The sequence below is a fragment of the Oncorhynchus nerka genome, linkage group LG13, assembly GCF_034236695.1.
Source record: "Oncorhynchus nerka isolate Pitt River linkage group LG13, Oner_Uvic_2.0, whole genome shotgun sequence".
Lineage (NCBI taxonomy): Eukaryota > Metazoa > Chordata > Actinopteri > Salmoniformes > Salmonidae > Oncorhynchus > Oncorhynchus nerka.
In genome coordinates, this window is record NC_088408.1 from 105,266,349 (window position 1) to 105,338,437 (window position 72,089).

Below are 72,089 nucleotides of genomic sequence, written 5' to 3' on the forward strand. Positions count from 1 at the left end.
AGGGTGGGCATTCTAGTTTCTTAATTTTTTGGCTGGATATGGTTCTCAATCAGGGACAGCTGTCTATCATTGTCTCTGATTGGGAATCATACTTAGGCAGCCTTTTTGCCTTTGTATTTTGTGGGTAATTATCTTGGTTAGTGGCACTCTTGCCCTAGGAAGCTTCACGGTTGTTTCTTTGTTTCTTGTTTTGTTGCCGACATTTACATAAATAAAGGAAAATGTACGCTCGCCACGCTCACCTTGGTCCGGTCATTTCCACGACGACGGCCATGACAGGTGATAAAGTGATTTGAAAGGTTGGTCATGGCTTGCATCAAACCGGAAACGCTAGACCCACAGATCCTCAGACGGCACAATCTCAACACCTCCGTCTGTAACTGGATCCTGGACTTCCTGACGGGCCACCCCCCAGGTGGTAAGGGTAGGCAACAACACATCTGCCACGCTAATCCTCAACGCTAGGTCCCCTCAGGGGTGCGGCTTAGTCCCCTGCTGTACACCCTGTTCACTCACTACTGCATAGCCAAGCACGACTCCAACACCATCATTAAGTTTGCTGATGACACAACAGTGGTAGGCCTGATCACCGACAATGATGAGACAGCCTATAGGGAGGAGGTCAGAGTCCTGGCAGTGTGGACAACCTCTCCCTCAACGTGAGCAAGACAAAGGAGCTGATTGTGGACTACAGGAAACCGAGGGCCGAACACACCCCCATTCACATCGATGGGGCTGTAGTGGAGCAGATCGAGAGTTTCAAGCTCTTTGGTGTCCACACCACCAACAAACTATCATGGTCCAAACACACCAAGACAGTCGTAAAGAGTGCTTGACAACACATTATCTCTCCCAAGAGACTGAAAAGATTTGGCATGGGTGCCCAAATCCTCAAAAAGTTCTACAGCTGCACCATCGCCTGACTGGTTGCATCACAGCCTTGTATGGCAACTGCTCGGCATCCGACCATAAGGCGCTACAGAGGGTAGTGCATACGGCCCAGTACATCATGGGGGCCAATCTTCCTGACATCCAGGACCTCTATACCAGGCGGTGTCAGAGGAAGGTCCAAAAAATGGTCAAAGACTCCAGTCACCAAATTCATAGACTGTTTAGGGTTGAATTTGCAGCTTGGGTGAAAGAGGAGCGATTACAATACAGGAAACCAAGTCTAAATTTAACTTTAACCTGCAGATTTGATTTGTGCTGGGAAAAGGACAGTGTACCGTCAAGCCATTCAGTGTACCGTCTAGTACTTGTGTTAGGTGACTACCTCAAGCTCTAAACCCTCAGAGGTAGTAATCACACCCGTGGGGAGAGGGGCATTCTTATTACTAAACCACATGACCTTTGTTTTGGAGGTGTTCAGAACAAGGTTAAGGGTTGAGAAAGCTTGTTGGACACTAAGAAAGCTTTGTTGTAGAGCATTTAAGACAACATCCTGGGAGGGGCCAGCTGAGTATAAGACTGTATCATCGACATATAAATGGATGAGAGAGAGCTTCCTACTGCCTCAGCTATGTTGTTTATGTAAATTAAGAAGAGCGAGGGGCCTAGGTTCGAGCCTTGGGGTACTCCCTTGGTGACAGGCAGTGGCTGAGACAGCAGATGTTCTGACTTTATACACTTCACTTTACTGAGAGAGGTAGTTAGCAAACCAGGCAAAAGACCCCTCAGAGACACCAATACTCCTTAGCCGACCCACAAGAATAGAATGGTCTACCGTATCAAAAGCTTTGGCCAAGTCAATAAAAATAGCAGCACAACATTGCTTAGAATCAAGGGCAATGGTGACATCATTGAGGACCTTTAAGGTTGCAATGACACATCCTTAACCTGAGTGGAAACCAGATTGGATAGCAGAGAGAATACTATAGACATCAAGAAAGCCAGTCAATTGATTGATAAAAAGGCTAAATAGAAATAGGCCTATAACAGTTAGGATCAGCTTGATCTCCCCCTTTAAATAAAGGACACACCGTGACTGCCTTCCAAGCATATACTGTACCTGTACATACGAGACATACCTTATATACTGTACCTGTACATACTAGACATACCTTATATACTGTACCTGTACATATGAGACATACCATATATACTGTACCTGTACATACGAGACATACCATATATACTGTACCTGTACATACGAGACATACCATATATACTGTACCTGTACATACGAGACATTCCTTATATACTGTACCTGTACATATGAGACATACCATATATACTGTACCTGTACATACGAGACATACCATATATACTGTACCTGTACATACGAGACATACCTTATATACTGTACTTGTACATACGAGACATACCATATATACTGTATCTGTAATTACGAGACATTCCTTATATACTGTACCTGTACATATGAGACATACCTTATATACTGTACCTGTACATACGAGACATACCATATATACTGTACCTGTACATACGAGACATACCATATATACTGTACCTGTACATACGAGACATACCATATATACTGTACCTGTACATACGAGACATACCATATATACTGTACCTGTACATACGAGACATACCATATATACTGTACCTGTACATACGAGACATACCATATATACTGTACCTGTACGTACGAGACATACCATATATACTGTACCTGTACATACGAGACATACCATATATACTGTACCTGTACGTACGAGACATACCATATATACTGTACCTGTACATACGAGACATACCATATATATACTGTACCTGTACATACGAGACATACCATATATACTGTACCTGTACATACGAGACATACCATATATACTGTACCTGTACATACGAGACATACCATATATACTGTACCTGTACATACGAGACATACCATATATACTGTACCTGTACATACGAGCAATAGCAACATTACCATTCAGTTGAACAGGAATGTAATTATGAGCCCTCAGTGCTTTACTCTAACAGGATATTATGTAGGTTCTGTTGAAAACCACACTAGAGAAATGGACCGTGTGTTATGGTTAGCTTGTTTCTCAGCAGCTTACAGACGTAAGTGCAATGGGAATGGTCCCCTTTCAGCATGGAAGGGAATAAAGTGTGGTGTTGAATGTCAAATAATGGCTTACAGCCATCCTGAGGGGCTGGTTCCATAGTGGCGAATGTAGATTGTTTTGAAGAAGTTCTGAATGTAAAATGATTTAGCGTTGAAAAGGCTCATAGGATACCATGTTAGTTCACTCCACTGCAGACTATCGTCACAACCACATGCAACCCAATCTAACCAGGTTCTTAAGCAGGCGCCATTTAACGAATAACGATTAAGCATCTATCAAATATCACCATAACGATTAAGCTTTCAGAAAATATCACCACACATCTTAAGTGGTCTTCTAGCGACATGTTTCCTTGTAGAGTCTCACCCCCTCCGTTATATAGAAACCAGATAGTTCTACACAGAGCGTTATACCCACAGAGAAAATAGACAAGCATCAACGTAACAATTAAATACTTCTGGAGGTAACCATTAGACCTTTAAAAACATACAGTAACCTTTCCAATGCACTGTGCGTTTCTAAACCTGTCTTAGCGTCTAATCCTAACCCTGAGATCACTCAGCCATCCGGGCCTCAGACACAAAGCCTGGAATGTAGAGGCTGATCCAGAGACATGACACCGCCTCCTAAATGATGCCTAAACAAACGCTGTTAAAGTTAAGAGCTGCAGTGATCCAGCAGGCTTACAGTCCCTACAGTCCCTGCTACAATCACTCCCCCTGGGCTGCTCAGCTAATGCTGAAAAATGGGCCCTTGACTAATGGGGGAAGTTAGCAAGAACTCAGCTCTGGTTTCAGAGGCTTTATTGCTATAAAGCATGATGCAGATACCTTCACTATGGCTTAGTTTATGATGAATGAGATGGGAGAGAGAGAGTTTATCTTTCTTCCTCCTCCTCCTCCTCCTCCTCCTCCTCCTCCTCCTGCTCCTCCTCCTTCCCCTCCTCCTCCTTCCTCCTCCTCCTGCTCCTCCTCCTTCCCCTCCCCCTCCTCCTCCTCCTCCTCATCCTCCTCCTCCTCCTCCCCTCATCCTCTTCCTCCTCCCAGTCCTTTCCCCTCCTCCTCCTGTCTTCCTCCTCCTCCCCCCTCATCACCCCTCCCCCTCCTCCCTCCTGCTTTCCCTAATGGTTTTGTGGTATTAATCATGAAAGCTGTCACAGAAGCGTGTAACCAGTATTTTCACTCCTACCGCATCAGCCCTCGTGTCAGCGGTGATATTGAGCGGGAAGCTACTCACACCAGCTCTAAACAGAAATATCTATGTCATATCATACGTATGACTTCAAATCACACACTTTTAACCACATCACCCCAATACAGGGAAATCTGCTGGAGGCTTTATTAATGCGTATTTACCAACAAGCAGCAGCAACAGAGTAGACCTACTGTTAGCCAAACACGGAGGGGAAAACCTGTAAAGCTTAGACAGTATTGACATATACACAAGCAAGATAGAGGAACATAGCCTCTATACAACACAGACCAGTTCCCTCTGTTTGATGGCAAACACGCATTCCTAATTAAAGAAACTGTTGTATCAACACAACTGCAACCTGTGTTTCTAAAGATAATAGTTTTCATACACCGCCACTCCCCTTGTTAAAGAAACAGAAGCTGGCCAGCCTAAAATACTCAGCTCAATGTAAATAAAATCAAATCAAATGTGTTTATAAAGCCCTTCTTGCATCAGCTGATATCTCAAAGTGCTGTACAGAAACCCAGCCTAAAACCCTCAGCTCAGTGTAACACCTGATATTCCAGTCTGTCCAAAGAGGATTTAAGGCACCATTGAACCTCACCAACCATAGCATGATCTATGAGTAAAGCATAACACTGTTACAACAATACACTGTGTCAAGGCTAGATATAAGGACACAGATGCAGAGTTGTGTATTAAAGCTTTGATACAATTTGCACTTGGACATTTGCCCAACAATTTCCTGTTACAACAACACAGATTAATACACAGATATTTCATTTGTTCATACTTGCCTGAATGGCAAAACACTTTCTATCACAGTATTCCCTGCGGTTATCTGGAAAGCAGTCAGGCAGAGAGGTGAGAGGAAAGAGGGGAGAGGAGGAGGGAGGGATGGAGGGAGGAGAGAGGAGGGAGGAGTGGGAGAGGAGGAGGGAGGGGGGATGGAAAGAGAGAGGAGAGAGGAGAGAGGAGAGAGGGGAGGGAGGGAGGGAGAGGAGGGAGGAGAGAAAGGGAGGAGGGGGGGAGGGAGGGAGGGTGGGAGGGAGGGAGGGAGGAGAGGGGGGGAGGAGAGAGGAAAGAAGAGAGGGGGAGGGAGGAGAGAGGAGGAGGGAGGGGTGTGGAAAGAGAGAGGAGGGAGGAGAGAGGGGTAGGGAGGAGAGAGGAAAGAAGAGAGGGGGAGGGAGGAGAGAGGAGAGGGGGAGGGAGGAGAGAGGAGGGAGAAGAGGGGGGATAGGAGGAGGAAGGGAGGGAGGGAGGGAGGGAGAGAGAAGGGAGGAGAGGGGGTGGAGGAGAGAGGAGGAGGGAGGGATGGAGGGAGGAAAGAGGAGGGAGGAGAGGGGGAGGAGGAGGGAGAGGGGATGGAAAAGAGAGAGGAGAGAGAGAGAAGAGAGGGGGAGGGAGGTGAGAAGAGGGAGGAGAGAGGGTGAGGGAGGAGAGAGGAGAGGGGGAGGGAGGAGAGAGGAGGGAGAAGAGGGGGAGAGGAGGAGGAAGGGAGGGAGGGAGGAGAGATGGGGAAGGGAGGAGAGAGGAGGGAGTTTGGAGGAGTGGGGAGAGGGGGAGGAGAGAGGAGGGACGTGGAGGGAGGAGAGAGGAGGAAGAGGGGGTTAATACAGGGATAAAGTCTGGCATCCCTAGAACGCTGCATGTTCTGAAGATGACATAGTCATGACATCATAATGCAAAAAGCCAATGACATAAATCAACATATGACCTCACAGACAGACTGATCAGGTGTCATTCTAAAAGCTATGACAATCAGTTAAAAGTGATACTTTTGGAGAAGGAGAGGAGCTAGAGAAAACCGCCATTAATTAAGTCTCGAACAAAAACAATAATGTGGCTTTGCAGGTAGTGGTGTGGTGCCAGTATGGGGGCGTGCCAATGGTGTGGTGTCAGTATAGGGGCGTGCCAATGGTGTGGTGTCAGTATAGGGGCGTGCCAATGGTGTGGTGCCAGTTTAGGGTCGTTCCAATGGTGTGGTGTCAGTATAGGGGCGTGCCAATGGTGTGGTGTCAGTATAGGGGCGTGCCAATGGTGTGGTGCCAGTTTAGAGTCGTTCCAATGGTGTGGTGTCAGTATAGGGTCGTGCCAATGGTGTGGTGTCAGTATAGGGGCGTGCCAATGGTGTGGTGCCAGTTTAGGGTCGTTCCAATGGTGTGGTGTCAGTATAGGGTCGTGCCAATGGTGTGGTGCCAGTTTAGGGTCGTCCCAATGGTGTGGTGTCAGTATAGGGTCGTGCCAATGGTGTGGTGCCAGTTTAGGGTCGTTCCAATGGTGTGGTGTCAGTATAGGGTCGTGCCAATGGTGTGGTGTCAGTATAGGGGCATGCCAATGGTGTGGTGCCAGTTTAGGGTCGTTCCAATGGTGTGGTGTCAGTATAGGGTCGTGCCAATGGTGTGGTGTCAGTATAGGGGCGTGCCAATGGTGTGGTGCCAGTTTAGGGTCGTTCCAATGGTGTGGTGTCAGTATAGGGTCGTGCCAATGGTGTGGTGCCAGTTTAGGGTCGTTCCAATGGTGTGGTGTCAGTATAGGGTCGTGCAAATGGTGTGGTGCCAGTTTAGGGTCGTTCCAATGGTGTGGTGTCAGTATAGGGTCGTGCAAATGGTGTGGTGCCAGTTTAGGGTCGTTCCAATGGTGTGGTGTCAGTATAGGGTCGTGCAAATGGTGTGGTGCCAGTTTAGGGTCGTTCAAATGGTGTGGTGTCAGTATAGGGTCGTGCAAATGGTGTGGTGCCAGTTTAGGGTCGTTCCAATGGTGTGGTGTCAGTATAGGGTCGTGCAAATGGTGTGGTGCCAGTTAAGGGTCGTTCCAATGGTGTGGTGTCAGTATAGGGTCGTGCAAATGGTGTGGTGCCAGTTTAGGGTCGTTCCAATGGTGTGGTGTCAGTATAGGGTCGTGCAAATGGTGTGGTGCCAGTTTAGGGTCGTTCCAATGGTGTGGTGCCAGTTTAGGGTCGTTCCAATGGTGTGGTGTCAGTATAGGGTCGTGCCAATGGTGTGGTGCCAGTTTAGAGTCGTTCCAATGGTGCTGTGTTCAGGTCGTTCAGGTAAAGGTTGTTCCAGTGGTGTGGTGCTGTGTTCAGGTAAAGGTTGTTCTAGTGGTGTGGTGCTGTGTTCAGGTAAAGTTTGTTCTAGTGGTGTGGTGCTGTGTTCAGGTAAAGGTTGTTCTAGTGGTGTGGTGCTGTGTTCAGGTAAAGGTTGTTCCAGTGGTGTGGTGCTGTGTTCAGGTAAAGGTTGTTCTAGTGGTGTGGTGCTGTGTTCAGGTAAAGGTTGTTCTAGTGGTGTGGTGCTGTGTTCAGGTAAAGGTTGTTCCAGTGGTGTGGTGCTGTGTTCAGGTAAAGGTTGTTCTAGTGGTGTGGTGCTGTGTTCAGGTAAAGGTTGTTCTAGTGGTGTGGTGCTGTGTTCAGGTAAAGGTTGTTCTAGTGGTGTGGTGCTGTGTTCAGGTAAAGGTTGTTCTAGTGGTGTGGTGCTGTGTTCAGGTAAAGGTTGTTCTAGTGGTGTGGTGCTGTGTTCAGGTAAAAATTTGTTCAGGTAAAGTTTGTTCAGGTAAAGTTTGTTCTAGTGGTGTGGTGCTGTGTTCAGGTAAAGTTTGTTCTAGTGGTGTGGTGCTGTTTTCAGGTAAAGTTTGTTCAGGTAAAGTTTGTTCAGGTAAAGGTTATTCTAGTGGTGTTGTGCTGTGTTCAGGTAAAGGTTGTTCTAGTGGTGTGGTGCTGTGTTCAGGTAAAGGTTGTTCTAGTGGTGTGGTGCTGTGTTCAGGTAAAGGTTGTTCTAGTGGTGTGGTGCTGTGTTCAGGTAAAGTTTGTTCAGGTAAAGGTTGTTCCAGTGGTGTGGTGCTGTGTTCAGGTAAAGTTTGTTCTAGTGGTGTGGTGCTGTGTTCAGGTAAAGTTTGTTCAAGTAAAGTTCGTTCTAGTGGTGTGGTGCTGTGTTCAGGTAAAGTTTGTTCTAGTGGTGTGGTGCTGTTTTCAGGTAAAGTTTGTTCAGGTAAAGTTTGTTCAGGTAAAGGTTGTTCTAGTGGTGTGGTGCAGTGTTCAGGTAAAGGTTGTTCTAGTGGTGTGGGGCTATGTTCAGGTAAAGTTTGTTCAGGTAAAGGTTGTTCCAGTGGTGTTGTGCTGTGTTCAGGTAAAGGTTGTTCCAGTGGTGTGGTGCTGTGTTCAGGTAAAGTTTGTTCAGGTAAAGGTTGTTCCAGTGGTGTGGTGCTGTGTTCAGGTAAAGTTTGTTCTAGTGGTGTGGTGCTGTGTTCAGGTAAAGTTTGTTCAAGTAAAGTTTGTTCTAGTGGTGTGGTGCTGTGTTCAGGTAAAGTTTGTTCAGGTAAAGTTTGTTCAGGTAAAGGTTGTTCTAGTGGTGTGGTGCTGTGTTCAGGTAAAGGTTGTTCTTGTGGTGTGGTGCTGTGTTCAGGTAAAGGTTGTTCTAGTGGTGTGGTGCTGTGTTCAGGTAAAGGTTGTTCTAGTGGTATGGTGCTGTGTTCAGGTAAAGGTTGTTCTAGTGGTGTGGTGCTGTGTTCAGGTAAAGGTTGTTCTAGTGGTGTGGTGCTGTGTTCAGGTAAAGGTTGTTCTAGTGGTGTGGTGCTGTGCTGTGTTCAGGTAAAGGTTGTTCTAGTGGTGTGGTGCAGTAACGCTAACTCTATAGTAACCCTATAGTAACTCTATAGTAACCCTATAGTAACCCTATAGTAACTCTATAGTAACCCCACAGTAACCCTATAGTAACTCTATAGTAACTCTACAGTAACCCTATAGTAACCCTGTAGTAACTCTATAGTAACCCTATAGTAACTCTATAGTAACCCCATAGTAACTCTATAGTAACCCTACAGTAACCCTATAGTAACTCTATCGTAACCCTATAGTAACCCTGTAGTAACTCTATAGTAACCCTATAGGAATACCTAGGATAGGATAAAGTAATCCTTCTCACCCCCTTAAAAGACCTAGATGCACTATTGTAAAGTGGCTGTTCCACTGGATGTCATAAGGTGAAAGCACCAATTTGTAAGTCGCTCTGGATAAGAGCGTCTGCTAAATGACTTAAATGTATGTAATGTAAATGTATAGTAACTCTACAGTAACCATATAGTAACTCTACAGTAACTCTATAGTAACCCTGTAGTACCTCTATAGTAACCCTAAAGCAACTCTATAGTAACCATATAGTAACTCTACAGTAACTCTATAGTAACCCTGTAGTAACTCTATAGTAACCCTAAAGCAACTCTATAGTAACCATATAGTAACTCTATAGTAACCGTGTAGTAACTCTACAGTAACCCTATAGTTACTCTACAGTAACCCTATAGTAACTCTATAGTAACTCTGTAGTAACTCTATAGTAACCCTATAGTAACCCTATAGTAACTCTACAGTAACCCTAACTCTATAGTAACCCTAACTCTATAGTAACCTTATAGTAACCCCATAGTAACTCTACCGTAACCCTATAGTAACCCTGTAGTAACTCTATAGTAACCCTATAGTAACTCTATAGTAACTACAGTAGCCCTGTAGTAACTCTATAGTAACCCTATAGTAACTCTACAGTAACTCTATAGCAACCCTATAGTAACTCTACAGTAACCCTATAGTAACTCTATAGTAACCCTATAGTAACCCTATAGTAACTCTATCGTAACCCTATAGTAACCCTGTAGTAACTCTACAGTAACCCTAAAGCAACTCTATAGTAACCTTATAGTAACTCTGCAGTAACCCTGTATTAACTCTGCAGTATCCATGACTCTACAGTAACCCTAACTCTATAGTAACCCCATAGTAACTCTACAGTAACCCTAACTCTATAGTGACCCCATAGTAACTCTATAGTAACCCCATAGTAACTCTACAGTAACCCTAACTCTATAGTGACCCCATAGTAACTCTACAGTATCCATGACTCTACAGTAACCCTAACTCTATAGTGACCCCATAGTAACTCTATAGTAACCCTAACTCTATAGTGACCCCATAGTAACTCTAAAGTAACCCCATAGTAACTCTATAGTGACCCCATAGTAACTCTACAGTAACCCTAACTCTATAGTGACGCCATAGTAACTCTATAGTAACCCCATAGTAACTCTATAGTGACCCCATAGTAACTCTAAAGTAACCCCATAGTAACTCTATAGTGACCCCATAGTAACTCTACAGTAACCCTAACTCTATAGTGACCCCATAGTAACTCTATAGTAACCCCATAGTAACTCTATAGTGACCCCATAGTAACTCTATAGTAACCCTAACTCTATAGTGACCCCATAGTAACTATAGTAACCCCATAGTAACTCTATAGTGACCCCATAGTAACTCTACAGTAACCATGACTCTACAGTAACCCTATAGTAACTCTATAGTAACCCCATAGTAACTCTATAGTAACCCCATAGTAACTCTATAGTGACCCCATAGTAACTCTACAGTAACCCTAACTCTATAGTGACCCCATAGTAACTCTATAGTAACCCCATAGTAACTCTATAGTGACCCCATAGTAACTCTACAGTAACCATGACTCTACAGTAACCCTATAGTAACTCTATAGTAACCCCATAGTAACTCTATAGTAACCCTATAGTAACCCTATAGTAACCCTAACTCTACAGTAACTCTACAGTAACCATGACTCTACAGTAACCCTATAGTAACTCTACAGTAACCCTAACTCTATAGTGACCCCATAGTAACTCTACAGTAACCATGACTCTATAGTGACCCCATAGTAACTCTATTAGTGACCCCATAGTAACTCTACAGTAACCATGACTCTACAGAAACCCTATAGTAACTCTATAGTAACCCCATAGTAACTCTATAGTAACCCTATAGTAACCCTATAGTAACCCTAACTCTACAGTAACTCTACAGTAACCATGACTCTACAGTAACCCTATAGTAACTCTACAGTAACCCTAACTCTATAGTGACCCCATAGTAACTCTACAGTAACCATGACTCTACAGTAACCCTAACTCTATAGTGACCCCATAGTAACTCTACAGTAACCCTAACTCTACAGTAACACTAACTCTACAGTAACCCTAACTCTACAGTAACTCTAACTCTACAGTAACCCTAACTCTACAGTAACCCTAACTCTATAGTGACCCCATAGTAACCCTATAGTAACCCCATAGTAACTCTACAGTAACCCTAACTCTACAGTAACCCTAACTCTACAGTAACCCTAACTCTACAGTAACACTAACTATATAGTAACCCCATAGTAACCCTATAGTAACCCCATAGTAACTCTACAGTAACCCTAACTCCACAGTAACCCTAACTCTACAGTAACCCTAACTCTATAGTAACCCCATAGTAACTCTACAGTAACCCTAACTCTACAGTAACCCTAACTCTACAGTAACCCTAACTCTACAGTAACCCCATAGTAACTCTATAGTGACCCCATAGTAACTCTATAGTGACCCCATAGTAACCCTACAGTAACCCTACAGTAACCCCATAGTAACTCTATAGTAACCCCATAGTAACTCTACAGTAACCCTAACTCTACAGTAACCCTAACTCTATAGTAACCCCATAGTAACCCTATAGTAACCCCATAGTAACTCTACAGTAACCCTAACTCTACAGTAACCCTAACTCTACAGTAATCCTAACTCTACAGTAACCCCATAGTAACTCTATAGTGACCCCATAGTAACTCTATAGTGACCCCATAGTAACCCTACAGTAACCCTACAGTAACCCCATAGTAACTCTATAGTAACCCCATAGTAACTCTACAGTAACCCTAACTCTATAGTGACCCCATAGTAACTCTATAGTGACCCCATAGTAACTCTACAGTAACCCTAACTCTACAGTAACCCCATAGTAACTCTATAGTAACCCCATAGTAACTCTACAGTAACCCTATAGTAACTCTATAGTAACCCTAACTCTACAGTAACCCCATAGTAACTCTACAGTAACCCCATAGTAACTCTATAGTGACCCCATAGTAACTCTACAGTAACCCTAACTCTATAGTAACCCCATAGTAACTCTATAGTAACCCCATAGTAACTCTACAGTAACCCTATAGTAACTCTACAGTAACCCTATAGTAACTCTACAGTAACCCTAACTCTATAGTAACCCCATAGTAACTCTATAGTAACCCCATAGTAACTCTACAGTAAGCCTAACTCTATAGTAACCCCATAGTAACTCTATAGTAACCCCATAGTAACATCACCAGCATTTCTCTGTTCAAACCTTTAATATGTAATATATATACCGTTTGGTAGACACTTTTAGCCAATCTGGTCACTGCTTCAAAGACCCCTTCTAGACAAGGTGGTAGATGATCTTTACAGTCATCAGATGAGAGGATGATGTTTACCCCCTAACTTAGATGAAAACGCTGGTAAGATGAGATACAGGGAGGGGGGAGCGGTCACCTGTTGGTCAGAGTGAGATGCTTCTCTATGATTGGACAAGGCCTTGGCTAGGTGGGTTTACCTCAAAGCTCTATCTGCTCTGTGTTTGGTTGGCCATCTGAGCTCCGCTCTGTGGTTGGTTGGTCTCCTGTTCAGGGGAAAGACACCCAGTCTGTCATCACTGTGGCTCAGAGAAAAAGAGCATCGTCGCATGACCAAACACTATGAAACACAGGTGTTTCATATCTGAACAGAGATACAGAGATTTCACTGAGCTGTTTATTATGAAACAGATTCTAACCAGAGCGGAATTCTACCATCTAGCAACCAGCTGCAGAGCAACAAGCAGACCAGTAATACCATGGTGGCAGAAAGGTTCAGATAGTCAGATAAACGCCTCGCTCTTTCATCAGACTTCAACCTTGTTTTATTTCTGCAGTGAATAACCATAAAGCAACACTGGAATTTACCGAGAGGGTAGTAAAACATCTTATCTTTCCAATCGCAGCTGTATCTGTTGTCCTTGAGTGACAAGCAGTTAGCCATCGTGCATGAAGCTGGTCTTTCTGCTGTCTTCTTCGTGGTGGGAGTTTAGGATGTAAACATAATACCAACATGCTCAGAGAATACATCATTTCCTCCTCACAGGAGCTCCACTATAACAACTGTCACACACTCAGCAGCTTCCAAGACTCCACTTACACCCTCCTGTACCCAACTTTTTATTTTTTTTATTTTTTTTATTTTATAAATGATGATCTAGAAGAAGCATGGTGTTTAATTCTGTTTGGATTAATAATTAACTGGTTCCAAAAAGGGACAGACAGAGCAAGACAAGACAGACAGTCAGACAGTGATAGTGAGTAAGGGACAGACAGGGGAAGTAGTCCAAAATAGGGGAAGGTTGTGTCCCTCTTTCCCCCTAGTTTACTTTCCCTCTTTTCAACTGGTTTACTTTCCCTCTTTTCCCCTGGTTTATATCCTGGTTTATATTCCCTCGTTTCCCCTGATTTAAATTCCCTCTTTTCCCCTGGTTTATATTCCCTCGTTTCCCCTGGTTTATATCCTGGTTTATATTCCCTCGTTTCCCCTGATTTATATTCCCTCTTTTCCCCTGGTTTATATTCCCTCTTTTCCCCTGGTTTATATTCCCTCTTTCCCCTGGTTTATATTCCCTCTTTTCCCCTGGTTTATATTCCCTCTTTTCCCCTGGTTTATATTCCCTCTTTTCCCTGATTTATATTCCCTCTTTTCCCCTGATTTATATTCCCTCTTTTCCCCTGGTTTATATTCCCTCTTTTCCCCTGGTTTATATTCCCTCTTTCCCCTGGTTTATATCCTGGTTTATATCCTGGTTTATATTCCCTCGTTTACCCTGGTTTATAATCCCTTTTCCCCTGGTTTATATCCTGGTTTATATCCTGGTTTATATTCCCTCGTTTCCCCTGATTTATATTCCCTCTTTTCCCCTGGTTTATATTCCCTCGTTTTCCCTGGTTTATATTCCCTCTTTTCCCCTGGTTTAAATTCCCTCTTTTCCCCTGGTTTAAATTCCCTCTTTTCCCCTGGTTTATATTCCCTCTTTTGCCCTGGTTTAAATTCCCTCTTTTCCCCTGGTTTATATTCCCTCTTTTGCCCTGGTTTAAATTCCTCTTTTCCCTGGTTTAAATTCCCTCTTTTCCCCTGGTTTAAATTCCTCTTTTCCCCTGGTTTATATTCCCTCTTTTCCCCTGGTTTAAATTCCCTCTTTTCCCCTGGTTTAAATTCCCTCTTTTCCCCTGGTTTAAATTCCCTCTTTTCCCCTGGTTTAAATTCCCTCTTTTCCCCTGGTTTAAATTCCCTCTTTTCCCCTGGTTTATATTCCCTCTTTTGCCCTGGTTTAAATTCCCTCTTTTCCCCTGGTTTAAATTCCCTCTTTTCCCCTGGTTTAAATTCCCTCTTTTGCAGGTTTAACTATATAATGTTTTCTATCCTAGCTAAATGTCCTGATGTGCATGCATGCAAAAGAGGGGGGGGGCGGGTTGAAGAGACATCCATTATAATTAAAGCACTGCATGAATCTATCATGTTTGTTGTCTGAGAAAAAATGGCCTTGTTAGAAAAGCATTTTACGCAATTCTCTGTAATTTTATATAACTGGAGACAAGCAATCTTTTTTAATAACACAACAGAGCATGACGAATGAGTGCATGCTGTAACACCAGAACTTTTGATTTCTATACAGGCTGTTGTTAAAAAAAGAGGATAGCCTAAGTTTGGAGTAGTGATAAAGTTGTCTATCAAGTGTAAAAATGGAGCGCAACAGAACCAGTTACAACTGAAGTATCTGCTCATCAATGAATTAGAGGATGCTCATAACTCTGCAATGTTGGGTTGTATTGGAGAGAGTCTGTCTTAAATCATTTTCCACACACAGTCTGTGCCTATATTTAGTTTTCATGCTAGTGAGGACCGAGAATCCACTCTCACATAGGTACGTGGTTGCAAAGGGCACCTGTGTCTTAACAGTGCGATTTTCCAAGGCAAGAATCTTTGAGCGCAGCCCAATCCAGACATCTGGCAGTGGCTTCTGATTAAATTCATTTTTTTTGCAGAACTGCTTGTTGCAATTTCGATGAGTCTCTCTTGTTCAGATATCGGTAAGTGGACTGGAGGCAGGGCATGAAAGGGATAAAGAATCCAGTTGTTAGTGTCATCCGTTTCAGGAAAGTACCTGCGTAATATCACACCCGGCTCACTCAGGTGCTTCGCTATATCACATTTGACATTGTCCGTAAGCTTGAGTTCATTTACACACAATAAATCATACAATGATGGAAAGACCTGTGTGTTGTCCTTGTTAATGCAGACAGAGAAGAGCTCCAACCTGTGTGTTGTCCTTGTTAATGCAGACAGAGAAGAGCTCCAACCTGTGTGTTGTCCTTGTTAATGCAGACAGAAGAGCTCCAACCTGTGTGTTGTCCTTGTTAATGCAGACAGAGAGGGGCTCCAACCTGTGTGTTGTCCTTGTTAATGCAGACAGAGAAGAGCTCCAACCTGTGTGTTGTCCTTGTTAATGCAGACAGAGAGGAGCTCCAACCTGTGTGTTGTCCTTGTTAATGTAGACAGAGAAGAGCTCCAACCTGTGTGTTGTCCTTGTTAATGCAGACAGAGAGGAGCTCCAACCTGTGTGTTGTCCTTGTTAATGCAGACAGAGAGGAGCTCCAACCTGTGTGTTGTCCTTGTTAATGCAGACAGAGAAGAGCTCCAACCTGTGTGTTGTCCTTGTTAATGCAGACAGAGAGGGGCTCCAACCTGTGTGTTGTCCTTGTTAATGCAGACAGAGAGGGGCTCCAACCTGTGTGTTGTCCTTGTTAATGCAGACAGAGAAGAGCTCCAACCTGTGTGTTGTCCTTGTTAATGTAGACAGAGAAGAGCTCCAACCTGTGTGTTGTCCTTGTTAATGCAGACAGAGAAGAGCTCCAACCTGTGTGTTGTCCTTGTTAATGCAGACAGAGAAGAGCTCCAACCTGTGTGTTGTCCATGTTAATGCAGACAGAGAAGAGCTCCAACCTGTGTGTTGTCCTTGTTAATGCAGACAGAGAAGAGCTCCAACCTGTGTGTTGTCCTTGTTAATGCAGACAGAGAGGGGCTCCAACCTGTGTGTTGTCCTTGTTAATGCAGACAGAGAGGGGCTCCAACCTGTGTGTTGTCCTTGTTAATGCAGACAGAGAAGAGCTCCAACCTGTGTGTTGTCCTTGTTAATGCAGACAGACAAGAGCTCCAACCTGTGTGTTGTCCTTGTTAATGCAGACAGAGAGGAGCTCCAACCTGTGTGTTGTCCTTGTTAATGCAGACAGAGAGGGGCTCCAACCTGTGTGTTGTCCTTGTTAATGCAGACAGAGAGGGGCTCCAACCTGTGTGTTGTCCTTGTTAATGCAGACAGAGAGGGGCTCCAACCTGTGTGTTGTCCTTGTTAATGCAGACAGAAGAGCTCCAACCTGTGTGTTGTCCTTGTTAATGCAGACAGAGAGGGGCTCCAACCTGTGTGTTGTCCTTGTTAATGCAGACAGAGAAGAGCTCCAACCTGTGTGTTGTCCTTGTTAATGCAGACTGAGAAGAGCTCCAACCTGTGTGTTGTCCTTGTTAATGCAGACAGAGAAGAGCTCCAACCTGTGTGTTGTCCTTGTTAATGCAGACAGAGAGGAGCTCCAACCTGTGTGTTGTCCTTGTTAATGCAGACAGAGAGGGGCTCCAACCTGTGTGTTGTCCTTGTTAATGCAGACAGAGAGGGGCTCCAACCTGTGTGTTGTCCTTGTTAATGCAGACAGAGAGGGGCTCCAACCTGTGTGTTGTCCTTGTTAATGCAGACAGAGAAGAGCTCCAACCTGTGTGTTGTCCTTGTTAATGCAGACAGAGAAGAGCTCCAACCTGTGTGTTGTCCTTGTTAATGCAGACAGAGAAGAGCTCCAACCTGTGTGTTGTCCTTGTTAATGCAGACAGAGAAGAGCTCCAACCTGTGTGTTGTCCTTGTTAATGCAGACAGAGAAGAGCTCCAACCTGTGTGTTGTCCTTGTTAATGCAGACTGAGAAGAGCTCCAACCTGTGTGTTGTCCTTGTTAATGCAGACAGAGAAGAGCTCCAACCTGTGTGTTGTCCTTGTTAATGCAGACAGAAAAGAGCTCCAACCTGTGTGTTGTCCTTGTTAATGCAGACAGAGGGGGGCTCCAACCTGTGTGTTGTCCTTGTTAATGCAGACAGAGAAGAGCTCCAACCTGTGTGTTGTCCTTGTTAATGCAGACAGAGAAGAGCTCCAACCTGTGTGTTGTCCTTGTTAATGCAGACAGAGAAGAACTCCAACCTATGTGTTGTCCTTGTTAATGTAGACAGAGAAGAGCTCCAACCTGTGTGTTGTCCTTGTTAATGCAGACTGAGAGAGCTCCAACCTGTGTGTTGTCCTTGTTAATGCAGACAGAGAAGAGCTCCAACCTGTGTGTTGTCCTTGTTAATGCAGACAGAGAAGAGCTCCAACCTGTGTGTTGTCCTTGTTAATGCAGACAGAGGGGGGCTCCAACCTGTGTGTTGTCCTTGTTAATGCAGACAGAGAAGAGCTCCAACCTGTGTGTTGTCCTTGTTAATGCAGACAGAAGAGCTCCAACCTGTGTGTTGTCCTTGTTAATGCAGAAAGAAAAGAGCTCCAACCTGTGTGTTGTCCTTGTTAATGCAGACAGAGAGGGGCTCCAACCTGTGTGTTGTTCTTGTTAATGCAGACAGAAGAGCTCCAACCTGTGTGTTGTCCTTGTTAATGCAGACAGAGAAGAGCTCCAACCTGTGTGTTGTCCTTGTTAATGCAGACAGAGAAGAGCTCCAACCTGTGTGTTGTCCTTGTTAATGCAGACAGAGAAGAGCTCCAACCTGTGTGTTGTCCTTGTTAATGCAGACAGAGAGGGGCTCCAACCTGTGTGTTGTCCTTGTTAATGCAGACAGAGAAGAGCTCCAACCTGTGTGTTGTCCTTGTTAATGCAGACAGAGAAGAGCTCCAACCTGTGTGTTGTCCTTGTTAATGCAGACAGAGAAGAGCTCCAACCTGTGTGTTGTCCTTGTTAATGCAGACAGAGAAGAGCTCCAACCTGTGTGTTGTCCTTGTTAATGCAGACAGAGAGGGGCTCCAACCTGTGTGTTGTCCTTGTTAATGCAGACAGAGAAGAGCTCCAACCTGTGTGTTGTCCTTGTTAATGCAGACAGAGAGGGGCTCCAACCTGTGTGTTGTCCTTGTTAATGCAGACAGAGAAGAGCTCCAACCTGTGTGTTGTCCTTGTTAATGCAGACAGAGAAGAGCTCCAACCTGTGTGTTGTCCTTGTTAATGCAGACAGAGAAGAGCTCCAACCTGTGTGTTGTCCTTGTTAATGCAGACAGAGAAGAGCTCCAACCTGTGTGTTGTCCTTGTTAATGCAGACAGAGAAGAGCTCCAACCTGTGTGTTGTCCTTGTTAATGCAGACAGAGAAGAGCTCCAACCTGTGTGTTGTCCTTGTTAATGCAGACAGAGAAGAGCTCCAACCTGTGTGTTGTCCTTGTTAATGCAGACAGAGAAGAGCTCCAACCTGTGTGTTGTCCTTGTTAATGCAGACAGAGAAGAGCTCCAACCTGTGTGTTGTCCTTGTTAATGCAGACAGAGAGGGGCTCCAACCTGTGTGTTGTCCTTGTTAATGCAGACAGAGAAGAGCTCCAACCTGTGTGTTGTCCTTGTTAATGCAGACAGAGAAGAGCTCCAACCTGTGTGTTGTCCTTGTTAATGCAGACAGAGAAGAGCTCCAACCTGTGTGTTGTCCTTGTTAATGCAGACAGAGAAGAGCTCCTCCAACCTGTGTGTTGTCCTTGTTAATGCAGACAGAGAAGAGCTCCAACCTGTGTGTTGTCCTTGTTAATGCAGACAGAGAAGAGCTCCAACCTGTGTGTTGTCCTTGTTAATGCAGACAGAGAAGAGCTCCAACCTGTGTGTTGTCCTTGTTAATGCAGACAGAGAAGAGCTCCAACCTGTGTGTTGTCCTTGTTAATGCAGACAGAGAAGAGCTCCAACCTGTGTGTTGTCCTTGTTAATGCAGACAGAGAAGAGCTCCAACCTGTGTGTTGTCCTTGTTAATGCAGACAGAGAGGGGCTCCAACCTGTGTGTTGTCCTTGTTAATGCAGACAGAGAAGAGCTCCAACCTGTGTGTTGTCCTTGTTAATGCAGACAGAGAAGAGCTCCAACCTGTGTGTTGTCCTTGTTAATGCAGACAGAGAAGAGCTCCAACCTGTGTGTTGTCCTTGTTAATGCAGACAGAGAAGAGCTCCAACCTGTGTGTTGTCCTTGTTAATGCAGACAGAGAAGGGCTCCAACCTGTGTGTTGTCCTTGTTAATGCAGACAGAGAAGAGCTCCAACCTGTGTGTTGTCCTTGTTAATGCAGACAGAGAAGAGCTCCAACCTGTGTGTTGTCCTTGTTAATGCAGACAGAGAAGAGCTCCAACCTGTGTGTTGTCCTTGTTAATGCAGACAGAGAGGGGCTCCAACCTGTGTGTTGTCCTTGTTAATGCAGACAGAGAAGAGCTCCAACCTGTGTGTTGTCCTTGTTAATGCAGACAGAGAAGAGCTCCAACCTGTGTGTTGTCCTTGTTAATGCAGACAGAGAAGAGCTCCTCCAACCTGTGTGTTGTCCTTGTTAATCCAGACAGAGAAGAGCTTCAACCTGTGTGTTGTCCTTGTTAATGCAGACAGAGAAGAGCTCCAACCTGTGTGTTGTCCTTGTTAATGCAGACAGAGAAGGGCTCCAACCTGTGTGTTGTCCTTGTTAATGCAGACAGAGAGGAGCTCCAACCTGTGTGTTGTCCTTGTTAATGCAGACAGAGAAGAGCTCCAACCTGTGTGTTGTCCTTGTTAATGCAGACAGAGAAGGGCTCCAACCTGTGTGTTGTCCTTGTTAATGCAGACAGAGAGGAGCTCCAACCTGTGTGTTGTCCTTGTTAATGCAGACAGAGAAGAGCTCCAACCTGTGTGTTGTCCTTGTTAATGCAGACAGAGAAGAGCTCCAACCTGTGTGTTGTCCTTGTTAATGCAGACAGAGAGGGGCTCCAACCTGTGTGTTGTCCTTGTTAATGCAGACAGAGAGGGGCTCCAACCTGTGTGTTGTCCTTGTTAATGCAGACAGAAGAGCTCCAACCTGTGTGTTGTCCTTGTTAATGCAGACAGAGAAGAGCTCCAACCTGTGTGTTGTCCTTATTAATGCAGACAGAGAGGGGCTCCAACCTGTGTGTTGTCCTTGTTAATGCAGACAGAGAAGAGCTCCAACCTGTGTGTTGTCCTTGTTAATGCAGACAGAAGAGCTCCAACCTGTGTATTGTCCTTGTTAATGCAGACAGAGAAGAGCTCCAACTTCTAAATCATGGCCTCAATTTTGTTCCGCACAATGAATATAGTTGCGGAGAGTCCCTGTAATCCTAGATTCAGATCATTCAGGCGAGAAAAAACATCACCCAGATAGGCCAGTCGTGTGAGAAACAAGCAGTCAGACAAGTGAAAATTATAGTCAGTAAAGAAAACTTTAAGCTCGTCTCTCAATTCAAAAAGACGTGTCGATACTTTGCCCCTTGATAACCAGCGCACTTCTGTATGTTGTAAAAGCGTTACATGGTCGCTGCCCATATCGTTGCATAGTGCAGAAAATACAGGAGAGTTCAGGGACCTTGCTTTAACAAAGTTAACCATTTTCACTGTAGTGTCTAAAACATCTTTCAAGCTGTCAGGCATTCCCTTAGCAGCAAGAGCCTCTCGGTGGATGCTGCAGTGTACCCAAGAGCCTCTCAGTGGATGCTGCAGTTGACCCAAGAGCCTCTAGGTGGATACTGCAGTCTACCCAAGAGCCTCTCAGTGGATGCTGCAGTTGACCCAAGAGCCTCTCGGTGGATGCTGCAGTGTACCCAAGAGCCTCTCAGTGGATGCTGCAGTTGACCCAAGAGCCTCTAGGTGGATACTGCAGTCTACCCAAGAGCCTCTAGGTGGATACTGCAGTCTACCCAAGAGCCTCTAGGTGGATACTGCAGTGTACCCAAGAGCTTCTAGGTGGATACTGCAGTCTACCCAAGAGCCTCTAGGTGGATACTGCAGTGTACCCAAGAGCTTCTAGGTGGATACTGCAGTGTACCCAAGAGCCTCTAGGTGGATACTGCAGTGTACCCAAGAGCCTCTAGGTGGATACTGCAGTCTACCCAAGAGCCTCTAGGTGGATGCTGCAGTCTACCCAAGAGCCTCTCGGTGGATGCTGCAGTGTACCCAAGAGCCTCTCAGTGGATACTGCAGTGTACCCAAGAGCCTCTCAGTGGATACTGCAGTGTACCCAAGAGCCTCTCAGTGGATACTGCAGTGTACCCAAGAGCCTCTCAGTGGATACTGCAGTGTACCCAAGAGCCTCTAGGTGGATACTGCAGTCTACCCAAGAGCCTCTAGGTGGATGCTGCAGTGTACCCAAGAGCCTCTGGGTGGATGCTCCAGTGTACCCAAGAGCCTCTAGGTGGATGCTGCAGTGTACCCAAGAGCCTCTAGGTGGATGCTGCAGTGTACCCAAGAGCCTCTAGGTGGATGCTGCAGTGTACCCAAGAGCCTCTAGGTGGATGCTGCAGTGTACCCAAGAGCCTCTAGGTGGATGCTGCAGTGTACCCAAGAGCCTCTTGGTGGATGCTGCAGTCTACCCAAGAGCCTCTAGGTGGATGCTGCAGTGTACCCAAGAGCCTCTAGGTGGATGCTGCAGTGTACCCAAGAGCCTCTAGGTGGATGCTGCAGTGTACCCAAGAGCCTCTAGGTGGATGCTGCAGTGTACCCAAGAGCCTCTAGGTGGATGCTGCAGTGTACCCAAGAGCCTCTCAGTTGATGCTGCAGTGTACCCAAGAACCTCTCAGTGGATGCTACAGTGTACCCAAGAGCCTGGCGTGGGGAGCAACTGCTTGCACACGCGTTACCACTCCGCTATGTCTCCCTGTCATGGTTTTGCGCCATCAGTACAGATACCAACACATCTTGACCACCAAAGTCCATTTGATGTCACAAAGCTGTCCAGTACTTTAAAAATATCCTCTCCTGTTATCCTGGTATCCAGTGGTTTGCAGAAGATGATGTCTTCCTTAAACGTAACGGACATATACCAGGAGCTGTGCCAGGCCTGTTGACTCATCCAGCTGTAACAGACATATACCAGGAGCTGTGCCAGGCCTGTTGACTCATCCAGCTGTAACAGACATATACCAGGAGCTGTGCCAGGCCTGTTGACTCATCCAGCTGTAACAGACATATACCAGGAGCTGTGCCAGGCCTGTTGACTCATCCAGCTGTAACAGACATATACCAGGAGCTGTGCCAGGCCCTGTTGACTCATCCAGCTGTAACAGACATATACCAGGAGCTGTGCCAGGCCCTGTTGACTCATCCAGCTGTAACAGACATATACCAGGAGCTGTGCCAGGCCCTGTTGACTCATCCAGCTGTAACAGACATATACCAGGAGCTGTGCCAGGCCTGTTGACTCATCCAGCTGTAACAGACATATACCAGGAGCTGTGCCAGGCCTGTTGACTCATCCAGCTGTAACAGACATATACCAGGAGCTGTGCCAGGCCTGTTGACTCATCCAGCTGTAACAGACATATACCAGGAGCTGTGCCAGGCCCTGTTGACTCATCCAGCTGTAACAGACATATACCAGGAGCTGTGCCAGGCCCTGTTGACTCATCCAGCTGTAACAGACATATACCAGGAGCAGTGCCAGGCCTGTTGACTCATCCAGCTGTAACAGACATATACCAGGAGCTGTGCCAGGCCTGTTGACTCATCCAGCTGTAACAGACATATACCAGGAGCTGTGCCAGGCCTGTTGACTCATCCAGCTGTAACAGACATATACCAGGAGCTGTGCCAGGCCTGTTGACTCATCCAGCTGTAACAGACATATACCAGGAGCTGTGCCAGGCCTGTTGACTCATCCATTTACATCATTACATTTAAGTCATTTAGCAGACGCTCTTATCCAGAGCGACTTACAAATTGGTGCTTTCACCTTATGACATCCAGTGGAACAGCCACTTTACAATAGTGCATCTAGGTCTTTTAAGGGGGGTGAGAAGGATTACTTTATCCTATCCTAGGTATTCCATAAAGAGGTGGGGTTTCAGGTGTCTCCGGAAGGTGGTGATTGACTCCGCTGTCCTGGCGTCGTGAGGGAGTTTGTTCCACCATTGGGGGGCCAGAGCAGCGAACAGTTTTGACTGGGCTGAGCGGGAACTGTACTTCCTCAGTGGTAGGGAGGCGAGCAGGCCAGAGGTGGATGAACGCAGTGCCCTTGTTTGGGTGTAGGGCCTGATCAGAGCCTGGAGGTACTGAGGTGCCGTTCCCCTCACAGCTCCGTAGGCAAGCACCATGGTCTTGTAGCGGATGCGAGCTTCAACTGGAAGCCAGTGGAGAGAGCGGAGGAGCGGGGTGACGTGAGAGAACTTGGGAAGGTTGAACACCAGACGGGCTGCGGCGTTCTGGATGAGTTGTAGGGGTTTAATGGCACAGGCAGGGAGCCCAGCCAACAGCGAGTTGCAGTAATCCAGACGGGAGATGACAAGTGCCTGGATTAGGACCTGCGCCGCTTCCTGTGTGACGAGGGTCGTACTCTGCGGATGTTGTAGAGCATGAACCTACAGGAACGGGCCACCGCCTTGATGTTAGTTGAGAACGACAGGGTGTTGTCCAGGATCACGCCAAGGTTCTTAGCGCTCTGGGAGGAGGACACGATGGAGTTGTCAACCGTGATGGCGAGATCATGGAACGGGCAGTCCTTCCCCAGGAGGAAGAGCAGCTCCGTCTTGCCGAGGTTCAGCTTGAGGTGGTGATCCGTCATCCACACTGATATGTCTGCCAGACATGCAGAGATGCGATTCAGCCCCCGGGCATCAGAGGGGGGAAAGGAGAAGATTAATTGTGTGTCGTCTGCATAGCAATGATAGGAGAGACCATGTGAGGTTATGACAGAGCCAAGTGACTTGGTGTATAGCGAGAATAGGAGAGGGCCTAGAACAGAGTTGGGAGGATTCAAGAGGGAGGAGAAGGTGGCAAAGAGCTTCCTAGGGTTAGAGGCAGATGCTTGGAATTTAGAGTGGTAGAAAGTGGCTTTAGCAGCAGAGACAGAGGAGGAAAATGTAGAGAGGAGGGAGTGAAAGGATGCCAGGTCCGCAGGGAGGCGAGTTTTCCTCCATTTCCGCTCGGCTGCCCGGAGCCCTGTTCTGTGAGCTCGCAATGAGTCGTCGAGCCACGGAGCGGGAGGGGAGGACCGAGCCGGCCTGGAGGATAGGGGACATAGAGAGTCAAAGGATGCAGAAAGGGAGGAGAGGAGGGTTGAGGAGGCAGAATCAGGAGATAGGTTGGAGAAGGTTTGAGCAGAGGGAAGAGATGATAGGATGGAAGAGGAGAGAGTAGCGGGGAGAGAGAGCGAAGGTTGGGACGGCGCGATACCATCCGAGTAGGGGCAGTGTGGGAAGTGTTGGATGAGAGCGAGAGGGAAAAGGATACAAAGTAGTGGTCGGAGACTTGGAGGGAGTTGCAATGAGGTTAGTGGAAGAACAGCATCTAGTAAAGATGAGGTCAGGCGTATTGCCTGCCTTGTGAGTAGGGGGAAGGTGAGAGGGTGAGGTCAAAAGAGGAGAGGAGTGGAAAGAAGGAGGCAGAGAGGAATGAGTCAAAGGTAGACGTGGGGAGGTTAAAGTCGCCCAGAACTGTGAGAGGTGAGCCGTCCTCAGGAAAGGAGCTTATCAAGGCATCAAGCTCATTGATGAACTCTCCGAGGGAACCTGGAGGGCGATAAATGATAAGGATGTTAAGCTTGAAAGGGCTGGTAACTGTGACAGCATGGAATTCAAAGGAGGCGATAGACAGATGGGTAAGGGGAGAAAGAGAGAATGACCACTTGGGAGAGATGAGGATCCCGGTGCCACCACCCCGCTGACCAGAAGCTCTCGGGGTGTGCGAGAGCACGTGGGCGGACGAAGAGAGAGCAGTAGGAGTAGCGGTGTTGTCTGTGGTGATCCATGTTTCCGTCAGTGCCAAGAAGTCGAGGACTGGAGGGAGGCATAGGCTGAGATGAACTCTGCCTTGTTGGCCGCAGATCGGCAGTTCCAGAGGCTACCGGAGACCTGGAACTCCACGTGGGTCGTGCGCGCTGGGACCACCAGATTAGGGTGGCCGCGGCCATGCGGTGTGGAGCGTTTGTATGGTCTGTGCAGAGAGGAGAGAACAGGGATAGACAGACACATAGTTGACAGGCTAGAGAAGAGGCTACGCTAATGCAGAGGAGATTGGAATGACAAGTGGACTACACGTCTCGAATGTTCAGAAAGTTAAGCTTACGTAGCAAGAATCTAATTGACTAAAATGATTAAAATGATAGAGTACTGCTGAGGTAGGCTAGCTGCGTTGTTGACACTACCCTAATCAAGTAGTTCCGTTGAGTGTGAAGTTTCTACAATGCTGCTATTCGGGGGCTAGCTGGCTAGCTAGCAGCTGTAACAGACATATACCAGGAGATGTGCCAGGCCTGCCAGGCCTGTTGACTCATCCAGCTGTAACAGACATATGCCAGGAGATGTGCCAGGCCTGTTGACTCATCCAGCTGTAACAGACATGTACCAGGAGCTGTGCCAGGCCCTGTTGACTCATCCAGCTGTAACAGACATATACCAGGAGCTGTGCCAGGCCTGCCACGGCTGTTGACTCATCCAGCTGTAACAGACATATACCAGGAGCTGTGCCAGGCCCGCCACATCTGTTGACTCATCCAGCTGTAACGGACATATACCAGGAGCTGTGCCAGGCCCTGTTGACTCATCCAGCTGTAACAGATATATACCAGGAGCTGTGCCAGGCCCGCCACGGCTGTTGACTCATCCAGCTGTAACGCATAGAATTCACTGGCTTGTATGCGAAGCAGTAATTGTTTCAAAACATCTCTTGCCGTGTCACTAATACATAAAATGGTATGGGGCTTGCCTGTCCTAGCCACTCGGTAGCTCACCATATAAAACACTTCTAGCCCCTTCTTATTAACGGTATCTGTTGCTCTTATACATGTCTTACTAGTCGAAAGTCGTCTTATTTTTTAAAATGGTCAAATTGTCATGTTTAGTTTCTAAATGTCTGCACAAGAGTGAAGGTTTCCTGTGGGAGAGCAACAGTTAATGTGATTGGATGTTAATTATTTGACTGGGCTACCTGTAATTGACATTGTGTTGTTATTTCGCTGAACACTAGCACTTATTTTTTGGCAGTGAAACGAGGCTACTCAGGGGAGGGGGTTGTTATGGGAATCACAGTGAAACGAGGCTACTCAGGGGAGGGGGTTGTTGTAATGTGAATCACAGTGAAACGAGGCTACTCAGGGGAGGGGGTTGTTGTTGTGTGAATCACAGTGAAACGAGGCTACTCAGGCGAGGGGGTTGTTGTTATGGGAATCACAGTGAAACGAGGCTACTCAGGGGAGGGGGTTGTTGTTATGGGAATCACAGTGAAACGAGGCTACTCAGGGGAGGGGTTGTTATGGGAATCACAGTGAAACGAGGCTACTCAGGGGAGGGGTTGTTATGGGAATCACAGTGAAACGAGGCTACTCAGGGGGGGGGGTTGTTGTTATGGGAATCACAGTGAAACGAGGCTACTCAGGGAGGGGTTGTTATGGGAATCACAGTGAAACGAGGCTACTCAGGGGAGGGGGTTGTTGTAATGGGAATCACAGTGAAACGAGGCTACTCAGGGGAGGGGGTTGTTGTTATGGGAATCACAGTGAAACGAGGCTACTCAGGGAGGGGTTGTTGTTGTGTGAATCACAGTGAAACGAGGCTACTCAGGGGAGGGGGTTGTTGTTATGGGAATCACAGTGAAACGAGGCTACTCAGGGGAGGGGGTTGTTGTTATGGGAATCACAGTGAAACGAGGCTACTCAGGGGAGGGGGTTGTTGTTGTGTGAATCACAGTGAAACGAGGCTACTCAGGGGAGGGGTTGTTATGGGAATCACAGTGAAACGAGGCTACTCAGGGGAGGGGTTGTTATGGGAATCACAGTGAAACGAGGCTACTCAGGGGAGGGGGTTGTTGTTGTGGGAATCACAGTGAAACGAGGCTACTCAGGGGAGGGGTTGTTGTTGTGGGAATCACAGTGAAACGAGGCTACTCAGGGGAGGGGGTTGTTGTTGTGGGAATCACAGTGAAACGAGGCTACTCAGGGAGGGGGTTGTTATGGGAATCACAGTGAAACGAGGCTACTCAGGGGAGGGGTTGTTGTAATGTGAATCACAGTGAAACGAGGCTACTCAGGGGAGGGGTTGTTGTTATGGGAATCACAGTGAAACGAGGCTACTCAGGGGAGGGGTTGTTGTTATGGGAATCACAGTGAAACGAGGCTACTCAGGGGGGGGGTTGTTGTTATGGGAATCACAGTGAAACGAGGCTACTCAGGGAGGGGGTTGTTATGGGAATCACAGTGAAACGAGGCTACTCAGGGGAGGGGGTTGTTGTTGTGTGAATCACAGTGAAACGAGGCTACTCAGGGGAGGGGGTTGTTGTGGGAATCACAGTGAAACGAGGCTACTCAGGGGAGGGGGTTGTTGTTGTGTGAATCACAGTGAAACGAGGCTACTCAGGGGAGGGGGTTGTTATGGGAATCACAGTGAAACGAGGCTACTCAGGGGAGGGGGTTGTTGTTGTGGGAATCACAGTGAAACGAGGCTACTCAGGGGAGGGGGTTGTTATGGGAATCACAGTGAAACGAGGCTACTCAGGGGAGGGGGTTGTTGTAATGGGAATTACATTTTTACTTGGCGTACCCCAACGGCATTGTGCGTACCTCTGGAGTACCCCAGTTTGGGAATAGCTGAAAGCAGCCGAATATCATCAGTTAGGCCTATATGCACTTATAATCATTTGGAAAATTAGTGTGTCACAATGCTGGGTGCTCCTGCCAGGCTGTAGAGTGTCACAATGCTGGGTGCTCCTGCCAGGCTGTAGAGTGTCACAATGCTGAGTGCTCCTGCCAGGCTGTAGAGTGTCACAATGCTGAGTGCTCCTGCCAGGCTGTAGAGTGTCACAATGCTGAGTGCTCCTGCCAGGCTGTAGAGTGTCACAATGCTGAGTGCTCCTGCCAGGCTGTAGAGTGTCACAATGCTGAGTGCTCCTGCCAGGCTGTAGAGTGTCACAATGCTGAGTGCTCCTGCCAGGCTGTAGAGTGTCACAATGCTGAGTGCTCCTGCCAGGCTGTAGAGTGTCACAATGCTGAGTGCTCCTGCCAGGCTGTAGAGTGTCACAATGCTGAGTGCTCCTGCCAGGCTGTAGAGTGTCACAATGCTGAGTGCTCCTGCCAGGTTGTAGAGTGTCACAATGCTGGGTGCTCCTGCCAGGCTGTAGAGTGTCACAATGCTGAGTGCTCCTGCCAGGTTGTAGAGTGTCACAATGCTGAGTGCTCCTGCCAGGCTGTAGAGTGTCACAATGCTGAGTGCTCCTGCCAGGCTGTAAAGTGTCACAATGGCTGGCTTGGAATAATAATATAACCTGACTGGCTATAGCCTTGGAATAATAATATAACCTGACTGGCTATAGCCTTGGAATAATAATATAACCTGACTGGCTATAGCCTTGGAATAATAATATAACCTGACTGGCTATAGCCTTGGAATAATAATATAACCTGACTGGCTATAGCCTTGGAATATTTATAATATAACCTGACTGGCTATAGCCTTGGAGTAATAATATAACCTGACTGGCTATAGCCTTGGAATAATAATATAACCTGACTGGCTATAGCCTTGGAATAATAATATAACCTGACTGGCTATAGCCTTGGAATAATAATATAACCTGACTGGCTATAGCCTTGGAATAATAATATAACCTGACTGGCTATAGCCTTGGAATAATAATATAACCTGACTGGCTATAGCCTTGGAATAATAATATAACCTGACTGGCTATAGCCTTGGAATAATAATATAACCTGACTGGCTATAGCCTTGGAATAATAATAATGTATGTGACTGTAGGTGGGGGTACAGAGGTATGGGACTGTAGGTGGAGGTATAGAGGTATGTGACTGTAGGTGGAGGTATAGAGGTATGTGACTGTAGGTGGAGGTAAAGAGGTATGTGACTGTAGGTGGAGGTATAGAGGTATGTGACTGTAGGTGGAGGTAAAGAGGTATGTGACTGTAGGTGGAGGTATAGAGGTATGTGACTGTAGGTGGAGGTAAAGAGGTATGTGACTGTAGGTGGAGGTATAGAGGTATGGGACTGTAGGTGGAGGTATAGAGGTATGGGACTGTAGGTGGAGGTATAGAGGTATGTGACTGTAGGTGGAGGTATAGAGGTATGGGACTGTAGGTGGAGGTATAGAGGTATGGGACTGTAGGTGGACGTAAAGAGGTATGGGACTGTAGGTGGAGGTATAGAGGTATGGGACTGTAGGTGGAGGTATAGAGGTATGGGACTGTAGGTGGAGGTATTGAGGTATGGGACTGTAGGTGGAGGTATAGAGGTATGGGACTGTAGGTGGAGGTAGTATGTGACTGTAGGTGGAGTTATAGAGGTATGTGACTGTAGGTGGAGGTATAGCGGTATGTGACTGTAGGTGGAGGTATAGAGGTATGGGGCTGTAGGTGCGAGTAAGGACGACAAAGGCTGAAAACGGTACCATTTACGGTCATTTTGGGGAAAAGGGGCTGGACAGAACCAAAGTAAAGAAAGTAAATATCAATACCCCTCTCCTACCTTACCTGCCTACCATGTCTTACATAACTTAGCACCACCTGGTGCGCTAACCAAAGTACAGCGGGTGGTCCGCCCAGATCTTACCTAGTGTGCCAAGATAGTGAATATACTACAGGTATATGTATGCCTGCGGGCCTCTTGCCTAAGCACTCCCTAGGTGCCTTCTCCTTCCCCCCTGGGAACAAATGAAACAGAAAACGAACTACTTCACAACTAAAACTGAGAAAGAACTCAGGACATTAAAGAAGCTCTCTGAGCATCAAACTAACACAGAACATACAAATCAGCTCTCTCAGCAAAAACAAACAAAGTACATATCAAATCTGACATATGACATCAGCTCTTCTCTCTGCAACAGAACACTGGCTTATATAGCTGGAGAAGGAGTCGGTCATTGAAGACAGCTGTGTCTGACGAGAGGGCGGGGTCAGCTCCAATCATCAAATGGGGCCGACCAATAAGCTGCTTGGGGGAATTTCAGGAAGCCATCCTGAAACACACACATACAAAACCACAACACAGGAACTGGGGAACGTAACAATGATGTGCTTGCATGTTCTCCACATGGCCACCCAGCCAGGAAACTTGTGATTTCTTAACGTAGAGCATGTTTTGTTGAACACTGTGATTGAGGGTCATCATGGGGGGACAGTTCAGGGGGTTGTTGTTAAGTTTTACCAAACCCACATCCTAATACTGACAGAACATTATAGTTCTACAATTCTCCCACGGAAACTTCTGGACACCAGTTTTGTTTGAATTGACCCTTTCCCTTCCCTTGCATTTTCTGGGTTGCTGGGAGACAGGTGTGAGAGCCTCTTAAAGGACAACAGTATTAGCTTTCAGTGCTAACGAGAAACGCCTGCTGGAACTACAGCGCTGACATTCTGAATAGCTCTAGTCCTTTTTAATGGGAAGGTGTATAGACTTGATCAACTTTATGAGAGGATTGTTTCAAAGTGCAGTAAAACAGAGCAGGGATAAAGGATTATGGGTTGGAGCAAAGACCTGCACCTGAGTGGTGAGGGGAGGAGGTGGAGAGGTGGGGGACCACAGGAGAGGAGGCATCCCCCTGCGCCACAGATTATCTCCAAGGCTAGCCTCAGCCCTATGCCTTTACCGGCCCCAGCCCCAGCCAGTCTCTAGCCCTATACCCCATTCCTAGACCTCTACCCCAGCCCCAGCCAGTCTCTAGCCCTATACCCCATTCCTAGACCTCTACCCCAGCCCCAGCCAGTCTCTAGCCCTATACCCCATTCCTAGACCTCTACCCCAGCCCCAGCCAGTCTCTAGCCCTATACCCCATTCCTAAACCTCTACCCCAGCCCCAGCCAGTCTCTAGCCCTATACCCCATTCCTAGACCTCTACCCCAGCCCCAGCCAGTCTCTAGCACTATACCCCATTCCTAGAACTCTACCCCAGCCCCAGCCAGTCTCTAGCCCTATACCCCATTCCTAGACCTCTACCCCAGCCCCAGCCAGTCTCTAGCCCTATACCCCATTCCTAGACCTCTACCCAAGCCCCAGCCAGTCTCTAGCCCTATACCCCATTCCTAGACCTCTACCCCAGCCCCAGCCAGTCTCTAGCCCTATACCCCATTCCTAGACCTCTACCCCAGCCCCAGCCAGTCTCTAGCCCTATACCCCATTCCTAGACCTCTACCCCAGCCCCAGCCAGTCTCTAGCCCTATACCCCATTCCTAGACCTCTACCCCAGCCCCAGCCAGTCTCTAGCCCTATACCCCATTCCTAGACCTCTACCCCAGCCCCAGCCAGTCTCTAGCCCTATACCCCATTCCTAGACCTCTACCCCAGCCCCAGCCAGTCTCTAGCCCTATACCCCATTCCTAGACCTCTACCCCAGCCCCAGCCAGTCTCTAGCCCTATACCCCATTCCTAGACCTCTACCCCAGCCCCAGCCAGTCTCTAGCCCTATACCCCATTCCTAGACCTCTACCCCAGCCCCAGCCAGTCTCTAGCCCTATACCCCATTCCTAGACCTCTACCCCAGCCCCAGCCAGTCTCTAGCCCTATACCCCATTCCTAGACCTCTACCCCAGCCCCAGCCAGTCTCTAGCACTATACCCCATTCCTAGACCTCTACCCCAGCCCCAGCCAGTCTCTAGCCCTATACCCCATTCCTAGACCTCTACCCCAGCCCCAGCCAGTCTCTAGCCCTATACCCCATTCCTAGACCTCTACCCAAGCCCCAGCCAGTCTCTAGCCCTATACCCCATTCCTAGACCTCTACCCCAGCCCCAGCCAGTCTCTAGCCCTATACCCCATTCCTAGACCTCTACCCCAGCCCCAGCCAGTCTCTAGCCCTATACCCCATTCCTAGACCTCTACCCCAGCCCCAGCCAGTCTCTAGCCCTATACCCCATTCCTAGACCTCTACCCCAGCCCCAGCCAGTCTCTAGCCCTATACCCCATTCCTAGACCTCTACCCCAGCCCCAGCCAGTCTCTAGCCCTATACCCCATTCCTAGACCTCTACCCCAGCCCCAGCCAGTCTCTAGCACTATACCCCATTCCTAGACCTCAACCCCAGCCCCAGCCAGTCTCTAGCCCTATACCCCATTCCTAGACCTCTGTCCCAGCCCCAGCCAGTCTCTAGCCCTATACCCCATTCCTAGACCTCTACCCCAGCCCCAGCCAGTCTCTAGCACTATACCTCATTCCCAGACCTCCACCCCAGCCCCAGCATATACCACATTGAGGGACTGATCGTGTTACAGGACAGAGATCAGCAGAAAGGTTATGTTGTGATGAAAAGCCAGCATGAACCTGCCGTCTCTGGACTGAGGCACGCAGCCATAATCGACCTGATCCCCATGTGTCCTTCTCTGAAGTCCTTGCCAAAAACTCTGACACCCCTCTCCACCCCTCCATACCCCCATACCCATCACTCACCCCCCCACACTCCATATCTATCACCCCATACTCCTTCAATCTCACCCCCACCCCATCACCCCATACCTCCACCCCATAACCCCATACCCCCACCCCATCACCCCATACCTCCACCCCATACCCCCACCCCATCACCCCCACCCCATCACCACATACCCCCACCCCATCACCCCATCACCCCATACCCTCACCCCATCACCCCATACCACCACCCCATCATTTACCATCCCCCATACACCCACACCACACTCACCCTCACCCCATAACTCCACCCAATACCCCATACCCTCACTCCCTACCACCACCCAATCACCCCATACCCTCATCCCATACACCCACCCCATCACGTACTATTCCCCCACAGATTTGGGGCTGTTGATGTCTTAGACTACCAAGGATGTGGGCATCCTCTCGGGAGCTATCTTTCTTGTTCCACAGTGCTGTGAACTGCTTTTTAGTATCAAGTACGTCATCCTGAGAAGTCATCAGACATTCCAGGATAAAATAGTGTGAGATTCCCACATTACAGGTCCTGGCCAGGTGGCTAGGGGTTAGGGCTGGGCGTTATATGAGTGTCTGTTAGGGAGGACTGAGGAGGAATCCTGGGTAAACCAATAAGAACACAGGTTGTTTGTACTGGTTGCCACGGCTACTTTTAATTGAACCTGTCAACAACGCACTCAGTTTCTACTGTTGCTCTCTTTCAGACGTTTTTATACCTGTCGTTTTAGCTATACAGCTATAACTGTCATTATGTGCCACAACTCAACAACACAAATGAGGAGAAGGTCGTGGTTGTGTTCGATATAAAAGTATGAATTACAGCACAAACATAGTGTAGGTACAGGTAAGTGTAGGTACAGGTAAGCGTAGGTACAGGTAAGTGTAGGTACAGGTAAGTGTAGGTACAGGTAAGTGTAGGTACAGGTAAGCGTAGGTACAGGTAGGCGTAGGTACAGGTAAGCGTAGGTACAGGTAAGTGTAGGTACAGGTAAGCGTAGGTACAGGTAAGCGTAGGTACAGGTAAGTGTAGGTACAGGTAAGTGTAGGTACAGGTAAGCGTAGGTACAGGTAAGCGTAGGTACAGGTAAGCGTAGGTACAGGTAAGCGTAGGTACAGGTAAGTGTAGGTACAGGTATGTGTAGGTACAGGTAAGTGTAGGTACAGGTACAGGTAAGTGTAGGTACAGGTAAGTGTAGGTACAGGTAAGTGTAGGTACAGGTAAGTGTAGGTACAGGTACTGTACGTGTAGGTACAGGTAAGTGTAGGTACAGGTAAGTGTAGGTACAGGTAAGTGTAGGTACAGGTATGTGTAGGTACAGGTAAGTGTAGGTACAGGTAAGTGTAGGTACAGGTAAGTGTAGGTACAGGTACTGTACGTGTAGGTACAGGTAAGTGTAGGTACAGGTAAGTGTAGGTACAGGTAAGTGTAGGTACAGGTACGTGTAGGTACAGGTAAGTGTAGGTACAGGTACTGTACGTGTAGGTACAGGTAAGTGTAGGTACAGGTAAGTGTAGGTACAGGTAAGTGTAGGTACAGGTAAGTGTAGGTACAGGTACTGTACGTGTAGGTACAGGTAAGTGTAGGTACAGGTAAGTGTAGGTACAGGTAAGTGTAGGTACAGGTACGTGTAGGTACAGGTACGTGTAGGTACAGGTATGTGTAGGTACAGGTAAGTGTAGGTACAGGTAAGTGTAGGTACAGGTAAGTGTAGGTACAGTGGTACAGGTAAGTGTAGGTACAGGTAAGTGTAGGTACAGGTACGTGTAGGTACAGGTAAGTGTAGGTACAGGTACTGTACGTGTAGGTACAGGTAAGTGTAGGTACAGGTAAGTGTAGGTACAGGTACTGTACGTGTAGGTACAGGTAAGTGTAGGTACAGGTAAGTGTAGGTACAGGTAAGTGTAGGTACAGGTACGTGTAGGTACAGGTAAGTGTAGGTACAGGTACTGTACGTGTAGGTACAGGTAAGTGTAGGTACAGGTAAGTGTAGGTACAGGTAAGTGTAGGTACAGGTACGTGTAGGTACAGGTACGTGTAGGTACAGGTAAGTGTAGGTACAGGTAAGCGTAGGTACAGGTACGTGTAGGTACAGGTACGTGTAGGTACAGGTAAGTGTAGGTACAGGTACGTGTAGGTACAGGTAAGTGTAGGTACAGGTACGTGTAGGTACAGGTAAGTGTAGGTACAGGTAAGTGTAGGTACAGGTAAGTGTAGGTACAGGTACGTGTAGGTACAGGTACGTGTAGGTACAGGTAAGTGTAGGTACAGGTAAGCGTAGGTACAGGTAAGTTTAGGTACAGGTAAGTGTAGGTACAGGTACTGTACGTGTAGGTACAGGTACGTGTAGGTACAGGTAAGTGTAGGTACAGGTAAATGTAGGTACAGGTAAGCGTAGGTACAGGTAAGCGTAGGTACAGGTAAGCGTAGGTACAGGTAAGTGTAGGTACAGGTAAGTGTAGGTACAGGTAAGCGTAGGTACAGGTAAGTGTAGGTACAGGTAAGTGTAGGTACAGGTAAGTGTAGGTACAGGTAAGCGTAGGTACAGGTAAGTGTAGGTACAGGTAAGTGTAGGAACAGGTAAGCGTAGGTACAGGTAAGTGTAGGTACAGGTACGTGTAGGTACAGGTAAGCGTAGGTACAGGTAAGTGTAGGTACAGGTAAGTGTAGGTATAGGTAAGTGTAGGTACAGGTAAGTGTAGGTACAGGTAAGTGTAGGTACAGGTAAGCGTAGGTACAGGTAAGCGTAGGTACAGGTAAGCGTAGGTACAGGTAAGCGTAGGTACAGGTAAGTGTAGGTACAGGTAAGTGTAGGTACAGGTAATGGTGTTGATGTGAGCCAATACCATGCTTTCAAACCACTTCATGCCTACGGACGTGAGCTCTACGGGTCTGTAGTCATATTTGCAGGTTGCCTTTGTGTTGTTGGGCACAGGGACTATGGTGGTCTGCTTGAAGCATGTTAGTATTACAGACTCAATCAGGGACATGTTGAAAATGTCAGTGAAGACACTTTCCAGTTGGTCAGCACATGCCCGGAGCACACGTCCTGGTAATCCGTCTGGCCCCGCAGCCTTGTGTATGTTGACCTGTTTAAAGGTCTTACTCACGTCAGCTACGGAGAGCGTGATCACACAGTCGTCCGGAATAGCTGATGCTCTCATGCATGCCTAAGTGTTGCTTGCCTCGAAGCGAGCATAGCAGTGATCTAGCTCGTCTGGTAAGCTCGTGTCACTGTGCAGCTCACGGCTGAGCTTCCCTTTGTAGTCTGTAATAGTTTGCAAGCCCTGCCACATCCGACGAGCATCAGAGCAGGTGTAGTATGATTCAATCTTTGCCTGTTTGATGGTACGTCTCAGGGCATAGTGGGATTTCTTGTAAGCTTCCGGGTTAGAGTTCCACACCTTGAAAGCGGCAGCTCTACCCTTTAGCTCAGTGCGAATGTTGCCTGTAACCTCTGGTAGAGGTATGTACGTACAGTCACTGTGGGGACGACGTCCTCAATGCACTTATTGAGAAAGCCAGTGACTGATGTTGTGTATTTCTCAATGTCATCGGAAGAATCCCGGAACATGTTCCAGTCTGTGATAGCAAAACAGTCCTGTAGTTTAGCATCTGCTTCATCTGACAATTTTTTTATAGACCGAGTCACTGCTTAAATTTTTGCTTGTAAGCAGGAATCAGGAGGATAGAGTTGTGGTCGGATTTACCAAACGGAGGGCGAGGGAGAGCTTTGTACGCATCTCCGTGTGTGGAGTACAGGTGATCTAGAATTTTTTTCCCCTCTGGTTGCACATTTAACATGTTGATAGAGATTTGGTAGAACTGATTTAAGTTTCCCTACGTTAAAACCTCTTGAAACTAGGGGGCACTATTTTTATTTTTGGAAAAATAACGTTCCCTAAGTAAACCGCCTATTTCTCAGGACCAGATGCTAGAATATGCATATAATTGACGGCTTAGGATAGAAAACACTCTAAAGTTTCCAAAACTGTAAAAATATTGTGTGTGAGTATAACAGTACTGATATTGCAGGCGAAAGCCTAAGAAAAATCCAATCAGGAAGTGACTCATGTTTTGAAACCGTTGTCTTCCTATGCACCCCTATTGGCCACTGAAAGGGATATCAACCAGATTCCTTTTTCCCTAAGGTGTCTACATCCTTATGACGTAGTTTCACGCCTTTATGTTGAAGAATGAGCGTAAAGGACTACATTGCGTAAGTTGCCAGCTGAGGGCTCTCAGAGTGATTCTTGCGTAAAAGACAGAGGTAGTCATTTTTCCTCTCGCTCCTACTGAAAAGCCAATTGTCCCGGTTTATATATTATCGAATAGATATTTGAAAAACACCTTGAGGATTGATTATAAAAAACATTTGCCATGTTTCTGTCGATATTTAATGTTGTTTTTTTTTCAGCGTTGTCGTGACCGCTATTTCCGGTGGATTTCTCAACACAACGTGACAAACAAACGGAGGAATTTTGGGTATAAAAATTATCTTTGTGGAACAAAAGGAACATTTGCTGTCTAACTGGGAGTCTCGTCAGTGAAAACATCCGAAGATCATCAAAGGTAAACGGTTAATTTGATTGCTTTTCTGATTTTCGTGACCAAGCTTCCTGCTGCTAGCTGGACATAATGCTATGCTAGGCTATCGATAAACTAACACAAACGCTTGTCTTGCTTTGGCTGTAAAGTACAATTTCAAAATCTGAGATGACAGGGTGATTAACAAAAGGCTAAGCTGTGTTTCAATATATTTCACTTGTGATTTCATGAATATGAATATTTTCTAGTAATATCTTTTGACCGGTGCGCTATGCTAATTAGTGTAGTTGATGACAATTCTCCCGGATCCGGGATGGGTAGTTCTAAGATTAAAGTCTCCGGCCACTAGGAGCGCCGCCTCTGGGTGAGTGGTTCACTGTTTGCTTATTTCCTTATACAGCCGTCTGAGTGCGATCTTAGTGCCAGCATGGTGGTGAATAAACAGCCACAAAAAGTATATCTGAGAACTCTAGGCAAGTAGTGTGGCCTGCAATTTATCACAATATACTCAACTTCAGTTGAGCAAAATCTAGAGACTTCCTTAAATTTCGTGCACCAGCTGTTGTTTACAAATATGCACAGACCGCCCCCCCTCGTCTTACCGGAGTGTGCTGGTCTATCTAGCCGGTGCAGCGTGTATCCGTTAGCTGAATATCCATGTCGTCATTCAGCCACGACCCCGTGAAACATAGGATATTCGTTTTTGATGTCCTGCTGGTAGGATTTTCGTGATCGTACCTCGTCTAGTTTATTTTCCAATGATGGCACGTTGGCGAGTAATATTGATGGTAACGGCAGCTTTCCTAGTTGTCTTCTGCGGGTCCGACGAGGCATCCGGCTTTTCATCCTCTGCGTCGTTTCCTTTTGCGAATAATTGGGACGTCTGCCCTGTGGGGTGTTTGGAGAATATCGTATGAGTCCTGCTTGTTGTTGTTGTTGTTGTTGTTGTTGAAGAAATCTTCGTCTAATCCGAGGTGAGTGATCGCTGTCCTGATATCCAGAAGCTCTTTTCTTCCGTAAGATACGGTTTCAGAAACATTATGTACGAAATAATTGACAAATATTGCGTAAAATCCCAACATAATAGCACAATTGGTGAGAAGACCGTAAAACGGCAGCCATCTCCCCGCGCCATTTTATTTGTATTGTGTGTATAGTGATGAATGTAACCTTTTACATAGTCTACTGTGTATAGTTGTAAATGTAACCTTGCCTTGTTACAAAGTCTGTGTACAGTCGTAAATGTAACCCTGCCTTACGTAGAGCTGACACAATAAGAAGAGTACTGTAAGCAGATGAACAAGTAGCTTTTATGACTTAAAATACTCTTGTAAATTGAAGCCTGTCTTTTTGTTATTCCACTGCTTAACAGTGTGTGTATAGAGTGACATCAATATTTAGATACATTATAACCATTTTTTGCTAAACACTCAGCCCTGCTATAGTAGTTTACTAAAACACAGAGTACGTTGTCCATTGAAGTTGTTGTCTCTGCCTCTTTTGATATCAGATCCAGAATGAATTATAAAGTTTGTGGTAGTTTGATAGAGTTTGATCCATCTTAGGCCAAAGCGTCTCAGAAAAGGTCTTAGGAATCCTGTTAAAACTACTTGTAAGACAAAAAAATCTCCCAGCTCAGAGTGGGTTTTAGGATGGTGTCAACACACTGCCCAGGCAAACTCACAAACTCCCAGCTCAGAGTAGGTTTTAGGATGGTGTCAACACACTGCCCAGGCAAACTCACAAACTCCCAGCTCAGAGTAGGTTTTAGGATGGTGTCAACACTGCCAAGACAAACTCTGAGCGAGGAGTAAAATCAACTCAGAAAAGTTTCTGACAACCATTTGAGGTACCGCAAAAGAAAGATGGTGATGACGCTTATTGACATTGGTTATTCCCCATCATTTGGAACAATGAGCCATAGCCAATCACGATGAGGCATGGGCAGCTCTGTGCATTCGGGAAGTATTCAGACCCCTTAACTTTTTTAAATATTTTGTTACGTTACAGCCTTACATGGATTCAATTGTTTTTTTTCCCCCTCATTAATCTTCACACAACGCCCCACAATGACATCACAACACCCCATAATGACATCACAACGCTCCACAATGACATCACAACACCCCACAATGACATCACAACACCCCACAATGACATCACAACGCCCCACAATGACATCACAATGCCCCACAATGACATCACAACGCCCCACAATGACATCACAACGCCCCACAATGACATCCAACGCCCCACAATGACAAAGCAAAAACACGTTTTACATTTTTTTTGGGGCGAATTGATAAAAAATACAAAATGGAAAAATGACATTTACATAAAGTATTGAGTCCCTTTATTTAGTGCTTTGTTGAAGCACCTTTGGCAACGATTACAGTCTTTTTGGGTATGACGCTACAAGCGTGGCACACCTGTATTTGGGGAGTTTCTCCCATTCTCTGCAGATCCTCTCAAGCTCTGTCAGGTTAGATGGGGAATGTCTCTGCACAGCTATTGTAAAAGAATTTCATGTTAATTTCTCCATAATTCGCCTCCAACATTGTTTTAGAGAATTTGGCAGTATGTCCAACCTGCCTCACAACCGCAGACCACGTGTATGGTGTTGTGTGGGTGAGCAGTTTGCTGTTCACAACGTTGTGAACAAAAGTTCCCCATGGTGGTGGTGGGGTTATGGTATGGGCAGGCATAAGCTATGGACAGTGAACACAATGGCATTAATCAATGGCAGTTTGAATGCAGAGATACTGTGACAAGATCCTTAGGCCCGTTGTCATTCATCCATCGCCATTCACCTCATGTTTCAGCATGATAAAACACAGCCCCGTGTGGCAAGGATCTGTACACAATTCCTGGAAGCTGAAAATGTCCCCGTTTGTTTATGGCCTCCACAGTGACCAGATATGTCCCCCATTGAGCATGTTTGGAATGCTCTGGATCGTCATGTACGACAGTGTTCCAGTTCCCGCCAATATCCAGCAACTCCGCCATTGAAGAGGAGTGGGACAACATTCTACAGGCCACAATCAACTCTATGTGAAGGAGATGTTTCACGCTGCATGAGGCAACCAGATACTGACTGGGTTTCTGATCCACGACCCTACTTCTTTTTAAAGGTACCTGTGACCGACAGACGCATATCTATATTCCCAGTCATGTGAAATCCATAGATTAGGACCTAATGAATTTATTTCAATTGACTGATTTCCTTAAATTAACTGTAACTCAGTAAACTCTTTTAAATTGTTGCATTGTGCTTTTACTGTATATTTTTGTTCAGTTTGATAATTCATGGAAAAGAGATGTTTGTATGTTTCTAGATGATGCACCATGCTGCATTGTTGACAACATGACTGTTCGACCTGCCGTTTTCCCCTCACCGTTTTTGCCCGTTCACATCACGGTGCCCTGGAGCTCAGCATAATCCAATCTCCTAACCTCATCTGCTGACCAACCAATGAGAGAATGTATTGGTCCCGGCCTCCACCAATCAGAGCTCTATCTAACTATCCCCTCTCTCTCTCCCATCAGCGTGGTGAAGCTAACAGACTCATTCTGATGTGCTGTGTAGTTCTCAGGGCTCCTGTTAAGAGGCTAAGGGGGCCAGATGGTGGAAATTCAAGAACTCATCAAGCTCATTCATCTTGGTGGATGTGAAGGCACCAACGCCAAGCGCAGGATTACACACACCCCACGGATACTTTCCTCACACCCAATCAATCATATCGCATAGCAGGCTGAAAGCAGGCTGAATCAGAGCCATTGAGAATAGATTTGGGCCTATCAATAACGTAGCTGTCCCACCTCCGTCCAGACCGGCTGTGTTTCTACCTCATTACAGCCGGATCAGAGTCCAAACTCTCTCTGTCTCTCTCTCTATCTCTCTCTCTCTCCTGCCTCTCCTCTCCTCTCCTCTCCTCTCCTCTCCTCTCCTCTCCTCTCCTCTCCTCTCCTCTCCTCTCCCCTCTCCTCTCCTCTCCTCTCCTCTCCTCTCTCCTCTCCTCCTCCTCTCCCTCTCCTCTCCCAGTTCTCTACCTCTCCTCTCCTCTCCTCTCCTCTCCTCTCTCCTCTCCTCCTCCTCTCTCCTCTCCTCTCCTCTCCTCCTCCTCTCCCAGTTCTCTCCTCTCCTCTCCCTCCTCTCCTCTCCTCTCCTCTCCTCTCCTCTCCTGCCTCTCCTCTCCTCCTCCTCTCCTCTCCTCTCCTCTCCTCTCCCTCTCCTCTCCTCTCCTCTCCTCTCCTCTCCTCTCCTCTCCTCTTGGCAGCGGCCAGCTAGAGGATACCTCTGGCACAATATCAGACAGGTAGTTGAGGCGATTTACAGGGAGTTGGGTTCTTTTGTCGCCCCAGCCTCACTGCAAATTGAGGGAAGAAAGAGATGTAAGTCGATACCTCGCAAAACACTAGATCTCAGTGAGAGATTCCAAAACATGGCAGGAGTGTTTAAGACACTGAGCGGAGAGAGGGAGAGAGAGGGAGAGAGAGGGAGAGATGGGGAGAGAGAGGGAGAAGGAAAGAGCGATGGGGAGAAGGAGAGAGCGATGGGGAGAAGGAGAGAGCGATGGGGAGAGAGAGGGGGGAGAGGGAGAGAGAGGGAGAAGGAAAGAGGGAGAGAAAGAGAAAAGGAGAGAGATGGAGAGAGAGGGAGAAGGAACGAGCGATGGGGAGAAGGAGAGAGAGATGGGGAGAGAGAAAGAGAAAAGGAAAGAGGGAGAGAAAGAGAAAAGGAGAGAGATGGAGAGAGAGAGAGGGAGAGATGGGGAGAAAGAGAGAGGGAGAGAGAGAGGGAGAGAAAGAGCGAGGGAGAGAGAGGGAGAGAAAGAGAGAGAGAGGGAGAGAGACGGAGAGAAAGAGAGAAAGCCCGACTGTGTCCTTGCTCCAGGCGTCAGATGAAAGCTTTGTTTCAGTGAGCTGGATTGATAAAGGAAATATAAACACAAAGTCATGACCACATTCACAACTCTTGGCTAACAGCTACGGCTAACTACTGTATACACACAGCTACAGCTATGGCTAACTACTGTATACACACAGCTACAGCTATGGCTAACTACTGTATACACTCAGCTACGGCTAACTACTGTACACACACAGCTACAGCTACGGCTAACTACTGTATACACACAGCTAAGTACTGTAAACACACAGCTACGGCTAACTACTGTATGCACACAGCTACAGCTATGGCTAACTACTGTATACACACAGCTACGCCTATGGCTAACTACTGTATACACACAGCTATGGCTAACTACTGTATACACACAGCTACAGCTAACTACTGTATACACACAGCTACGGCTAAGTGCAGTAAACACACAGCTATGGCTAACTACTGTATACACACAGCTACAGCTACGGCTAACTACTGTATACACACAGCTACAGCTATGGCTAACTACTGTATACACACAGCTACGCCTATGGCTAACTACTGTATACACACAGCTATGGCTAACTACTGTATACACACAGCTACAGCTAACTACTGTATACACACAGCTACGGCTAAGTGCAGTAAACACACAGCTATGGCTAACTACTGTATACACACAGCTACAGCTACGGCTAACTACTGTATACACACAGCTACAGCTTAAGCTAACTACTGTATACAAACAGCTACAGCTACGGCTAACTACTGTATACACACAGCTACGGCCGACTATTGTATACACACAGCTACGGCTAACTACTGTATACAAACAGCTACAGCTACGGCTAACTACTATATACACACAGCTACGTCCGACTACTGTATACACACAGCTACGGCTAACTACTGTATACACACAGCTACGGTTAACTGCTGTATACACACAGCTACGGCTAACTACTATATACACACAGCTACAGCTACAGCTAACTACTGTATACACACAGCTACAGCTACGGCTAACTACTGTATACACACAACTACGGCTAACTACTGTATACACACAGCTACAGCTAACTACTGTATACAAACAGCTACAGCTACGGCTAACTACTGTATACACACAGCTACGGCCGACTACTGTATACACACAGCTACGGCTGAGTACTGTATACACACAGCTACAGCTACGGCTAACTACTGTATACACACCGCTATGGCTAACTACTGTATAGACACAGCTACAGCTAACTACTGTATACACACAGCTACAGCTACGGTTAACTACTGTATACACACAACTACGGCTACGGCTAACTACTGTATACACACAACTACGGCTACGGCTAACTACTGTATACACACAACTACGGCTAACTACTGTATACACACAGCTACAGCTAAGGCTAACTACTGTATACACACAGCTACAGCTACGGCTAAATACTGTATACACACAGCTACAGCTACGGCTAACTACTGTATACACACAGCTACAGCTACGGCTAACTACTGTATACACACAGCTACAGCTAAGGCTAACTACTGTATAGACACAGCTACAGCTACTGCTAACTACTGTATACACACAGCTATTGCTAACTACTGTATAGACACAGCTACAGCTACGGCTAACTACTGTATACACACAGCTACGGCTAACTACTGTATACACACAGCTACGGCTAACTACTGTATACACACAACTACGGCTAACTACTGTATACACACAGCTACAGCTAAGGCTAACTACTGTAATCACACAGCTACAGCTACGGCTAACTACTGTATACACACAGCTACAGCTAAGGCTAACTACTGTATAGACACAGCTACAGCTACTGCTAACTACTGTATACACACAGCTATGGCTAACTAATGTATACACACAGCTATTGCTAACTACTGTATAGACACAGCTACAGCTACGGCTAACTACTGTATACACACAGCTACGGCTGACTACTGTATACACACAGCTACGGCTGACTACTGTATACACACAGCTACGGCTAACTACTGTATACACACAGCTACGGCTAACTACTGTATACACACAGCTACAGCTACGGCTAACTACTGTATACACACAGCTACGGTTAACTGCTGTATACACACAGCAATGGCTAACTACTGTATACACACAGCTACAGCTAACTACTGTATACACACAGCTACAGCTACGGCTAACTACTGTATACACACAGCTACAGCTAAGGCTAACTACTGTATACACACAGCTACAGCTATGGCTAAATATTGTATACACACAGCTACAGCTAAGGCTAACTGCTGTATACACACGGCTACAGCTACGGCTAACTACTGTATACACAGAGCTATGGCTAACTACAGTATACACACAGCTAAAGCTACGGCTAACTACTGTATACACACAGCTATGGTTAACTGCTGTATACACACAGCTACGGCTAACTACTGTATACACACAGCTAAGGCTAAGTACTGTATACACACAGCTACAGATACGGCTAACTACTGTATACACAGAGCTACGGCTAACTACAGTATACACACAGCTAAAGCTACGGCTAACTACTGTATACACACTACTACGGCTAACTACTGTATACACACAGCTACAGCTACGACTAACTACTGTATACACACAGCTACAGCTACAGCTAACTACTGTATACACACAGCTACGGCTAACTACTGTATACACACAGCTACAGCTACGGCTAACTACTGTATAGACACAGCTACAGCTGTATACACACAGCTACGGCTAACTACTGTATACACACAGCTACGGCTAACTACTGTAAACACACAGCTACAGCTAACTACTGTATACACACAACTACGGCTAACTACTGTATACACACAGCTACAGCCAAGGCTAACTACTGTATACACACAGCTACAGCTACGGCTAACTACTGTATACACACAGCTACAGCTAAGGCTAACTGCTGTAAACACACAGCTACAGCTACGGCTAACTACTGTATACACAGAGCTATGGCTAACTACAGTATACACAGCTAAAGCTACGTTTAACTACTGTATACACACAGCTACGGTTAACTGCTGTATACACACAGCTACGGCTAACTACTGTATACACACAGCTAAGGCTAAGTACTGTATACACACAGCTACAGCTACGGCTAACTACTGTATACACACAGCTACAGCTAAGGCAAACTACTGTATACACACAGCTACAGCTAACTACTGTATACACACAGCTACTGCTAAAGCTAACTACTGTGTACACACAGCTATGGCTAACTACTGTATAGACACAGCTACAGCTAACTACTGTATACACAAAGCTACAGCTACGGCTAACTACTGTATACACACAGCTAAAGCTACGGCTAACTACTGTATACACACAGCTATGGTTAACTGCTGTATACACACAGCTACGGCTAACTACTGTATACACACAGCTACGGCTAAGTACTGTATACACACAGCTACAGATACGGCTAACTACTGTATACACAGAGCTACGGCTAACTACAGTATACACACAGCTAAAGCTACGGCTAACTACTGTATACACACTACTACGGCTAACTACTGTATACACACAGCTACAGCTACGGCTAACTACTGTATACACACAGCTACAGCTACGGCTAACTACTGTATACACACAGCTACGGCTAACTACTGTATACACACAGCTACAGCTACGGCTAACTACTGTATAGACACAGCTACGGTTAACTGCTGTATACACACAGCTACGGCTAACTACTGTATACACACAGCTACGGCTAACTACTGTAAACACACAGCTACAGCTAACTACTGTATACACACAACTACGGCTAACTACTGTATACACACAGCTACAGCCAAGGCTAACTACTGTATACACACAGCTACAGCTACGGCTAACTACTGTATACACACAGCTACAGCTAAGGCTAACTGCTGTAAACACACAGCTACAGCTACGGCTAACTACTGTATACACAGAGCTATGGCTAACTACAGTATACACAGCTAAAGCTACGTTTAACTACTGTATACACACAACTACGGTTAACTGCTGTATACACACAGCTACGGCTAACTACTGTATACACACAGCTAAGGCTAAGTACTGTATACACACAGCTACAGCTATGGCTAACTACTGTATACACACAGCTACAGCTAAGGCAAACTACTGTATACACACAGCTACAGCTAACTACTGTATACACACAGCTACTGCTAAAGCTAACTACTGTGTACACACAGCTATGGCTAACTACTGTATAGACACAGCTACAGCTAACTACTGTATACACAAAGCTACAGCTACGGCTAACTACTGTATACACACAGCTACAGCTAAGGCTAACTACTGTATACACACAGCTACAGCTACGGCTAACTACTGTATACACACAGCTACAGCTAACTACTGTATACACACAGCTACGGCTAACTACTGTAAACACACAGATACAGCTACGGTTAACTGCTGTATACACACAGCTACGGCTAACTACTGTATAGACACAGCTACGGCTAACTACTGTATACACACAGCTACAGCTACGGCTAACTACTGTATACACACAACTATGTCTAACTACTGTATACACACAGCTACAGCTAAGGCTAACTACTGTATACACACAGCTACAGCTACGGCTAACTACTGTATACACACAGCTTCAGCTAAGGCTAACTACTGTATAGACACAGCTACGGCTAACTACTGTATACACACAGCTACAGCTAAGGCTAACTACTGTATAGACACAGCTACAGCTACTGCTAACTACTGTATACACAAAGTTATGGCTAACTACTGTATACACACAGCTACTGCTAACTACTGTATAGACACAGCTACAGCTACGGCTAACTACTGTATACACACAGCTACAGCTAAGGCTAACTACTGTATACACACAGCTACAGACATTTAAGTCATTTAGCAGACGCTCTTATCCAGAGCGACTTACAAATTGGTGCATTCACCTTATGACATCCAGTGGAGAAGAGATCAACATCCGACGAGCTTCTCCTTCACGTCTCTATGGATTAAAATGACAATTTTTTATCTAAATCTTTTAAGGGGGGGGGGGGGGTGAGAGGGATTACTTTATCCTATCCTAGGTATTCCTTAAAGAGGTGGGGTTTCAGGTGTCTCCGGAAGGTGGTGATTGACTCCGCTGTCCTGGCGTCGTGAGGGAGTTTGTTCCACCATTGGGGGGCCAGAGCAGCGACCAGTTTTGACTGGGCTGAGCGGGAACTGTACTTCCTCAGTGGTAGGGAGGCGAGCAGGCCAGAGGTGGATGAACGCAGTGCCCTTGTTTGGGTGTAGGGCCTGATCAGAGCCTGGAGGTACTGAGGTGCCGTTCCCCTCACAGCTCCGTAGGCAAGCACCATGGTCTTGTAGCGGATGCGAGCTTCAACTGGAAGCCAGTGGAGAGAGCGGAGGAGCGGGGTGACGTGAGAGAACTTGGGAAGGTTGAACACCAGATGGGCTGCGGCGTTCTGGATGAGTTGTAGGGGTTTAATGGCACAGGCAGGGAGCCCAGCCAACAGCGAGTTGCAGTAGTCCAGACGGGAGATGACAAGTGCCTGGATTAGGACCTGCGCCGCTTCCTGTGTGAGGCAGGGTCGTACTCTACGGATGTTGTAGAGCATGAACCTACAGGAACGGGCCACCGCCTTGATGTTAGTTGAGAACGACAGGGTGTTGTCCAGGATCACGCCAAGGTTCTTAGCGCTCTGGGAGGAGGACACAATGGAGTTGTCAACCGTGATGGCGAGATCATGGAACGGGCAGTCCTTCCCCGGGAGGAAGAGCAACTCCGTCTTGCCGAGGTTCAGCTTGAGGTGGTGATCCGTCATCCACACTGATATGTCTGCCAGACATGCAGAGATGCGATTCGCCACCTGGTCATCAGAAGGGGGAAAGGAGAAGATTAATTGTGTGTCGTCTGCATAGCAATGATAGGAGAGACCATGTGAGGTTATGACAGAGCCAAGTGACTTGGTGTATAGCGAGAATAGGAGAGGGCCTAGAACAGAGCCCTGGGGGACACCAGTGGTGAGAGCACGTGGTGTGGAGACGGATTCTCGCCACGCCACCTGGTAGGAGCGACCTGTCAGGTAGGACGCAATCCAAGCGTGGGCCGCGCCGGAGATGCCCAACTCGGAGAGGGTGGAGAGGAGGATCTGATGGTTCACAGTATCGAAGGCAGCCGATAGGTCTAGAAGGATGAGAGCAGAGGAGAGAGAGTTAGCTTTAGCAGTGCGGAGCGCCTCTGTGATACAGAGAAGAGCAGTCTCAGTTGAATGACTAGTCTTGAAACCTGACTGATTTGGATCAAGAAGGTCATTCTGAGAGAGATAGCGGGAGAGCTGACCAAGGACGGCACGTTCAAGAGTTTTGGAGAGAAAAGAAAGAAGGGATACTGGTCTGTAGTTGTTGACATCGGAGGGATCGAGTGTAGGTTTTTTCAGAAGGGGTGCAACTCTCGCTCTCTTGAAGACGGAAGGGACGTAGCCAGCGGTCAGGGATGAGTTGATGAGTGAGGTGAGGTAAGGGAGAAGGTCTCCGGAAATGGTCTGGAGAAGAGAGGAGGGGATAGGGTCAAGCGGGCAGGTTGTTGGGCGGCCGGCCGTCACAAGACGCGAGATTTCATCTGGAGAGAGAGGGGAGAAAGAGGTCAGAGCACAGGGTAGGGCAGTGTGAGCAGAACCAGCGGTGTCGTTTGACTTAGCAAACGAGGATCGGATGTCGTCGACCTTCTTTTCAAAATGGTTGACGAAGTCATCTGCAGAGAGGGAGGAGGGGGAGGGGGAGGAGGATTCAGGAGGGAGGAGAAGGTTGCAAAGAGCTTCCTAGGGTTAGAGGCAGATGCTTGGAATTTAGAGTGGTAGAAAGTGGCTTTAGCAGCAGAGAGAGAAGAGGAAAATGTAGAGAGGAGGGAGTGAAAGGATGTCAGGTCCGCAGGGAGGCGAGTTTTCCTCCATTTCCGCTCGGCTGCCCGGAGCCCTGTTCTGTGAGCTCGCAATGAGTCGTCGAGCCATGGAGCGGGAGGGGAGGACCGAGCCGGCCTGGAGGATAGGGGACATAGAGAGTCAAAGGATGCAGAAAGGGAGGAGAGGAGGGTTGAGGAGGCAGAATCAGGAGATAGGTTGGAGAAGGTTTGAGCAGAGGGAAGAGATGATAGGATGGAAGAGGGAGAGAGTAGCGGGGGAGAGAGAGCGAAGGTTGGGACGGCGCGATACCATCCGAGTAGGGTCAGTGTGGGAAGTGTTGGATGAGAGCGAGAGGGAAAAGGATACAAGGTAGTGGTCGGAGACTTGGAGGGAGTTGCAATGAGGTTAGTGGAAGAACAGCATCTAGTAAAGATGAGGTCGAGCGTATTTCCTGCCTTGTGAGTAGGGGGGAAGGTGAGAGGGTGAGGTCAAAAGAGGAGGTGAGTGGAAAGAAGGAGGCAGAGAGGAATGAGTCAAAGGTAGACGTGGGGAGGTTAAAGTCGCCCAGAACTGTGAGAGGTGAGCCGTCCTCAGGAAAGGAGCTTATCAAGGCATCAAGCTCATTGATGAATTCTCCGAGGGAACCTGGAGGGCGATAAATGATAAGGATGTTAAGCTTGAAAGGGCTGGTAACTGTGACAGCATGGAATTCAAAGGAGGCGATAGACAGATGGGTAAGGGGAGAAAGAGAGAATGACCACTTGGGAGAGATGAGGATCCCGGTGCCACCACCCCGCTGACCAGAAGCTCTCGGGGTGTGCGAGAACACGTGGGCAGACGAAGAGAGAGCAGTAGGAGTAGCAGTGTTGTCTGTGGTGATCCATGTTTCCGTCAGTGCCAAGAAGTCGAGGGACTGGAGGGAGGCATAGGCTGAGATGAACTCTGCCTTGTTGGCCGCAGATCGGCAGTTCCAGAGGCTACCGGAGACCTGGAACTCCACGTGCGTCGTGCGCGCTGGGACCACCAGATTAGGGTGGCCGCGGCCACGCGGTGTGGAGCGTTTGTATGGTCTGTGCAGAGAGGAGAGAACAGGGATAGACAGACACATAGTTGACAGGCTACACAAGAGGCTACGCTAATGCAAAGGAGATTGGAATGACAAGTGGACTACACGTCTCGAGTGTTCAGAAAGTTAAGCTTACGTAGCAAGAATCTTATTGACTAAAATGATTAAAATGATACAGTACTGCTGAAGTAGGCTAGCTGGCAGAGGCTGCGTTGTTGACTATGTAGGCTAGCTGGCAGTGTCTGCGTTGTTGACACTACACTAATCAAGTCGTTCCGTTGAGTGTAATAGTTTCTACTGTGCTACTGTGCTGCTATTCGGGGCTAGCTGGCTAGCTAGCAGTGTTGATTACGTTACGTTGCGTTAAAAGAACGACAATAGCTGGCTAGCTAACCTAGGAAATCGCTCAAGACTACACAATTATCTTTGATACAAAGACGGCTATGTAGCTAGCTATGTAGCTAGCTACGATCAAACAAATCAAGCCGTTGTACTGTAATGAAATGAAATGAAAAATGTGATACTACCTGTGGAGCGAAGCGAAATGCGACCCTTATTGTTGAGTGCGGAAGTTCTGTTCGGTAGACGTTGGCTAGCTGTTGGCTAGCTAGCAGTGTCTCCTACGTTAAGGACGACAAATAGCTGGCTAGCTAACCTCGGTAAATTAAGATAATCACTCTAAAACTACACACTCTAAACTACACAATTATCTTGGATACGAAGACAGCAAAGACAACTATGTAGCTAGCTAACACTACACTAATCAAGTCGTTCAGTTGAGTGTAATAGTTGTGCTGCTAATCGGTAGACGGTGGACTAGCTAACGGTGGACGTTAGCAAGCTGGCTAGCTGCAGGGCAGTGTAGACTGCGTTAGGACGACGAAATACGATAATTACGCAATTATCTATGATACAAAGACGGCTATGTAGCTAGCTAAGAAGAAATTGCTAAGATTAGACAAATCAAACCGTTGTACTATAATGAAATGTAATGAAATGTAATACTACCTGTAATACTACCTGCGGACCGAGTGCAGATGCGACCGCTCGCTCCAACCCGGAAGTACACCAGCTAAGGCTAACAGCTAAGGCTAACTACTGTATACACACAGCTACAGCTACGGCTAACTACTGTATACACACAGCTACAGCTAAAGCTAACTACTGTATACACACAGCTACAGCTACGGCTAACTACTGTATACACACAGCTACGGCTAACTACTGTATACACACAGCTACGGCTAACTACTGTATACACACAGCTACGGCTAACTACTGTAAACACACAGCTACAGCTATGGCTAACTACTGTATACACACAACTACGGCTAACTACTGTATACACACAGCTACAGCTAAGGCTAACTACTGTATACACACAGCTACAGCTACGGCTAACTACTGTATACACACAGCTACAGCTAAGGCTAACTGCTGTATACACACAGCTACAGCTACGGCTAACTACTGTATACACAGTGCTACGGCTAACTACTGTATACACACAGCTACGGCCAACTACTGTATACACACAGCTACGGCTGACTACTGTATACACATAGCTACGGCTGACTACTGTAGCTGTGTGTATACAGTAGTTAGCCCCAACCACGGTCACGGCAGCAGGTGACTGCAGGAGGTCAGGGAGAGGAGGTCGGGAGAAGGAGGAGGAGAGTGACATTCTTTTTTCCTCCCCAGTCCAACAGTAAGCAAAGCTGTGTGGATACAGCAGTTAACCATGGACACTCTTACTGACAGATGTGACAGCTTCGCGTAACGTATTGTTGTCTCTACCTTCTTGGCCTTTGTGCTCTGTGCCCAATAAAAAAGAATGACAACTTCAGGAGGGGAGGAGGAGGAGAGGATAGGAGGAGGAGAGGAAGAGATGAAGAAAGGAGGAGAGGAAGATGTTTCACCTCCTCACACAGACGTTTTCAGACCCCCTCCCAATCTCCCCCTCCTCCCCCCTCCTCACTCTCCTCCTCCTCCTCCCGACCTCCTCTCCCTGACCTCCTGCAGTCACCTGCTGCCGTGACCGTGGTTGATCTCTCTGCTCAGCGGAAAATCGCATCCTTTTAGAAACGCTCCGTAAAGCAGGTCAATACGCTGCAGAACAGACACCTAACCCATACCTTTCATTTAACGCTGCAGAACAGACACCTAACCCATACCTTTCATTTAACGCTGCAGAACAGACACCTAACCCATACCTTTCATTTAACTCTGCAGAACAGACACCTAACCTTTCATTTAACGCCTCAGATGTGCTCGGATGACGCCACGCACAGCCAGGGTTAGTTAAACTAAGAGGTTGTTGACAAATTCAAAATGTTTCTAAACCTCACATGGAGAGCTAATCTTGGAGGTTTAGAATATGAATATACACGTGTGTGTGTGTGTGTGTGTGTGTATGTGTATATATATATATATATATATATATAGTACCAGTAAAAGGTTTGGACACACCTACTCATTACAGGGTTTTTCTTTATTTTTTACTATTTTCTACATTGTAGAATAATAGTGAATACATTACAACTGTGAAATAACTTATGGAATCATGTAGTAAGCAAAAAAAGTGTTAAACAAATAAAATAATATTTTAGATTTTAGATTCTTCAAAGTAGCCATCCTTTGTCTTGATGACAACTTTACACACTCTTTGAATTCTCTAAACCAGCTTCATCTGGAAGGCTTTTCCAACAGTCTTGAAGGAGTTCCCACATATGCTGAGCACTTGTTGGCTGTTTTTCCATCACTATGCAGTCCAACTCATCCCAAACCATCTCAATTGGGTTGAGGTCAGGGGATTGTGGAGGTCAGGTCATCGGATGCACCACTCCATCACTTTCCTTCATGATCAAATAGCCCTTACACAGCCTGGATGTCCTGTTGAAAAACAAATGATAGTCCCACCAGATGGGATGGCGTATCGCTGAAGAATGCTGTGGTAGCCATGCTGGTTAAGTGTGCCTTGAATTCTAAATAAATCACTGACAGTGTCAACAGCAAAGCACCCCAACAACATCACACCTCCTCCTCCATGCTTCACGGTGGGAACCACACATGCAGAGATCATCTGTTCACCTGCGTCTCACAAAGACACAGCGGTTGGAACCTAAAATCTAATTTGACCAAAGGACAAATTTCCACCGGTCTAATGTCCATTGCTTGTGTTTCTTAGCTCAAGCAAGTCTCTTCTTCTTGTTGGTGTCCTTTAGTAGTTGTTTCTTTGCAGCAATTTGACCATGAAGACCTCATTCACACAGTCTCCTCTGAACAGTTTTTTGTTGAGATGTGTCTGTTACTTTAACTCAGTGAAGCATTTATTTGGGCTGCAATTTCTGAGGCTGGTGAATTTCTGGACTTATCCTCTGCAGCAGAGGTAACTCTGGGTCTTCCATTCCAGTGGCGGTCCTCATGAGAGCCAGTTTCATCATAGCACTTGATGGTTTTTGCGACTGCACTTGAAGAAACTTTCAAAGTTCTTGGAGTTTTCCAGATTGATTGACCTTCATGTCTTAAAGTAATGATGGACTGTTGTTTCTCTTTGCTTATTTGAGCTGTTCTTGCCATAATATGGACTTGGTAATCCAATGATTGTTCCATAGGAATATGTTTTTAGGGAGTGATATTGGTTCTTGTAGAATCCGTTCAATTTTCTTACATGTTTTTATAGTGTTCTTAACTATGAAGCTGCTCATGTTATTAACTTATTTGGAATGAAAAGATTATGGGGATGAGCATGAACATCTTCAATATGTTTCCATTGTTCATCTTTAGTGCATTTAACATAATGTTGATACATTTACACATCTGGAAGGTTAAAACCCACCTATGACTTTCTATTTTATTGTTTACCTTTATTTATTTAACAAGTCAGTTAAGAACAAATTCTTATTTTCAGTGAGATTCTATGAGATGTATTTGCCCATATAAAGTCTGTTATGGTGGAGAATACTTTATAAAATAATGTCTTCAGTGCAGTAATTGGTATTATCAAAAATCTAAAAACTTTGGAAGCCATTCTAAAGAGGTTTATTCTACCTGTACAATTTATGGGAAATTATTCCATTTAATTATAACTACTTTCATATTGTTGATTAATGGCATGAAGTGATCTTTATCTATTGGATGTTTGTTGTCACATGTTGTAACGGGTGGCAGGAAGGAGGCAGGAAGGAGGCAGGAAGTCAGGCAGGAAGGAGGCAGGATGGAGGCAGGAAGTCAGGCAGGAAGGAGGCAGGAAGGAGGCAGGAAGTCAGGCGTAGGTATAAATGGTGCAGTTTAATAGGTGCTCAAAACTCCGTTAACCAAAACATATAAAATAACATACTAGCACAAACATACAACAATCACCCGTATCGGACCAGAACATACTAGCACAAACATACAACAATCACCTGTATCGGACCAGAACATACTAGCACAAACATACAACAATCACCTGTATCGGACCAGAACATACTAGCACAAACATACAACAATCACCTGTATCGGACCAGAACATACTAGCACAAACATACAACAATCACCTGTATCGGACCAGAACATACTAGCACAAACATACAACAATCACCCGTATCGGACCAGAACATACTAGCACAAACATACAACAATCACCTGTATCGCACCAGAACATACTAGCACAAACATACAACAATCACCTGTATCGCACCAGAACATACAACAATCACCTGTATCGGACCAGAACATACTAGCACAAACATACAACAATCACCTGTATCGCACCAGAACATACTAGCACAAACATACAACAATCACTGACAAGGACATGAGGGGAAACAGAGGGTTAAACACACAACATATAATTGATGGGATTGGAACCAGGTGTGATGGAAGACAAGACAAAACCAATGGAAAATGAAAAAATGGATCAGCGATGGCTAGAAGGTTGGTGACGTCCCCCTCCGAACAAGGAGAGGGACCAACTTCGGCGGAAGTCGTGACACTTATTATGTATTAAATATTTGTTGTGGTCCACTTAAAGGATTGCTCTAGATCATGAGTTATTATTTGTCTTTTTCCTATTGCCATCCTTTTAGTTTATTCCACGTAACTTTTGTATCCTGAGATTTTAGGCTGAAAATGTTTTTAACAAAGGTGTTATTGAGTATTAGTGTAACGGCTGTCTTGGGAAGGAGGTGAGGACCAAAGCGCAGCGTGGTTAGTGTTCATCTTACTTAATGAAAAACCTGAACACTGAATAACAAACAAACAACCGAAACAGTTCTATCTGGTACAGACACACAAAGACTGAAAATAACCACCCACAAAACACAATGGAAAACAGGCTACCTAATTATGGTTCTCAATCAGGGACAACGATTGACAGCTGCCTCTGATTGAGAACCATACCAGGCCAAACACAGAAATAGAAAGTCATAGAAAAACTAACATAGACAACCCACCCAACTCACACCCTGACCATACTAAAACAAAAGACAAAACAAAGGAACTAAGGTCAGAACGTGACAATTAGTCAGGCAATATCGGTCAGGTATATCAGGAGATCATCTGCAAATAAGTTTAGTTTACCGATACTGATACCTGTTACGTTTGGGACCTGTCTAATTCTTTCTGCAAGCGGTTCAATTACCAGGTCAAACAGGAGGGGGGAGAGAAGATATCCCTGTCTCGTACCCCTTCTAAAGCAATTTCATGAGATAATGTTATTTGTATTTATTTTAGCTTTAGAATATTTATATACATATATTTTTTTATTGTAAAACGCTTCCAAAGTATTTTTAAGGGAGACACACATTCATACAAATTCACTATATTTACAATTATATATATTTACAATTATCTCACCTCATTTGCTCACATCGTATATAGACTTGTTTCTACTGTGTTATTGACTGTATGTTTGTTTTACTCCATGTGTATCTCTGTGTCGTTGTATCTGTCGAACTGCTTTGCTTTATCTTGGCCAGGTCGCAATTGTAAATGAGAACTTGTTCTCAAATTGCCTACCTGGTTAAAATAAAGGTGAAATATAAAAAAAAAGTATAATAAAATATAGCAATAAAAAACAAGTAAGCAAATTGCCTACCTTGTTATATAATGGTGAAATAAAAAAAATATTAAAAAATGAGCACCAGACATCCTATTTTGTTGAGTGATAAACAGGTTTCCACCTTAGGTGAAAAGTGGTCATCCATATACTTATTTAATAGTATTTAATAGTTAGGTGGTCATCCATATACTGTTATTTAATAGTTTGCTCTCTACTTGCACATTTATCTTCTGCACATCGATCCAGTGTATAATTGTAATTATTTCACCACTATGGCCTATTTATTGCCTTTTCTCCCTACTCTTACTACATTTGCACACACTGTATATAGACTTTTATCTAGATTATCTTGTGTTATTGACTGTACTCTTGTTTATTTCATGTGTAACTCTGTGTTGTTGTTTTTGTCGCACTGCTTTGTTTTATCTTGGACAGGTCGCAGTTGTAAATGAGAACTTGTTCTCAACTAGCCTACCTGGTTAAAATAAAGGCAAAATATTTAAAAAAAGTATAATAAAATATAGCAATAAAAAACAAGTAAGCATCCCGGAAGAAATGTTCTCAAAATAGCACATGTTAACATATATAGCTTAAGAAGCAAGGTTCATGAAATCAATAATTTGCTAGTAAACAGATGGAATTCCTATTCTGACTATCTCTGAAACTCACTTAGATAATATCTTTGATGATACAGTGGTAGCAATACATGGTTAAACATCTACAGAAAAGACAGAAATGCCAGTGGTGGAGGTGTTGCTGTTTGTATTCAGAACCACATTCCTGTAAAGATTAGAGACACTCTCATGTTAAATACTGTTGAAGTAATATGGCTACAGGTTCATCTACCTCACCTAAAGCCCATTATGGTGGGAAGCTGCTATAGACCACCAAGTGTTAACAGTCAGTATCTGGATAATATGTGTGAAATGTTTGATAATGTATGTGATATCAACAAAGTATATTTTCTGGGTGATTTAAATATTGACTGTCTTTCATCAAGCTGCCCACTCAAGAAAAAAGCTTCAAACTGTAACTAGTGCCTGCAACCTGGTTCAGGTTATCAGTCAACCTACCAGGGTAGTTACAAACAGTACAGGAATGAAATCATCAACGTGTATTGATCACATCTTTACTAATCCTGCGGTAATGTGCTCTAAAGCAGTAACCAGATCCATCAGATGTAGTGATCACAATATAGTAGCCATATCTAGGAAAACCAATGTCCCAAAAGCTGGGCTGTAGTGATTCCTATGTTGTTGATGTAAAGCATATTTGTTGGTCCGTGGTGTGTAATGAGGAGCAAACAGACACTTGACACATTAATGAAATTGCTTATTTCCCCACTGTATTTGCCATATTTTCAATTTAAATTGAAGTGTACCTATGATGAAAATTACAGGCCTCTCTCATATTTTTAAGTGGGAGAACTTGCACAATTGGTGGCTGACAACATTTTTTTTTGCCCCACTATATTTGCCATATTTTCAATTTAAGCCTACTAGAAAGTGTGTGTCCCCAGGCTTGGAGTGAAGCAAAAGTCATTCCACTACCTAAGAATAGGAAGCCCCCTTTATTGGCTCAAATTGCTGACCAATCAACCTGTTACCAACCCTTAAAGTTTTGGGAAAAACTGTTTGCAATTCTATTTTACAGTAAACAAATCTACAACAAACTTTCAGCTGATAGGGAGGGACATTCAACAAGCACCGCACTTACACAATTGACTGATGCTTGGCTGAGAGAAATGTATGATAAAAAGACTGTGGGGGCTTTGTTAGACTTCAGTACGGCTTTTGTTCAATACATTAGACTAATTCTGACAGCAACAAAGGGGCAGAACTCTCCATTAGGCCCCATTTACTTCCATTAGCCCTGTATGTGTTGCACCTGGAACTGAGGCCAGGCAGTGTGCATGCCCGGACTGTGGGTGTTCTCCCACCAGTGCAGTATGTCCTGCTCATTGATGGCCATGAGAGTGTTGTAGAGGTCATTATACACAGCCTTCACACTGGGAGAGAGAAGGAGAGAGGGAGAAAAGGGGGAGAGAAAAAGATAGAAAGGGGCGAGAGGGAGAGAGAGGGGGAACGAGAGATCAGGGCATGACAGAAATGATCAGTGAGAGATGAGATAAAGAAAGACCACCCCTATCTACACCCTCCTAGTAACAGTCTGACTGCAGGTGTAAAGACCACCCACATCTACACTCCCCTAGTAACAGTCTGACTGGAGGTGTAGCCTGCCTCCTATTGTTGGTGATGTCCAGGTGTCTGTGGACGGACAGGAAGTCCTGTTTGAGGAAGCTGATCTTCTTCCTCTCCTCCTGTGATTGGTCAAAGATAGACTCCATGTAGCGAGGAGTGTAGCGAGTCACCTCCTCCAGAAACTTCTCAAACCGGGCTCGCACCTGCGGGGTGTTGCGTTGGTGGGAGATGTACACATTATTACATACACCCACATACATAGCTAACTAGCTAACATCTTCTGTATTTGGACTGTTTTGTACTCAAAGGAATCTAGCGATAGCCTCATGTGGCTACAATGCATAAACCCCACAAGATGCACAATGCCTTTATTTCAAATGGATAACTTTAGCTAGCTAAAGCTCGATATGCAGTTTGTTGACATGATAGTGTGTTTCATTTATAGATGATAATGCTAGCTAGCTAGGTGGTTGACAGCATTTCCGGCCCAGGACCAGATGACAAAATGCATCTAGCTATAAAATTCACATTCTTTCTGAAGTTATCTGATCATAGCACTGAGACTGCACTTGTGAAGGTGGTAAATTATATTTTAATGGCGTCAGACCAAGGCTCTGCATTTTTCCCCGTGCTCCTAGACCTTAGTGCTGCTTTTGATACTATCGATCACAACATTCATTTGGAGGGATTGGAGACCCAAATTGGTCTACAAGGACAAGTTCTGGCCTGGTCTTATCTGTTGGAAAGATATCCGTTTGCCTCTGTGGATGGTTTTGTCCTCTGACAAATCAACTGTAAATTTCGGTGTTCCTCAAGGCTCTGTTTTAGGACCACTATTGTTTTCACTATATATTTTACCTCTTGGTGATGTCATTTGGAAACATAATGTTAACTTTCACTGCTATTCAGACGACACACAGCTGTACATTTCGATGAAACATGGTGAAGCCCCAAAATTGCCCTCACTGGAAGCCTGTGTTTCAGACATAAGGAAGTGGATGGCTGCAAATGTTCTACTTTTAAACTTGGGCAAAACAGAGATGCTTGTTCTAGGTCCCAAGAAACAAAGAGATCTTCTGTTGATTCTGATAATTAATCTTAATGGTTGTACAGTCGTCTCAAATAAAACTGTGAAGGACCTCGGCGTTACTCTGGACCCTGATCTCTCTATTGACGAACATATCAAGACTGTTTCAAGGACAGCTTTTTCCATCTACGTAACATTGCAAAAATCAGAAACTTTCTGTCCAAAAATGATGCAGAAAAATTAATCCATTCTTTTGTCACTTCTAGGTTAGACTAAATAAACTTCGGGTTAGTGCTAAACACGGCTGCTAGAATCCTGACTAGAACCAATAAATGTGATCATATTACTCCAGTGCTAGCCTCTCTAAACTGGCTTCCTGTTAAGGCTAGGACTGATTTCAAGGTTTTACTGCTAACCTACAAACCATTACATGGGCTTGCTCCTACCTATCTTTCCGATTTGGTCCTGCCGTACATACCTACAGTTACGCTACGGTCATAAGACGTCCCTAGAATTTCTAAGCAAACAGCTGGAGGCAGGGCTTTCACCTATAGAGCTACATTTTTATGGAATGGTCTGCCTATCCATGTGAGAGACGCAGACTCGGTCTCGACCTTTAAATCTTCATTGAAGACTCATCTCTTCAGTAGTTCCTATGATTGAGTGTAGTCTGGCCCAGGAGTGGGAAGGTGAATGGAAAGGCACTGGAGCAATGAACCACCCTTGTTGTCTCTGCCTGGCCGGTCCCCCTCTCTCCACTGGGATTCTCTGCCTCTAACCCTATTACAGGGTCTGAGTCACTGGCTTACTGGTGCTCTTCCATGCCATCCCTAGGAGGGGTGCGTCACTGAGTGGGTTGAGTCACTGACGTGATCTTCCTGTCCGGGATGGCGCCCCGCCATGGGTTTGTGAGGGTGATCTTTGTGGGCTATACTCGGCCTTGTCTCCGGATGGTAAGTTGGTGGTTGAAGATATCCCTCTAGTGGTGTGGGGGCTGTGCTTTGGCATATATATCCTTCCTGGGGCTGTGCTTTCCGACCCCTCCAGCATATATATCCTTCCTGTTTGGCCCTGTCCTGTGTGGGGCTCTCTAATTCTCTCTTTCTTTCTCTCTCTCGGAGGACCTGAGCCCTAGGACCATCCCTCAGTACTACCTAGCATGGCTTGCTGTCCCAGATCTGCTGTTTTCAAATCTCTAGAGACAGCAGGATGGTAGAGATACTCCCTCCAGTCTCAGTCTCCAGTATTTATGCTGCAATAGTTTGTGTCGGGTGGCTAGGGTCAGTCTGTTATATCTTTGGGTATTTCTCCTGTCTTATTTTTTATTTTTTTTTTTTTTTTTTATTTTAGGAATGTAGGTATCAAAAATATATTTGATAAATATATTTGATTTTTGCCTTTACTACTAAAGCCCACAGAATCACATTGAATAACTACAAAATTTAAATTACTGCACTCGGGGCAAAAAGGGCAAAAAGGACAGTAAAAAAATAAGTAATATAAATAATAATAATAAGTAATATAAATAATAATAAGTAATATAAATATAAAAAAGGTATTGAATTGTCCTAAATCTAGGAGATTTAAAAACAAATCACGACATATTTTTTTTTTTTTTTACACATAATTAACATTTTGTTTTTGGTAGACACAAAACTAACTTCATACTCCCATAAATTTTTTAAAACTGTTACCGGTTATCTTCAGACGAGTCCTGTGACACTTGGGGTTCTTAGAGCAAAACGAAGAACACCATTGTGTCCTTGAGAATCTCCAATTTCCACAGGTGGGGCACCATTAGTTTGTAGCCCAAACCGTACAAGATGCTACCAAACAGAAGTTGGCACATTGACGGTACCAAGTTCCAATGAGTCTGCTCAGTGCATTCAACATTTAAATAGTTTTTCCAAAAACAAGTAGTGATGAAGTTGATCTCTCCTCTACTTTGAGCCATGAGAGATTGACATGCAAATGATTCATGTTAGCTGTACATTTAAGGGCCAGCCGTGCTGTCCTGTTCTGTGCCAGTTGTAATTTTCCCTTGTCCCTCTTTGTGAAACCTGACCACATGACTGGGCAGTGGTCCAGGTGCGACAAAACTAGGGCCTGTAGGACCTGCCTTGTTGTTAATAAGGCAGACTGTGCTTTATTATGCAATAATTAGTTAAGGTTTAGTGTTTAGTGAATGACTTGTCCTAAATACAATGCTTTCAGTTTTTATATATATATATATATATTTAGGACTAACTTATTTCTTGCCACCCTTTATGAAACTGACTGCAGCTCTTTGTCAAATTTTGCAGTAATTTCATTCACTGTAGTACCTGATGTGTACAGTGTTGAGTTCTCCGCATATGTAGACACAGGCTTTACTCAGAGCCTGTTGTAGGTCCTTAGTAAGGCTTGAAAAAGTAAGGATCCTAGACAGCTGCCCTGTGGAACGCCTGATTCAACATTGATTATGTTGGAGAGGCTACTATTAATGAACACCCCGTGTACTGTTAGACAGGTAACTCTCAATCCACAGTATAGCAGGGGGTGTAAAGTTTTACAAAAGTTTACTAAGGGTTGGTAACAGGCGGATTGGTGAGTAATTACTACTTGAGCCAGTAATGGAGGCATTACTATTATTGGGTAGCAGAATGACATTTGCTTCCCTCCAGGGCTGTGGGTTCACACTTTTTTGTTAACTTAGATTGTAGCGATTACAACTAGGAGTGGCAATATTGTCCGCTATCATCCTCTTTGGGAGGAGGTCAGAGACCTGGCAGGGTGGTGCCAGAATAACAACCTATCCCTCAACGTATCCAAGACTAAGGAGATGATTGTGGACATCAGGAAAAGGAGCACCGAGCACGTCTCCATTCTCATCGAAGGGGCTGTAGTGGAGCAGGTTGAGAGCTTCAAATTCCTTGGTGTCCACATCAACAACAAACTAGATTGGTCCAAACACGCTAAGACAGTCACGAACAGGGCACGGCAAAGCCTATTCCCCCTCAGGAAACTAAAAAGATTTTGCATGGGTCCTGAAATCCTCAAAAGGTTCTACAGCTGCAACGTCGAGTGCATCCTGACCCGTTGCATCACTGCCTGGTGCAAAATCTAAATTGGACCTGAGCTGGACTAATACATGGCCCTTTCTCTTGCATTTCAAAGATGATGGTAGCAAAAAATACAAAAGAAAGGTTTTTTTTCTTTGTATTTGTATCTTTTACCAGATCTATTGTGCTATATTCTCCTACATTCATTTCACATTTCCACAAACTTCAAAGTGTTTCCTTTCAAATGGTATCAAGAAAATGCATGTCCTTGCATCAGGGCCTGAGCTACAGGCAGTTAGAGTTGGGTATGTCATTTTAGGGCCTGAGCTACAGGCAGTTAGAGTTGGGTATGTCATTTTAGGGCCTGAGCTACAGGCAGTTAGATTTGGGTATGTTATTTTAGGGCCTGAGCTACAGGCAGTTTGATTTGGGTATGTTATTTTAGGGCCTGAGCTACAGGCAGTTTGATTTGGGTATGTTATTTTAGGGCCTGAGCTACAGGCAGTTTGATTTGTTATTTTAGGGCCTGAGCTACAGGCAGTTTGATTTGTTATTTTAGGGCCTGAGCTACAGGCAGTTTGATTTGTTATTTTAGGGCCTGAGCTACAGGCAGTTTGATTTGGGTATGTTATTTTAGGGCCTGAGCTACAGGCAGTTTGATTTGGGTATGTTATTTTAGGGCCTGAGCTACAGGCAGTTTGATTTGGGTATGTTATTTTAGGCGAACATTGACAAAAAGGGACGGATCCTTAATTAAGCAGCACCATTGAGAGCATCTTGACTGGCTGCATCACAGCTTGGTATGGTAAATGCATCGCCCTTGACCGCAAAGCACTACAGAGGATGATGAGGATGCGGCCCAGTACATCATTGGGGCCGAGCTCCCTGCCATCCAGGATCTATATATCAGGTGGTGTCAGAGGAAGGTCTGAAAAATTGCCAAAGACTCCAGCCACCCAAGCCATAGACGGTTCAAACTGCTACAGTACGGCAAACAGTACCGGAGCATCGTCTCTCAGACCAACAGGCTCCAAGAAAGCTTCTACCCCCAAGCCATAGGACTGCTAAATAACCAGACTGCTAAAGAGTCAATTAATGGCACCCAAACTCTCTGAACTGAACCTATCTTGCACTCTACGCACACTAACTAGACAATACAGTGAATACACACCAGAAACATATTCACTCACACACGCTACATTGACACACACATACACTACAAACACACACACATACATAACACACACCAGTGGGGGTCGGTGCCATTTTAGATGAGGGAGGACAATTATTATTTTAATGATCCTTATTTCCCATTACAACATATTGGATGACTGTCATTCCTATTCAATTCACCCAGTTCAATTTAACATGGAAAGGTTTCGATCATTTGCCCTATAAATAAAACAGTCGTTGTTACATGTGGCGAACAACAGGTGTAGACAGTGAAATGCTGACTTACCAGCCCTTAACACGTATTTTTCTTAAAACTGCATTGTTGGTTAAGTAAATAACAAATAATTAAAGAGCAGCAGTAAAATAACAGTAGCGAGGCTATGTACAGGGGGTACGGTTTCAGAGTCAATGTGTGGGGGCACAGGTTAGTCGAGAAAATTGAGGTAATATGTACATGTTGATAGAGTTTAGGGTAGCTAGCGGGACAACTTCCGGTGGAACTGGAGGGCGAGCAATTTAAATAAATAATCATAACAATTATGGACTTTAAACATTTAGGTACATACAAGTGTTTTATATTGGTTGAAAGCTTAAATTTGTGCTAATCTAACTGCACTGTCTGATTTACAGTAGCTATTACAGCAAAAGCATGCTGTGCGATTGTTTGAGGACGGCGACCCACATCAAAATATTTTTCCACTGGCACAGGTTTCATAAATTCACAAATAGCGATGAAATATTCACTTACTTTTTGAAAATCTTCATCTGATTTGTCATCCAAAAGGGTCCCAGCTATAACATCTAGTGTCGTTTTGTTAGATAAAATTGTTCTTTATATCCCAAAAAGTCAGTTTAGTTGGCACCATCGATATGAGTAATCCACTCGTTCAACTTGCAGAGAAAGGAATCCAAAAATCTACCCCTAAACTTTGTTTCAACAAGTCAAAATAAGTTTTATTTACTCCCCAGATACCCTAAAATGTCATCAAACTATAATATTTCTTACGGAAAGAGGTATGTTCGATAGGATTTTAGCAGGTGCGTCTTGTCTTCATGGGGAGCGCAAACACTGTCCCTGTACTAAAATTGATGTTTCTAATTCGTTTTTCAAGCCTGAAATCTTGAACATAGAATTGAGTATGCCCTTATACTTGCCATTGTAAGAGCATGGTCTCTCTCAAAAAAAAAATATATATATATATATTTTTTTTTTCTCCTTCCATATCTATTGTGTTATATTCTTCTACATTATTCCAACATCTCTACAAACTCCAAAGTGTTTTATTTTCAATGGTACCTATGATATACATATCCTGGCTTCAGGGCCTGAGCAACAGGCAGTTTACTTTGGGCACGTCATTCAGGGGGAAATTGAGAAAAAAGGGGCCTAGCCCTTTTAAGAAACTTTTGCTCAACAGAGTCGGCGGAATGAATACAGGTGTGCCTGTGACGTCCAATAAAGCATGGCTTGGAACAATCAGAACAGGATTAACAAAATGTATAAAAAAAACATCTCATAGAATGGCGGGAGCAGTGAAGGGACACAAAGATGTTGTAGTTGTATTGTTTGTAGTATTGTTTGTAGTATTTTTGTTGTATTGTTTGTGTATCGTTGTATTTTAAATACGACTGTCCGTGTCTATCAGTGTATCAGTGTCCTTGTTTTGTGTCTTTTGTGGAACCCAGGAAGAGTAGCTGCTTCTGTAAAAGCTAATGGGGATCCAAATAAACAGGTAAATGGCGTTGTTCGTCCTGACGCGATATTCATAAAATCAATCAACGGGGTTTTTTTTCCGGCAAATGTATGTGTATGCATATTAAGTCATTATATAGTTAATAAGCTTTACAGTTGGTCTAGAGTATATTAAGTCATTATATTGTTAATAGTCATGTCATTGTAAAACCGTTTTACAGTTGGTCTAGTGTATATTAAGTCATTATATTGTTAATAAACTAGTCATGTCATTGTATCATTGTTTGAGGTAATTGATGACCATCTTGGCATTACCCTCTGGAAAGCCCTGTGATTGTGGGAGGTGCAACTGCCATACCAGCCTGACAGGACACTCTCAATGGTGTATCTGTAAAGGTTTGTGAGGGTCTTAGTGGCCCGTCGATGTGGATGAGGGGGTGCTCTCTCTGTTGTCTCCTGTAGTCCACGATCAGCTCCTTCCTTTTGTTGACGTTGAGTGACAGGTTATTATCCTGGAACCACTCCACCAGGGCCCTCACCTCTGTACACATTCTCATCATTGTTGCTAATCATCACAATACTGTTGTGTCGTCTGCACACTTGATGATTGATTTGGAGGTGTGCATGGCCATGCAGTCATGGGTGAACAGGGAGTACAGGAGGAGGCTGAGCACGTACCCTTGTGGGGTCCCCGTGTTGACGATCAGCAAAGTGGGGGAGGTGTTGTTTCCTACCTTCACCACCTGGGGGCGGCCCTTCAGGAAGTCCAGGAACCAGTTGCACAGGGTGGGGTTTTAGACCCAAGGCCCTGAGCTTAGTGATGAGCTTGGAGGCACTATGGTGTTGAAGGCTGAGCTGTAGTCAATTAACAGCATTCTTACATACCTTCGGTTAGGACATCTACTTTGTGCAATGACACAAGTAATTTTTTCCCAACAATTATTTACAGACAGATTATTACACTTATATTTCACTGTATCACAATTAAAGTGGGTCAGAAGTTTACATACACTAAGTTTACTGTGCCTTTAAATAGCTTGGAAAATTCCAGAAAATTATGTCATGGCTTTGGAAGCTTATGATAGGCTAAATGACATCATTTGAGTCAATTGGAGGTGTACCTGTGGATATATTTCAAGGCCTACCTTCAAATTCAGTGCCTCTTTGCTTGACATCATGGGAAAATCAAAAGAAATCAGCCAAGACCTCAGAAAAAAATAATGTAGACCTCCATCCACAAGTCTGGTTCATCCTTGGGAGCAATTTCCAAACGCCTGAAGGTACCACGTTCATCTGTACAAACAGTATGCAACTATAAACACCATGGGACCACGCAGCCGTCATACCGCTCAGGAAGGAGACGCGTTCTGTCTCCTAGAAATGAACGTACTTTGGTGTGAAAAGTGCAAATCCCAGAACAACAGCAAAGGACCTTGTGAAGATGCTAGAGTAAAACGAGTCCTATATCGACATAACCTGAAAGGCTGCTCAGCAAGGAAGAAGCCACTGCTCCAAAACCACCATAAAAAAGCGAGACTACGGTTTGCAACTGCACATGGGGACAAAGATCGTACTTTTTGGAGAAATGTCCTCTGGGCTGATGAAACAAAAATAGAACTGTTTGGCCATAATGACCATTGTTATGTTTGGAGGAAAAAGGGGGAGGCTTGCAAGTCGAAGAACACCATCCCAACCGTGAAGCCCTTGGATGGCAGCATCATTGTGTTGGGGTGCTTTGCTACAGGAGGGACTGGCGCACTTCACAAAATAGATGGCATCATGAGGTGGGAAAATGATGTGGATAATTTAAATCCCTGACCTCCATCCTGTAGAAAATGTGTGGGCAGAACTGTAAAAGAGTGTGCAAGCAAGGAGGCCTACAAACTCAGTTACACCAGCTTTGTCAGGAGGAATGGGCCAAAATTCACCCAACTTATTGTGGGAAGCTTGTGGGAGACTTCCAGAAACATTTGACCCAAGTTAATTAAACAATTTAAAGGCAATGCTACCAAATACTACTTGAGTATATGTAAACTTCTGACCCACTGGGAATGTGATGAAAGAAATTAAAGCTGAAATAAATCATTCTCTCTGCTATTATTATGGGTCATATGATTGAGTGTAGTCTGGCCCAGGAGTGGGAAGGTGAACGGAAAGGCTCTGGAGCAACGAACCGCCCTTGCTGTCTCTGCCTGGCCGGTTCCCCTCTTTTCACTGGGATTCTCTGCCTCTAACCCTATTACAGGGGCTGAGTCACTGGCTTACTGGGGCTCTCTCATGCCGTCCCTGGAGGGGGTGCGTCACCTGAGTGGGTTGATTCACTGATGTGGTCATCCTGTCTGGGTTGGCGTCCCCCCTTGGGTTATGCCGTGGCGGAGATCTTTGTGGGCTATACTCAGCCTTGTCTCAGGATGGTATGTTGGTGGTTGAAGATGGTAGTGTGGGGGCTGTGCTTTGGCAAAGTGGGTGGGGTCCTCTTCCTCTTTGGCCCTGTCCGGGGGTGTCCTCGGATGGGGCCACAGTGTCTCCTGACCCCTCCTGTCTCAGCCTCCAGTATTTATGCTGCAGTAGTTTGTGTCGGGGGGCTAGGGTCAGTTTGTTATATCTGGAGTACTTCTCCTGTCCTATCCGGTGTCCTGTGTGAATCTAAGTGTGCTTTCTCTAATTCTCCCTTTCTTTCTCTCTCTCGGAGGACCTGAGCCCTAGGACCATGCCCCAGGACTACCTGACATGATGACTCCTTGCTGTCCCCAGTCCACCTGGCCGTGCTGCTGCTCCAGTTTCAACTGTTCTGCCTTATTATTATTCGACCGTGCTGGTCATTTATGAACATTTGAACATCTTGGCCATGTTCTGTTATAATCTCCACCCGGCACAGCCAGAGGACTGGCCACCCCACATAGCCTGGTTCCTCTCTAGGTTTCTTCCTAGGTTTGGCCTTTCTAGGGAGTTTTTCCTAGCCACCGTGCTTCTACACCTGCATCGCTTGCTGTTTGGGGTTTTAGGCTGGGTTTCTGTACAGCACTTTGAGATATCAGCTGATGTACGAAGGGCTATATAAATACATTGGATTTGATTTGATATTATTATGACATTTCACATTCTTAAAATAAAGTGGTGATCCTAACTGAACTAAGACAGGGAATTCTTTACCAGGATGAAATGTCAGGAATTGTGAAAAACTGAGGGTTAAATGTATTTGGCTAAGGTGTATGTAAACTTCCGACTTCAACTGTACATAGTGTAGGTATGTTATAGTATTTATTGTTAACTCCGTATGTTATGTAATCTATGATAGTATCATTATATAGTGTAGGTATGTTAGTGTATATATTATATACTGTAGGTATGAGAGTAGAGAGCAGCCTGAATGAAACCATCTCGTGATGCGAGACAGAAACATCCTGACCATACGGAAAGGCGTTTCCGTACGAGACCCCGGGGCTTTTCTGACGACTTCTAAACATGCCCAACATTTATGCTGGGGCTTTCCTGATTGCTCTTAATACATGTATTTTTAAATCTTCCTCTTGATATTTTGTCAGTGGAATGAATGTGGTTAACCAGAACAATTCAAGTCTCTATTGTGAATAACTTTTAAGAACATATGGGGATTTTGTGGTCTTGGTGTTATATTTCTCTATGTAATTTATGACCAACCATGAGGCTCTGCATGGAATAGATCATCGTAGGTATGTGATGACCTGCTGTACACCACATTGCTGTAAAAGGACTTTTAAAACAATGTAAATAGTTTCGATGTGCTGTTTTTTTTAGGGATTGAAATGACTGTCCGTTTATGGGGCTTGAATCTCACGTATTATGTTTCCCAACACTCCCGTCATACTCCTAACACTCCCGTCATACTCCCAACACTCCCGTCATACTCCTAACACTCCCGTCATACTCCCAACACTCCCGTCATACTCCTAACACTCCCGTCATACTCCCAACACTCCCGTCATACTCCTAACACTCCCGTCATACTCCCAACACTCCCAACACTCCCGTCATACTCCTAACACTCCCGTCATACTCCCAACACTCCCGTCATACTCCTAACACTCCCGTCATACTCCCAACACTCCCAACACTCCCGTCATACTCCCAACACTCCCGTCATACTCCCAACACTCCCGTCATACTCCCAACACTCCCGCCATACTCCCAACACTCCCAACACTTCCGTCATACTCCTAACACTCCCAACACTCCCGTCATACTCCCAACACTCCCGTCATACTCCCAACACTCCCAACACTCCCGTCATACTCCCAACACTCCCAACACTCCCAACACTCCCGTCATACTCCCAACACTCCCAACACTCCCGTCATACTCCCAACACTCCCAACACTCCCGTCATACTCCCAACACTCCCAACACTCCCGTCATACTCCCAACACTCCCGTCATACTCCCAACACTCCCAACACTTCCGTCATACTCCCAACACTTCCGTCATATTCCCAACACTCCCAACACTCCCGTCATACTCCCAACACTCCCAACACTCCCAACACTCCCAACACTCCCGTCATACTCCCAACACTCCCGTCATACTCCTAACACTCCCAACACTCCCGTCATACTCCCAACACTCCCAACACTCCCGTCATACTCCCAACACTCCTAACACTCCCGTCATACTCCCAACACTCCCGTCATACTCCTAACACTCCCGTCATACTCCCAACACTCCCAACACTCCCGTCATACTCCCAACACTCCCGTCATACTCCCAACACTCCCGTCATACTCCCAACACTCCCGTCATACTCCCAACACTCCCAACACTCCCGTCATACTCCCAACACTCCCAACACTTCCGTCATACTCCTAACACTCCCAACACTCCCGTCATACTCCCAACACTCCCAACACTTCCGTCATACTCCTAACACTCCCAACACTCCCGTCATACTCCTAACACTCCCAACACTCCCGTCATACTCCCAACACTCCCAACACTTCCGTCATACTCCCAACACTCCCGTCATATTCCCAACACTCCCAACACTCCCGTCATACTCCCAACACTCCCAACACTCCCGTCATACTCCCAACACTTCCGTCATACTCCCAATACTCCCAACACTCCCGTCATACTCCCAACACTCCCAACACTCCCGTCATACTCCCAACACTCCCAACACTCCCGTCATACTCCCAACACTCCCAACACTCCCAACACTCCCAACATACTCCTAACACTCCTGTCATACTCCTAACACTCCCAACACTCCCGTCATACTCCCAACACTCCCAACACTCCCGTCATACTCCCAACACTCCCAACACTCCCGTCATACTCCCAACACTCCCAACACTCCCAACACTCCCGTCATACTCCCAACACTCCCGTCATACTCCCAACACTCCCAACACTCCCAACACTCCCGTCATACTCCCAACACTCCCAACACTCCCAACACTCCCAACACTCCCGTCATACTCCCAACACTCCCGTCATACTCCCAACACTCCCGTCATACTCCCAACACTCCCGTCATACTCCAAACACTCCCAACACTCCCAACACTCCCAACACTCCCGTAATACTCCCAACACTCCCGTCATACTCCAAACACTCCCAACACTCCCGTCATACTCCCAACACTCCCAACACTCCCGTCATACTCCCAACACTCCCAACACTCCCGTCATACTCCAAACACTCCCAACACTCCCGTCATACTCCCAACACTCCCGTCATACTCCCAACACTCCCGTCATACTCCTAACACTCCCGTCATACTCCCAACACTCCCGTCATACTCCCAACACTCCCGTCATACTCCCAACACTCCCGTCATACTCCCAACACTCCCGTCATACTCCAAACACTCCCAACACTCCCAACACTCCCGTCATACTCCCAACACTCCCGTCATACTCCAAACACTCCCAACACTCCCGTCATACTCCCAACACTCCCAACACTCCCGTCATACTCCCAACACTCCCAACACTCCCGTCATACTCCCAACACTCCCAACACTCCCGTCATACTCCCAACACTCCCAACACTCCCGTCATACTCCCAACACTCCCAACACTCCCAACACTCCCAACACTCCCGTCATACTCCCAACACTCCCAACACTCCCAACACTCCAAACACTCCCGTCATACTCCCAACACTCCCAACACTCCCGTCATACTCCCAACACTCCCAACACTCCCGTCATACTCCCAACACTCCCGTCATACTCCCAACACTCCCGTCATACTCCAAACACTCCCAACACTCCCAACACTCCCGTCATACTCCCAACACTCCCGTCATACTCAAACTCCCAACACTCCCGTCATACTCCCAACACTCCCAACACTCCCGTCATACTCCCAACACTCCCAACACTCCCAACCGTCATACTCCCAACACTCCCAACACTCCCAACACTCCCAACATACTCCCAACACTCCCAACACTCCGTCAACACTCCCAACACTCCCCGTCATACTCCCAACACTCCCAACACTCCCGTCATACTCCCAACACTCCCAACACTCCCGTCATACTCCCAACACTCCCGTCATACTCCCAACACTCCCAACACTCCCAACACTCCCGTCATACTCCCAACACTCCCAACACTCCCAACACTCCCAACACTCCCAACACTCCCGTCATACTCCCAACACTCCCGTCATACTCCCAACACT

The 72,089-nt window shown here is 45.8% G+C and overlaps 1 protein-coding gene across 1 annotated transcript; it reads left to right on the top strand.

The window, feature by feature from the left end:
* Positions 1–306: 306 nt before the first annotated feature.
* Positions 307–33,335, top strand: LOC135574823 (keratin-associated protein 5-5-like). The gene is made up of 8 exons (XM_065027029.1): positions 307–418; positions 7,429–7,572; positions 7,681–7,752; positions 7,958–8,080; positions 8,357–8,443; positions 8,633–8,817; positions 28,114–28,656; positions 33,261–33,335. The coding sequence occupies exons 1-8, from the start codon at positions 307–309 to the stop codon at positions 33,333–33,335; spliced, it is 1,341 nt and encodes a 446-aa protein (XP_064883101.1).
* The last annotated feature ends 38,754 nt before the right edge of the window (positions 33,336–72,089 follow it).

Bases quoted from the DNA above. Each gene is read 5' to 3' on its own strand.
- LOC135574823 (XM_065027029.1), top strand. From the start codon at position 307: ATGGCTTGCATCAAACCGGAAACGCTAGACCCACAGATCCTCAGACGG. The intron at 419-7,428 runs GTAAGGGTAGGC...TGCTGTGTTCAG, and splicing joins GACGGGCCACCCCCCAGGTG to GTAAAGGTTGTTCCAGTGGT. The intron at 8,444-8,632 runs GTAAAGTTTGTT...TGCTGTGTTCAG, and splicing joins TGGTGTGGTGCTGTGTTCAG to GTAAAGGTTGTTCTAGTGGT.